The 72,089-nt window shown below is 34.6% G+C and overlaps 6 protein-coding genes across 8 annotated transcripts; 3 read left to right on the forward strand and 3 right to left on the reverse strand.

The window, feature by feature from the left end:
- Positions 1-5,946: 5,946 nt before the first annotated feature.
- LOC109190280 lies at positions 5,947-6,834 on the reverse strand. Its single transcript, XM_019340754.1, has 3 exons — positions 6,682-6,834; positions 6,390-6,582; positions 5,947-6,287 (listed from the first exon to the last, which is right to left on the reverse strand). The coding sequence occupies exons 1-3, from the start codon at positions 6,832-6,834 to the stop codon at positions 5,947-5,949; spliced, it is 687 nt and encodes a 228-aa protein (XP_019196299.1).
- Positions 6,835-11,138: 4,304 nt separating this feature from the next.
- LOC109190658 (uncharacterized protein At2g24330-like) lies at positions 11,139-18,118 on the reverse strand. Its single transcript, XM_019341207.1, has 6 exons — positions 17,884-18,118; positions 16,792-17,074; positions 15,368-15,512; positions 12,268-12,377; positions 11,719-12,142; positions 11,139-11,639 (listed from the first exon to the last, which is right to left on the reverse strand). The coding sequence occupies exons 2-6, from the start codon at positions 17,062-17,064 to the stop codon at positions 11,395-11,397; spliced, it is 1,197 nt and encodes a 398-aa protein (XP_019196752.1). The 5' UTR covers positions 17,065-17,074; positions 17,884-18,118; the 3' UTR covers positions 11,139-11,394.
- A 2,882-nt stretch (positions 18,119-21,000) lies between these two features.
- Positions 21,001-23,377, forward strand: LOC109190656 (protein trichome berefringence-like 7). Of its 3 annotated transcripts, none has more exons than XM_019341206.1 (4): positions 21,001-22,159; positions 22,545-22,703; positions 22,788-23,078; positions 23,139-23,377. In XM_019341206.1, exons 1-3 carry the CDS (start codon positions 21,360-21,362, stop codon positions 23,068-23,070), a joined length of 1,242 nt encoding a protein of 413 aa, XP_019196751.1. In that variant the 5' UTR covers positions 21,001-21,359; the 3' UTR covers positions 23,071-23,078; positions 23,139-23,377. The 3 variants fall into 3 exon arrangements, with proteins under 3 accessions (XP_019196751.1, XP_019196749.1, XP_019196750.1); XM_019341205.1 differs by having other exon boundaries at positions 21,002-22,159; positions 22,788-23,075; positions 23,154-23,377; XM_019341204.1 differs by having other exon boundaries at positions 22,788-23,377.
- A 4,777-nt stretch (positions 23,378-28,154) lies between these two features.
- On the forward strand, positions 28,155-30,483 carry LOC109190281 (bidirectional sugar transporter SWEET15-like). The gene is made up of 4 exons (XM_019340755.1): positions 28,155-28,228; positions 28,846-29,007; positions 30,004-30,123; positions 30,265-30,483. The coding sequence occupies exons 1-4, from the start codon at positions 28,175-28,177 to the stop codon at positions 30,481-30,483; spliced, it is 555 nt and encodes a 184-aa protein (XP_019196300.1). The 5' UTR covers positions 28,155-28,174.
- Positions 30,484-37,492: 7,009 nt separating this feature from the next.
- LOC109190282 (bidirectional sugar transporter SWEET15-like) lies at positions 37,493-38,263 on the reverse strand. Its single transcript, XM_019340757.1, has 4 exons — positions 38,206-38,263; positions 38,084-38,120; positions 37,774-37,984; positions 37,493-37,669 (listed from the first exon to the last, which is right to left on the reverse strand). Exons 1-4 carry the CDS (start codon positions 38,261-38,263, stop codon positions 37,493-37,495), a joined length of 483 nt encoding a protein of 160 aa, XP_019196302.1.
- A 30,498-nt stretch (positions 38,264-68,761) lies between these two features.
- Positions 68,762-71,061, forward strand: LOC109190283 (zinc finger BED domain-containing protein RICESLEEPER 2-like). The gene is made up of 4 exons (XM_019340758.1): positions 68,762-68,978; positions 69,135-70,838; positions 70,928-70,986; positions 71,047-71,061. Exons 1-4 carry the CDS (start codon positions 68,762-68,764, stop codon positions 71,059-71,061), a joined length of 1,995 nt encoding a protein of 664 aa, XP_019196303.1.
- Positions 71,062-72,089: the final 1,028 nt, after the last annotated feature.

The following is a 72,089-nucleotide window of genomic DNA, read 5'->3' on the forward strand; positions in this document are numbered from 1 at the left end:
TTTTTCCCTCCTATTTTACATAAAAATAAATAAATAAATAAATAAATAAATAAATAAATAAATAAATATATATATATATATATATATATATATATATATATATATATATATAGGGATTTAATGAAAAAAATGTTAAATTGTCACTTGAACAAATTTTCTATATAATAATTTTGGACTCTTCTAGAGTTCTGTGGGTAAAATTTTGATGATATATGTTTTGTCAAATTTCTTCATACTCATTTTTTAGTTGTGGAACATAAGCTTCATTGTTTTCATATAGGACATTAAGGGTAATACATCTCGTGCACAACAAGTTTGCGACCTAGCATTATGGGGATCAAACAAATATGATGACCTCTAAGGATTTTGAACAAGTTTAGAGGGGTCATGAGTGAATAGATTTGTTAGATTTTAATATTTTTTTTTTTTTTGAAATCAAGTGACTTTGGGAAATTAAAATTTCAAAGTACTCCTTAGAGTGGCATTGAAATTTTAATTAGTCAAAAAACTAATTTTAGTGAATAGGCATCTGAATATAAAGTGTTAATTAGTTAACCCTTTTTAATGCCTTCGACACATGGTTTGGTTGCTTGAATGTTAATGAAGTTTATCAGCCTTAGTATTCGTCAAGTCTTCAAATTCTTTTTTTTTTTTTTTTTTTTTTTTTGAAAGGAAGTCTTCAAATTCTTTGTCTTCTATAAATTCTTTGGGTATTATTAATTCTTCTTATCATTCGCTTAGCTCCTTGACTTTTTGGATCTTTGACATCTTGATTTATGACTTATCTGATTAGTCTACCTCACGAATTAAGCTACTATATGATTATTTTACTTTCGGGTGGTATAATCCAACCCTTTGTAAGACTATGTGGATCAGTGGACGTGAGCCTTCCAAAAGTTTCTAAATCTAGCAAATGAAAAAATAGTTGGACATACATCTAATTTCATAGTATATTTGGTATCATCAAAATTTATTACACAAAATTCCTAACAATTTTTTTCATTTTGTATGATGTCAAAACCTATAGTCCTATATACATACTCTCATTTTATGGTTTATTTGAACTAACTTGTCATGCAATTTGACACTTTCATTAAGTATATATGTAGCACATAACTTTGAGTTTGACACTTAAAAAATCCTTAAAAAAATAACTCAACAATAAATTAAAGTATAAATTTAAATGAACTTCCACTAATAAACATATTACAGTTTTAGTACATATATAAAGTTCAAACCAAAAAAAAAAAAAAAAAAAGAATTTCAATAATCAAATTAAAATTACAAAATTAGGCTTCACTCGGCTTCGCCACTTCAAACTGTGACCTAAAATCCGTGTCCACAATTACTCTTCACTGCTCACTCTCACAACTCTTCATTATCACATCAATTTACTCATAATCTCCTTTAAATTTAACGCACAAATAAAAAAATAAAATCAATAACATATGGTGAAAAATGGGCTGGTTGAAAGAAAAAATAATAATCATAGAAATTAATTAAAGTTCTCTTGCGTGCATGGTGTGTGCATGTTATGTGCAGTGAAAACAAAGGGATAAATTATAATTGATTTATTCTAAACTTTATTAAATTTGTAACGTATGAAATGATTATTTTGAAATATGTTAACTGATATCAATGTATTTGACTTAGTACTTCAAGTCTTCAATGGTAGTTGGCCTCCCGCACTATTCAATCCTGGCTTCGCCCCTACTGATAAGTGCGCAAAAATTTTGAGCAAAAAGTCTTATGTTCTCCAGAGATACACATGCATATATTGCTTCCATGCTTTTCTTCTATCTAAAATTAGAATTGAATATGTGTCGTCTCTGAAAACTTGCCGTTGTGTGTGATGTATTTATACGCGGAGATAAGGAAAATGATAATGTCAAAAGGCATTACAGTATTGTGATTAATTTGGTCCTTTGGCTTTAGAGTTTCCGTCAACTTGAGTTATCAATTTTTATTCCCGACATAAACAGTGCTCCACTTTGATTTTTTATTTTCAGATTTAGTCCTTCCAGCGACATGACAGATGAAAACTCACCGGAAGTATCACTTCTCAGTCAAACCGAGAAGTTACCAATAAGCTAGGTGGAAGAATTACACCTTATGATTAACTTCTCAGTTTGACTGAGAAGTGGTACTTCCGGTGAGTTTTTATAAGTAAATTTCACAAGAAGTACCACTTCTTGGTCAAATGGAGAAGTTAATCGACAAAGTGGAAAAATTTCACCTTATAGTTAACTTCTCAGTTTGACTGAGAAGTAATACTTATGTCGGGAATGACCGAAAAGTGGTACTTCCTTTATATTTGGTTAATTATGTTATTATGAATTTAAATTAAAAAAAAAAATAGAAAAAAATGAAAAGATAAAATGTACACTATACTAATATAGTTGTACTTCCCCTTATATTTTGGTTAATTATAAGTATGTATTTTCATAGCATACAAAATTAAACTTAAAATTTTGTGTGGTTAATATAGTTCCTAATCATGTACATATTTATATAGGGAAAATTGTATCTTTAGTCCCTGAGTTATAACTAAGTTCTAACTCAGTCCCTAAGTTATGGCCGTATCCGAGTTTAGTCCCTCAGTTATGAGTAAAATGACGAGTTTGATCCCTAGCGTTAATATTCCACCAGTAGCTAACGGAAAACTTAAAAACAATTTAATAATAGATGAGTAAAATAGGAATTTCAAATTATAATCCCCTTCTTATATTGAAACTCATTGCGCAACAGTCATTCTTTTCTTCTTATACCTACAATCGAATGTCTTTTTCTTCCCCAATCTCTGAAATCTCAAATTCGTCCACTTCCAAGCTGCGAAATTCATTGGTAATAAGTTGTTTCTCTACTTTATATGTTTAAATAAATAACCAATATTCTCCATATTGATGAATTAATTTAGCCATTAATTATAGGATGTCATCTCTTAGTTGTGGTACTTCATCTTTCTTTCAATTTGGGGATAATTTTCGATGTAGATGTGATGATTTATTACCCATCAAAATGTCATGGAGCTATACTAATTGAGGGAAAAGATACCAAGCTTGTCCATGTTATGGAGCAAATTTTTGTATTTGTCAAAAAATTGTAATTTAAGTTGTTTTTTATATATAGAATTGAAATATTGAAATTTGATTTTTTAGAAAAACGGAAATTTATTTCTTTACTCTTGGAATTAACTTTGTCAACACACGACTGGCGTTAGGGATCAAACTCGCCACTTCGCTCATAACTGAGGGACTAAACTCGAATACGACCATAACTTAGGGATTGAGTCGGAACTTGGAAGCAAGATTAGGTGGTCCAGACCATATATAAGGGACACCATACCTCTCTTTTGAACATCATCACTTGATTCACTACAACATACTTGGCTTGGTGACACTCATCATTTGATTCACTACAACATACTTGGCTTGGTGGTGTCAGCACATTTATCCCATGGCTTAGGTTTGATTCCTATTGAGTCCAATACTAGACCAAACTCATTACTTGGGCTTTATTATTCATTATTTATTTATTTCTTGAGCCGAAGTACGTACTCTTTTTGGACTAGGGCTCATAGTAATATTATTATTCTTCTTTTTCTACACCCCATTTTGTATATCCCTACTCGGTTTATAATAGGCTCATCACTCCTATAAAAATCATCAATTCCTAATTATGTTTCATATATACTATAATTCTACGCAAATTATGCCATGGAATCGTGTTCACCGAGAATGGTGAACACAAGGCAAAACGACGTCGTTTTTAGGCAAAAAAAAAAAATTTCGCGGATGTGGAGTTAACGGCGCGCGTTTGATCAAATTATGAATTTTCTGTTATGAGATTATGAATTTTATGAAAATTCATAATCTCATAACAGAAAATTCATAATCGCATAACAGAAAATTCATAATCTCGCAACTGAAAATTCATAATCTCATAACAGAAAATTCATAATCTTATAACAGAAAATTCATAATCTCATGGTTCCAAAGTGAATGTGTAGGCATGGTTCCAAAGTGAATGTGCAGGCATGGATTCATAATTTATGAATGTCCGTGATTTCGGACGGGAATATGTAGGCATGGTTCCAAAGTGAATGTGCAGGCATGAATTCATAATTTATGAATGTCCGAAATTATGAATGTAATGAAAATTCATAATCTCATAACAGAAAATTCATAATCTCATAACAGAAAATTCATAATCGCATAACAGAAAATTCATAATCTCATAACTGAAAATTCATAATCTCATAACAGAAAATTCATAATCTTATAACAAAAAATTCATAATCTCATGGTTCCAAAGTGAATGTGTAGGCATGGTTCCAAAGTGAATGTGCAGGCATGGATTCATAATTTATGAATGTCCGTGATTTCGGACGAGAATGTGTAGGCATGGTTCCAAAGTGAATGTGCAGGCATGAATTCATAATTTATGAATGTCCGAAATCTTTGTTCACCTCAAATTAAAGTGAAACCGAAAAATGTAAAAATAAAGAAGAAAAGTCACACAATTAATTAAGAAAAAAAATAAAAAGATAACGGTGTACTAACACCGTTGGAACCGTGTCCACCATGAATGGTGAACACGGTTCCATGGCATAACGTCCCATAATTCTAACCATATAAATAATAAATAAGAAAATTATATTTAAAAATTAAAAATGTAAATTTTAAATTTTGTATGAATAAATTTAGACCCTAACTAAACAATATATGTGCATATAATATTTATTAATATTCCTAATACAAAAAAAAAAATATATTAAATTTAACTTTTCACTACCCTTGTTAAAAAATGGATAGTGTTTGGTTAAAAAAATGTATGATGGTAAAATTGTAAATAAATTAATAAGGATTGTGACATTTTTTATACAAAAGAGCCGCTATATGTTAAAAAATAAAATAAAAACTATGTTAAGTTTATGTGAAGAAAGAGTCGCGGAAAGTAATAAATTTAAAAAAGAATGCAACACTTATTTATTAAAGGGTCACATATAGTCAATCTCTACTTTAAATTAATCTCTTTCACATGTCAAGTTTGGATGGGCTTGATGTTAACATTCTCACCAAGAAAAGTTAATGGTGGATTACAATTGAAAATGATTCAATATTTTAAAGACTAAGACCATGTTTGGTAACATAGGCTTTGATAAAATAGTTAGCCTATAAATCAATTCTAACTTATTTGACTTTTTAAAAAATCAATATATAAATGTTTGGTTAATTAGTTTTTTGTACATCAGAATGTTAAAATTCAAAAAGTTACTCAAAGCAACTTTTTCAATTACTTTTTTTGAAAAAAGAAATTATACCAAACAACTATTAACTAACAATTAATTTACCAACCACCTTTTTACAATAAGATAATGTTATCAAGTAGTTATATATACCATCTAAAAACCCCAATCAGCTAACAACTATTTACCCAACAGGACCATAGTTAATTTATTAGTCAATTTTAAGTTATTTGATCATTATTAACTATTTGATTTGATTAAACCGCCAATATAAATGTTTAATTAATTAATTTTTTATAACAATTTATTGCTGCTAAAATTTAAAAAACAGTTTAATGTTTAATTTTTTAAAAAACTTATTTACATATAATCAGCTATCAGTTAAGAGTTAATTTACCAAAAAAAAAAAAATTACAATTAACCAAAGATTAAATCCAAAATTAACTCTTAAATTTTTTTCCTCTTCGAATTCAAAAGTGAATTCAACATGCATTGACACTGGACTCATCAAAATTCTTCCTAACCAGCCATAACAAGTCCAAAATTGGAAGAAACTACACAGTTCCTCCAATGTTTTCCCCATCTAGACAGTCCATTAGGTAATGATATCTTTTGCTTTATGTATTTAAAAAATAAAATAAAAACTAGCCTCAGAAAACATTTTGAAGGACTGAATATATATATTATTTATGTGCAGATCAGAATGGTGAGAAAGGGATTATTTTGTTGCAATTTTGAGAGAGCCATTTGGATTGCATGTAGGTAGCTTTCCTCCAGGGTGGAACATGAAGCCCACTCTCTTTTAGGGACTGTTTGGCAGCTTCACAGAGGAGAGAGATTATGGTGTGGAGTCTATGCTCAGTTCCTACAAAAATACAAGGAAGAAAGCTTGAAAGCTCCTTGTAGGCTTCTGTAGGCCTCGCCACCTCAAACTGTGACCTCAAATCTGTCTCCACAATTACCCTTAACTGCTCCCTCTCACTCTCACTGCTCTTCATCATCACATCAATGTACTCATAATCCCCAGAAAATTTGAATGCTTCAATAACACAACAATAAAAATAAAATCAGTAATATATATATAGTGTAAAATGGGCAGGTTGAAAGCAAAAAATCAGAGAAAATTACTATTTTTATGGACCTGATGAGTGAGCAGAAGTTTTGACCCAAGAAGTCTTACAAAGTGAAGCATCATAACCATCCATTCTCAATCTTGAAACCATCCATTTCCTAAGCTCCTTGGGCTCCATTTTCATCCCTGCTTCTTCTCTCCAGTAAGACATTATCTTTCCAAGAATCTCAGTTTCAGCTTCTGTAACATCCTCAAGAATCTCCTGTGAAACAAAATAACCCAGATCGATAGAGTTTCACATATATAATTTCCTTTGAAATTAATAAGAAAAATGGTACAAGATAAGTCAATAATAATAAACCTGGAGAGAGAGATGGTGATCATCAACTTGGCGTGGTTGATCAGAAGAGGAGTTTTTGTTATAATTATTATACCCAGAAATGAAAGATGAATCTGACTCCAAGAAATCTCTGACCATCTCAGACAGCTTATTATCTTCTCCAGAGATACCCATTGCTTTTCTTCTATCCAACTAAAATTAGAATGTATGTAGTTGCTCAAAACTTGCCGTTGTATGTATAGTAGGCAGAGATAATGCACAGTTCGTCCGTAGTGCCTAGTCTCCAGTCCCTAGTACCCGAGAACAGGAAAAATGATTTGGGGTGCGTTTGGTGTAGATAATTTTAGATTATCTGAGTTGATAATATGGAGTATGATATTATCTTATTTGGTTCAAAGTTCAACATTAGCTAATAATTTTATATTACCTAGAACTGATTTGACAGTAATGTTTCAAAGTAATATGAGTATATCTATTTTCTTTAAGTAATCTAAAATTAATATTTTAATTTTTCCCTTGTTAAATAATAATAATAATAATAATAATAAATTATTATTATTAAGAACAATACACTTTTCGGCGGATTGAAGCAATTCAACCAGAAGGTGGATTTATCTACCGGAAAGTGAAAAATCGACTTTCTGGTGGATATATAATTCTATCTTCCAATGAAATTGCTTCAATCCACCGAAAAGTGGAATTGAACAGGTTATAATATTATATTTCTGTAACTTTAATCAAACGCATCAGGCAATTTTTACATTCCATTAATCTCACATAATCTTCCTAGAGATAATTCAAGATTCCATGAACCAAATGACCCCTCAAGCAGAGACGGAGGCAGTATGGGGGCAGTGGGGACAGCTGCCCCCACTCCCCCCACCCTACCCTTTTATATATATGTATGTATATATCGACATGTATAGCATTAAATGTTGTATAAAATATATATTTATGTTCAAAATACTAATAGTTAGAGTAGCTTAGTTGGCAGAACTTTAAATTTACATTTGAAAAATGTATGGTCATAAGTTCAAAACATTTTTCTTTATCTTCACTTATTTATTTTTTTAGCCTACTTTTATGAATCATTCAATTAACAAATTAAAATTTTTTTTAGTCTACTTTCTATGAATCATTAAATTAATGTAGTATACAAGTTTATATTATACTTCATTGTATTCAAATTATTTTATTCAATTGATTATGTTTCATATTTTATCATAAATATTTTTACATTTTTACCTCACGCAAGTATATTTTTGGCTCCGACTCTAAATATCGTTTAATATATCAAAAACATTATATTGTAATTTATAATATATTTTGTATTTTAATCTTATGATGACTGTGTGATATTTTGTAATTGATATTCTAACGTCATTTAAACTTCGCCTCCACTCAAATATTTTTCTGGCTCCGTCCATGCCCTCAAGCAGATCAAATTCTAATGGACACAAATTACTGATCCTTCCACAAACGGGCTAACGTGTCACTTTCAGTTAATTTATTTCAAGTTTTGATTTACTGAAAAGGAAAATGAGAAGCAGGTTGCTTAGTTAGTTCTTCAATGACATGGTCACTTTCAGTTAATTTACTTCGGGTCTTGATTTACTGAAAAGGAAAATGAGAAGCAAGTTGCTTAGTTAGTTCTTTAGTGATAGTGTCACTTTCAGTTCATTTACTCCAAGTCTTGATTTACTGAAAAGGAAAATGACAAGCAAGTTGTTTAGTTAGTTCTTGAGTGACAAATAACACCAAAGGATGCGAGATCAAATTTTAATATTTGCAATGTGAAATTTTACTTTCTTGTATGCACAAGGTACTAATTCCTATTTAAGAGGTCATTGAACCACCTTCAATTACTTTACTCCTATTTTGATTTATTCAAAGAAAAAAAAATGATGTCTATTTTCTCTAAAAAAGTAAAATGTTAAGTAATATTGTTATGAAAGAAATTCACCATTCAATATTTTAAACTTATATTACATAGAAAAACCCATGAGGGTAAATTTGTTTTCGTTTAATAAATATATAGCCTTAAAGCATCCTTAATAGAGGCGATTCTTTCTTGTTTTTTTTTAGATCATGTAGGAAGGAGGGATGAGGAAAAAAGAAAGAAAAGAACAATTGTGTATAAAAAATTGCAAGCTTCTTTTTCCTTTTTTTTTTTTTTCGCGCGTCCCACAAAAAACTCTAATTATTACAAATTTATTTTATTCTCTCCTTCATCTCACATTCTCTCTCTTTCATCAGAACAAAAAGAATTTTACATCTTTTTTTTTTTGGGAGAAGAAGAAGAATTCTACTACATGGATTTCCAATCTTTATTACTACCTCACTTTTACTTTCTCTCATATAGCCTGGGATAGATAAGTTATCTTCATTCTGTGCGTCTCAAAGAAAATGTCTAACGTCAAAATTTTATGTGAAGAGGTAAAAATATGGAGTATAACTTAAAAGTTTAAGTAGTAATTTTCAAGCCAAAAAAAAAAAAAATTAGTGGTGTTTTTACTTCTTACTAAATAGATTACAGTAACCAAAACTAAATTAATTATTTAATTATAACCTACGTAGAAGTAAAATTACACTATAGCATGGGCAGTTCAGTTGAAAAGTTTAAACAAAGAAATGAAGGTGGTGTTGGCTAGGGCATGATACACCACTTTCATCATGCCACTAGTCAGGTAGTTTCAAGATTTTTCTCTCTTTTTTTTTAATTTTTTAGTTTGTTTGGACTTTGAAGATAGTAAGTTAGTAGGATTAGTATAGTTTGATTTTAAAGATTACACTCATATTTTTATTTATTTATAAGAACGGAATCACAAAAATTCAAAAAATTGATTCGATTGGGATGGGTGTGGTCACCACCTTAACGTGGAGGTAGCTAGAATGGGAGTTGTCTACATTAGAGGGAGCAGGGCAGGGGAGTAGGGGACATAGGCAAGTAGGTAGGGGGATGAGTAAAACAAAAGCTACCAATAAGAGTAGTATGCATTAAAACAAGATTTTACCATTTAGGGCTATAGAGCAGAGGTGAGCAGAAGTGAGCAATTGAAGCAAATTTAAATAAATGAAGTGGTTGGATGTGATCAGCTTTGATTCTCTCTCAGTCCCAGTCCCAGTCCCAGTCCCGTCCCTGCAGGGAATATAAATAAAAGGTACAGTTTGGTGTTTGCAGATCAAATCAGAGTTTTAATGAGTGGATTTGGATGATATATATGGGTTTTGGTGAACGAACCCAAGCTGTTTTGCCTTCAATTCTGCTGGTTGAAATGATTGCCTCTGTCAAATCCCTCTCATCTCTATTACTCACTTCCAACCATATTTCTTATTTGTCTTTTTCTGGATCGATTTGATCGCATCTGCGCTACGATATTACTAATAAATGCAATAAACCATCTTTTTTTTTTTTTTTTTTGTCAAATATTTTGTGGCCGGTCTGATAGTATTTGTGTTACGGTTACAAACAAAATGTATCATGCATGTTGAACAGATACTATGTATAAGTTAAATTATAGTACTAAAAAATAAATTCATAACTATTACTCCGTATTTAATCTAGTGATACGAAATTTAATCCTCAGTTGAAACGGTATTGACTTTTTATGTTTGACTCTTTGTACTTCTGTTGGGGTGGAGTATGTATTAAATAAATCTTGTCTTATAACTTTAACCAACAAAGGATCACAAAAAGGATAAACCAATCTAGATTACCCTAAATTTTGTGAGACCTCTTGCCAATATATTAATAGAGCTTGAAAATTATCAATTTTGGAATACTATTATCCTAGTTTGGAATATATATATATATATATATATATATATATATATATATATATATATATATATATATAAATCCAATATCACCATTAGATTTTGATTAAGAACAGAAACTAGCATAAAAGTTGTCATGCGTTTATGAAGATGAAAGGTATGGGATTTGATTGAATATATAGTTGACTCAGCCCCTTGTTAGACGCGCATCCATTTTCTTGCTTTACTAATAACATATATAGGGCTTACGTTTTTCAGCTTGATCGGAATCGATTCTATGATTGAATAGCAGAAGTGCTACTTAGTAGTAGAAACTCGGAGAGACAAACAGAGAGGGGACTCTTTCATACCTAAACGTTAATCAAATTATTATAAACCATCCTTCAATAGTTCAATTGAAAGTTTGACAAAAACAACTCAAAAATCTTGCACGAGGATCTCAACTTAAAGTTGTGTACGATAAGGCAAATATCCAAAACAGGTCGCCAATTGTATGGATAGTTTGGTATGGTGAATCCGTGAATGTACCATAACTGACTAACCTTTTTCCATCCCTAAATAAATTGAATTGTAACACAGCCAACAATGCATGCACATTAATACATTATGCAGAAAGTGCGAACGACATAATTAACGACTATACTAATATTTTTCAGATACAAACACAACAGTGTGTGAAACAATAAGGTGCCTGCAACTGAAATATTTATAGAACAAAATTTCATTTGAAAAAAAAAAAAAAAAAAAAAAATTCCGGGTAGCCCCTGGAGAGACGGGGCTAGCTGCTTCGTAAATAACTTGGTACAGTTAGTAGTTGTATTTCCATATTGTTTACAACAATTTCTCAGTAAAAAAAAAGGTGTAAAAATAAATTAAGGTACAAGGCGACCTGCTATATTCATACAGTCGAAAGGCGGCAGCAAAGTAAGACAACGGATCCACGCCAAGGGGCGTATATCAGCTAGTAGGCACATTAGATGATACTTTGTCGGTTTCAGTCGCGAGACAGCCAGGTGCCGGAATCTTCTCTGCAACAGGAGCGCTAGCGTTTTTAATCACCTCAGCATCTGGCACCGGAGAAGAGGTCAAATCCGAGGTGTTGGGGCCGGATGCATGGTCTTGAGAATGTTTATGCATATTCAAGGCGTTGCAATGTGGGCAGTAGTAAGTAATGTAGGGGTAGTCTTCTTTCCTAGCAAGCCCTGCAAAGGAAGACAATTATTCCTTTTTGTAGTGAAGATCCAAAAATAATCAATCAATCCCAATGTGACTAGATCATACCATTGTGCATGCGACAGTTGCCACAAATAAGTGCATAAGATTGTGTTGGATCCTCTCCCACGAGCAGTGCTGCAATACGTGAAACCCATCCTCCATTTTGTGAATTTGGACCTGTTGGATTATGATGCTCAACAACCAGCGGATGATGCTGGCTCATATCAGAACCCTCGACCGGTGTTTGATGAAGCGTTTTTTCTTCAGGATTGTCCACTACAGTATTTCCAGAGCTAACCGACTTGGTTGTTGCTTGTTTTCGGTTTCGAAGTCCAGTGGACTGCACAACTTCAACATCACTGCTCTTCCCAACAGGGGCATTTCGCTTTGTCTCATCATCCACATAAACCTTCAAGCCAGTATCTGCACTGAGCTTGGAAGCGAGAACTGAAGCAGCAGCAGCCTTGGCAGCAGGGTCAGTGTCATACCTCTGCACCATGAAGTTGACAAGCAAGGGATTTATCAAAGAATTAATCAAGTTATTAGAATAAGCAACACTTGGACATGGCAGTTATAACGCTGTAAATAGCTTGAAAAACTTATGCATGTCTTCACCTGAATGAGCTGTTGTGTTATATAGTAATTTGTCTTCTCTTTAAGTTCATCAAGTTTTGCTTTCCTTTCAGTACGGAGCCTTTCCAAGTTTTTCTGGTCCTTGTTGTCACCTTAAAAGATCATATCAAAGGCATAAAGCTTTCTAAGACAGCATATAATCATATTACAGTATTTATACAAATCACAACAATGAGAGACAAAAGCACAGCTTAAAGGTCCAATATATGTCACTTGTACAGAGAACAGTTTCAAAATTAAAATGGGTCATTCCCACTATATGTTGAAATAGCCTCAAAACCTTAGCCTCATGAAAAATGGGAACGATTTAGGCAACAAAAGCAAATCACAGAGAAATCAGTCAAAGTTAAATATGATACTAACTAAAGATTAGTTTCTTTGACTCAGCTTATGTACTTGAGAATCAAGAAACTTTTCTTCTTGCCCCAAATCACATTTAAAAGATTTTCAACAAAAAAGGTATGTGAGGAAGAAGCAAGCAGAAAGAAATTGGCTGAGATGTTGCATACTACACTTATCAAAGTGATAGAAATGCAAACTCAATATGCATCATCTATAGGCATCATCAAAGAACTAGAATGCCTACATACATAACCAAAAAGTCTTGGGCTTCATGTAAAACAATGTTCATGCCCCAGACCACAGTAATAAGTAATGAGTTGGAGGTCAAACACAAGCCATAACCTAGTAAAAGTTGTTCTCAGAGCAAATATAAAAGGCTGACCTGTTCATGTTAAAAATTATATTGTGAGCCCCAAATAGAGTATGATTAAGTGCTCATCACTAAAATGCTTATTGATTGTAAAACAAATGTCCATAACTCGATATATAAATTCTGGTAATAAAGGTACTCTTAACATCAAATCTTCAATAATTCCTGGAAAACCTCTGGATGACAGATGACTCTCAGGTAATAATTGAACTTTCATAAACCAACCCTCGGGAAGTGTAAGGGAACTAACAAATCATCAAATTAACTCCTGATAACTGCAAGAGGACTTTCCAAATCTACAAATTAACTTTTGGCATACAATTTGAAATGATTTGATCTCCGAGTTTCTTATTTTTGCATACTATAATACTGAAAATAAAGTTGACAGAAGTTCTAGAATTTCTTGCTCCATCCTAATTTTGTTGGAGTGCAATATCACTATTTCCTTTTGCATCAATCATGGATAATGTTTCGTTTAGTCCTTTGCTACAGTGTAAAAGTACAAACATACAATTAATCAATTCCTTATATCAGCATACTATGACAAGTGCTTAACTCCATTGCTTTCAAATCTACTGAGCTTCCGAACTTATCTCTCAAGCATAATCCCCAATGCTAAGCTAATACCAACCTACCACCTTTTCAACAAACTGAATAACCTACTTTGGTATAGATAACTCTTCTAAAAACAATCATATTGAAAAGAAATATAACTTTAGAGTCTGCATTCATATAGTTTTAGCATCTAGGGAATTAAATTATAAATATCTTTTAGAAGCAAACATCAATAGAAAAAAAGAAATAAATCTTTCAACTTAGAATCTGAATTGGACAATGTTTTAGCACCTTCAGAAAATTATTTTTCTCCTATAGTTCAACCAGCAAGGCAGCAATAACATTATCCGATGATTCATCCAACCTTACATGGCATTTGGTTCACAGAATGAAAATACGGGAAATAGAGATAGGATTCTAGAAGGAATACAATAGAAATATTATTCCATTGTTTGGTTGGTTAAGGAATAGAAAAGAAATAAATATTCAAATGACAAAAGTACCTATACTCAAAATAATAAATAACTTCATAAATATGTATATATGTACCTTGTTTGTATACATGATTGCATCATATGTATATATCTAACTAAATAAATTATATGTATTTTCCCAAAGAATGTGTCTTAGGGTTCCTCATCTCCTAAACTATCCATCCTATTTAGGTCAAAACAATGCGGGTTTGGACTGAAACAATGTAGGTTTCCCTCAAAATGATGCAGGTTTATCCCAAACTGATGCATGAAAAATTTGTGCATATTTACAAAAAATGGAACTACCCATTTACATTTAAACTTCTGCGGATTTCCTAAAATGATGTTGTTTAATCTAAAGCAATGTCGTTTTTACCAAAGCAATGATGTTTTTCCAAAAATATGTTATTTTTCTCCTAAATGATGCAACAAAAGTGCTGCATATTTACAAATTGCCAATGCATTTTTCTTTAAATATAAATCTCATTTGTCCAATATTTTGCAATAACAAACAAGATTAATTCTCATTTTTAGACCAGAAATCCTATGGTGCTGATCATATCTAGACATCCAGTACTATCATGTATTTTACCATGCATTATTGATAATGGTTTCCAATAGTACGGTATAATCATGTATTATACCATACATCATTGTACCAGGATGACCAGCATCATAAAAGTTCCATATATATTCTTGTTTGTGTGTATATACTATATAGATGATTATATGCATACAAATAGATTTAAATAAATAAATATAACATATAACATATAAGGGTATGCTTGATATTATGAAAATTTAACTATTCCTGGTGAGGCATGAATAACTAATATCATAGGGGGCCTTGGGGGAGGTTATTTACAATTTTACATTGCAAATAGAATAGTCAATTCCATGATGGCATAAAAAAAGGAACTAAACAGCTGAATAGACCTATTCCACGAAATACTATTCAAATCCTCCTAGCCTATTTAGCGAACCAAATGCCACCTTAAAGACTACACAGACTTTTGCCTAGGCAGCATATCCATATATTCTTCTCATTTTTGAAAATATATTCTGTATATTCTAATATTCACTTTTCCCAACAGTCATGTTTTTCTCTGTCAAAGAAATCATAACTATTGGAAAAAAAAACATACATATTGGTGACAGAGCATCAAGTAACAAACAAAATCCAAAAGACAGAAAACTCAAATATCTATATCATTTGATAAGCTTTATCCAAGTATCAAGAAATAAAAGGTCAATCTGCTGATTAAATTTTTTTTTTTTAAATAATGGAAGATACAAAACAGAAAATGCTTTAGATAGTTACTTAAAAAAATTAAGTGCTTACAAATCCTTGTGAAGCTTCCAAGCGCTGAATAAGTAATGAAAGATAATCCAGGTAATAGAAACATAGGCAAAACGCGCAGAGCTCTCATTTTCCAGTTTAGGTGAAGTGATCTAGTAGTCATGATAGCATAAACCACAGCAATAACCTGACAATCAAAACAAATTCCTAAGGCAGGAGTCTTTGAAATGTATAATTATCAACTTTTTTAAACTTTAAGAACAAATATCATTTACTCCTAGCATCACATCTTTTATTGGCTTCAAATGTATACAATATCTCATACCTTTTATTTACTTCTAACAATAAATCAGGGGCCTTGTATCATGTGGCTTAGCTCATTATGTCTAGATAAGACCCATGTTCTGCCATAGTCTAGAATTGTCAACCATATACTTTCAGTTTACTGACAAGAGCATCTTTAATTGTTAACCGACTTAAAGTTCAGAGACAATATGCAAGAATCCGGGATGACAGTCTGTCGCAGATAATAAGAATCTCATTTTTTTCCAACAATAAGTGTAAAATATGTATTCTTGTAATCAAGTTATAATTAAAAAGTTTGGCAACTAGCTCCATCACATCATATGTCATATGAAAAAAAAAAAAGGCCCAAGAATTTCAGCATGATGAAATTGAAGGTATGGAAAAGGATAGTATATAAGTAATCACCACCGTCTCTTCACTTTTGAATTTGATTACACTATGACTAAATGTGGGCTAAAAGAGGAGCAAGAGTAAAGGATTGATATGGTTTCCTATTCAGCACGAGCATACTCTCTCTATACTGTTTCTATGGTAAGATAAAAAAAAAAAAAAAAGTGACATATTTCCCTCATCTCATTTTGGAAAAGCTATATCCTACCCTGTTGATTCTTTGGTAAGGGGAAAAAAGTAACATATTTTCCTCATCATTTGGAGAAGGCCACAAGGACACATTACTCTATTATTAACTTGATTATTAGAAACTAATTTTCATAAAACCTTTCCCTCTATTATGTCCTAGGCTACAAACTAATTCCCCCCGATAGCAATAACATATCTACAGTGGAACAACTCCTGTAATCATAGAACTGGAAGAGAATTACATCCAGTTCATCCATCGGTTTACTACTTCCTTTCAAGCCATAACAAATTGGGTACTAAAAAGCAAATGCAAAAATAATAAAATTTCATAATGGTTGAAATAAGCTTCACATAAAGATCCTTTCAAAAAAAAAAAAAAAAAAAAAAAAAAGCTTCACATAAAGAAAATAGTAAAGGAAAAGTTTCTTATTAGTTTATGCAACAAAGTTGCCGTAATGAAGTAACCAAGTAACGCAGAAGAGAGAGGTTTTAAAAATTCAGGCTTTAAACATTGAAGCAAAAAGAATATCACTTGCTTGATGATTTTAATTTTTAAAGATGTTGAGGAAAGGAAGCCTTACCTCAAAGAGTACAGAAAGCATGATAAGATTTCTTGAAATCCTTCTCCAACTTTGAGAACGCCTTGTTATTCTCTCAATAACAGCTGCCTCCTCTTTGGAAATGTGTTGCAGTCTCTTCTCAAAGTCATCTCTACCAGATCTAAATATTGCATTCCATATTCTCGACCAAAGTCCTTTCTTTTTCTTCTTGTTTTCCTTTACTTCAGTTTCTGTAGATGTAGCAGGCACTTTGCTATCTGTATCCCCAGCATCCTTTTTCAACTCCTCCTCCATTTCCTACAAACTACAAATGGAAAATCAAAGCAGGAAATTATTTCTTGATTATCAGTCCTGCACAAGATTCTAAGAGGAGGAGAGGGAATTGAAAGGTAATCAAATACAAAAGTCCACCAATCCAGGTAGAAACTAAAACACAATTGGTCAACACAAATTGGCAGGCAATAAGTTTCCTCACAATTGTGGATAAAAGAAATTCTTTACAACAATTGCAAATGAAATCCAGAGTGATGCAGAAAGGTTTGCTAGCAAACTCGATGTAAAATGCAGACCTTGCAACTGCATACGATAGGGTTAAACATTTCATGGGATTACATATTCCAAAACAAGCATAGGGGCACTGACATGAATCATTTCCACGAACAAACTCCATAAACAAAAATTATTACCATAAATTTAACATCTAACAACATAATCAAATCAACAACAAAAAAGCAAGCAAAACTGAACTTCTACAGCCTACCATATCATCAAAAACACATAAACCAGCTCAACAAACTTATGGGCAACCAAAACTTCGAGAGATCAACAGTGCAATGTAATGATCAGCAATAACCAGAAACCTAGAGAGACCACCAACAGTACAATATAATACTCAACAATCGACGATAGTACAATCAAACCTAATCAAACACAAAATGTAGAGTACCGTTAACCATTCCGAGCTTGAAATCATCATTTCAGCCAAGAGAATTAAAATTAAAATTTAAATTAAATTAAATTAAATTAAATTAAAAAAAAAAAACGCGTGATTATCAATCTGTTCGTGCGTAAATGACTGAATTACGCTCTTCGAGATGGAACAAATGCTTTTACCTGGATCGTGAGGAGAAGATTGCTAGGGTTTTTTGACGAAACAGGAAAATGCGCCGAGACGCCCAGAACCGAGCAGAGATCGATTACGCGTACGTGCAAGCGAGAAGAAATCTGCTTTTTGAGGAATGTGCTATCGCAAAGGGAAGATTTCAAAACTTCGGATTCAAACTTTTAGGCAAATATAGAGATTGGAGCCTTTAATTTTTATCTTTTTTCCCCCAATAGAAAAAGAAAAAAAAAAAAAAAAAAAGGATGATTTTTTTTTTTTAAATAGATAAATGAATTTAAATGAATGAAAGACGGATGGAAGAACCCAAGAAAGACTTTCGTCTCCCTATTAAAGTCAATCGCCTCCCTACCCTACAAAGCATATTTTTGGATTTTAGAATAAATTTCTGTTAAATTTCAAGTTTGGAGGGATTTGTTTAAAAAAAAAAAAAAACTAACTGGGGTAGCATTACTTCAGAACAATCTAGACACAGGCACACAGCTCATACTTTCCCATGACTTAAATAATATTTTTAATATAATTTATAAATATATTAATTTTATATAATAATACTAAATTTAATATTATGTAAATTTGAATTAAAATCAACTTCAGTCAAGCCTTATTAATTGAATCAGACAAACAAAATGAAACGGATAAAGTAAAGAGTGCCAGTATTGTAGAATTTGGAGACAAATGGAACAACTTGTTAGAATTTTTAGCATAAAATGACATTATAAATTGTTATTTTATTGAGCAAATATATGTGGAGTCTACTTTCATATTTAGATGGGGTAAAAATGAATTTGGATTCTTCATAAAAAGACTCAAAAAAATTGATATATTGTATTGGATAAATTAGTGAACGAGAAATTGGTTTTGAAAGTATACCTATTTGAGTTGAAAGATAAAGGTAGAAAGATTTTGAAAAATGAAAAGTACTTGTCTCATATTGGTTTGTGAAGTGGACTTTTAACACTATATATAAGAACTTTTTAAAAAAAAGTTTAAATTGTATAGCATAAAAGTGCTCTTTCGCATTTTTTTTTAAGATAAAGATAATTTCATTACTCCTAGGCATCAGCTAATAAAACGTCCAGAACAAATGATCAAATCATGCACTGTTTTACTCCCTAGACTCTATTGTTCCTCTCATTCCAAATGCTCCAAGCCACTAACAAAGACAAGTAAGAGGAATAGTTGTCTAGTAAGGATATAGTTCTACTAACCCAATCTTGAAGATTTTCACTGCCTGGATCCGGGATACCACTGAGCTCTCCCCAACACTTCTTAGAGAACTTACACTGTATAAAGATATGAGGTACAGATTCCTGATGGGTAGAACACAGATGACAATAAGAATTGACAAAGACTCTTTTGATTGCAAGATTGTCTACTGTGGGAAGAATGTTTAGAAGGGCTTGCCACACAAAAATTTTGAACTTGGGTGGGATAGACAAATTCCAAAGGGTTGGCCATTTGGCCAACCGACATTATGAACATTTGAAACTTCCGACGCAACTTCCTATAGGCGCTCTTCACCAAATAGATACCTTTCTCTTCAGCACACCAGATTAATTTGTCAACATGATTACCAAGAGGTATAAGAATGCTCATAATTCGATCTCTATCAGTCTCCACAAAGATATCATTAATCAACTCCTCATCCCAGTTATTATGATGGGTATTCATCAAGGATTGTACTTAAGTTTCTGCAAGTTGAGCATACATAAGTGTAGACGACTATTGGAAAGCCAGAGATCTTTCCACACATTAATGGACGACAATCCATTGCCCACTCTCCACCTGCTGTTATTTATGATTAAGGATTAAGATTCCAGAATGCTTCTCCAAACAAAAGAGGGACTACCGCCCAGTCTAGCATCATAAAATGACTTAAATTCACAGTTTACCTCTTCCAATAGCTGTTGAGCAAAGACTATAGGAACTCAAAATTAGTCTAGCACAATGCATAATATGGGATACTTACAGAAAAGAAAAGGTGCCAATAGGCCAAATTAAAAACACAATGGCCCTATTTGGTAAAATAGCTGTTAGCTGATAGCTGTTAGTTGTTAACTGATTGTGTTAATTAGAGGGTATAGATAGTTGATAACATTATCTGATTGTAGAAAAGTGTTTGGTAAATTAGCTGTTAGCGGATAGTTGTTTGGTATAATTTTCTTTTCTCAAAAAACTAATTAAAAAAGTTGTTTTGAGTAACTTTTTGAATTTTAGCCTTTTGGAGTTGCAAAAAAACTAATTGACCAAACATTTATACTGATATTTTAACTAACTCAAACAATTAATAGTGGTCAAATAAGCCAAATGTGGCCCTGTTTGGTAAAATAACTAGCCTATTAGTTAATTTTGTCTTATTTGACCACTATTAGCTATTTGACTTGACTAAACAATTAATATGAGTGTTTGATTAATTAATTTTTTATAACAACTTATTACTCCAAAATACTAAAATTCAAAAAGCTGTTCAAAGTAATTTTTTTGATTAGCTTTTTGAGAATGTCATTTTATATGTAATCAGCTAACATCTAACAACTAATTTACCAAACACTTTTCTACAATCATCTAATGCTATCAACTAATCAAACCTACTAACCTAATCAGCAAAAGTCATTTATCAAACACCCCAAGGGGTCAAAAACCAACTGCAGATTTCCTGGTAGCAAAGGGCGTCCTAAATAGTAGTGATTTTTTTGTAGTTTTTGAGGTGTCAATTAAGATAGAGAAGAGGGAGAGAAGAAGGGAAAAACAAAATATGACGCATTATAGAGAGAAAAAAAAAAAAAAAAAAAAAAAGTCTCTTGATGCACCATTTGCACGCGTCCCGCTGGGCAGTGTTTGTGGGCCAAACGTGCACAAAATGGGTCTCTCTTCTTTATTTTTCCCTCTCCTGCTAGTTTCACACAAAACCACTCATTCCCAAGTTTTCTCTTTAATGTAGATGCTCTAAAGTGATAGTTGGTTTTCTTAAGAAAAAAAAAAAAGTTGGCTTGCAACTAATCTAAGTAACCTACTAACCAATAATACTCTGACACGTCTCTAACTGAAACCTTTCTTTTCCTGGTTTGTAATATTATTTACTGGAGTACCAATGAGGGCACCGACTGTAAACATCATCCATCAATAATTAGCTCAGAAATCACATTCACAAACTGGTAGCATTACCCATTAATTGCAATGACCAGAAAGCCCTTCCATCTTGCCCATATTTCTGGCTACTTTGCTCAACACCTGAACTGCAAGTCTGCAAGAGCCAACCAAAAAGATTCCATACCCTATATGAAAGAACTTTTTGTAAGATTTCTTACATTTTCCTCTGTATTTTCTTTAAGAACTCAAGTTCTGATCTTTGATTATATGCAAGCAGAGCTTAGATGGATTTGACTGTTGTTAGAGTTTGAATCTGGGTTAAATTCATTTCTTCTTGTTATTTAATAAGCATTTATCTTTTGAGTCCGTATTAGAGATGGATTGGGGTTTTTTCGAGCATTTGAAGCCTGCTTCTTTGAAACATTTCAACTTTGGCAAGTTGATGACATGGAAGAGCTGTAAGAGTTGGGGGTTTCAGTCATTCAATTTAATCGTTCTGGTTGGCTCGTTCTTCTTGTTTGTTGTAGTTATAGGATCTTGGTTTTTATCCAATTTAGAGTCTTTGCAACCAGTAGTTGTTCTTGGTAATGGGAACAATGAGCCCAGTTTTTCAAATAGTGAATGCAATCTGTTTGATGGAATGTGGGTGCCTGAGGAGAGTTACCCTTTGTACAATGCCTCAGAGTGCCCCTTTGCCGAGGGGGGATTCGATTGTCTTTCTAATGGTAGGGAAGATAATGGGTATTTGAAGTGGAGGTGGAAGCCTAAGAATTGCAAGATTCCTAGGTTTGATGTGGGAATGATCTTGGAGAAGCTCCGGGGGAAAAGGGTTGTGTTTGTTGGGGATTCTTTGAGTAGGACTCAGTGGGAGTCGATGATTTGTATGCTCATGACAGGGGTTGAGGATAAGAAGAGTGTGTATGAAGTTAACGGGAATCAGATCACTAAGCAGATTGGGTATTTAGGGGTTCGGTTTAGCTCCTTTGATTTTACAGTGGAGTTCTATAGGTCAGTTTTCCTTGTACAGCCAGGCCGGGCGCCTAAAGGGGCACCAAAGAGGGTGAAATCATCGTTGAAGCTCGACAAGATGGATGATATGAGTAAAGAGTGGGTAGATTCTGATATTTTGATCTTCAATACTGGGCATTGGTGGACGCCTACAAAGCTTTTTGAAATGTAAGTCATCTAGACATGATCAATTCTCGATTGTATGTTTTACTATATGATTGTAGAGATTTGCTGGGCTTTAAGATAGTTTCTTTGAACAACTTGTAGAGATTAGTGAGTCAGATTATAGTTGTTAGTGTTGAGCATATAATATATAAACATAAATGTGCAGTCCAACTATCAGCTTAGACTTTTAGTTGAGACAGAGCAGATCCTTCAAATTGGTATCAGAGCCGACCCCATGCAAGAGGTCATGGGCACCCGTGAGGGGGCGTGCTGAGCATATAATATATTTCTTATACAAGTATATAGGCTTTATTTCCGATTTCTTATACAACGATATAGACTTTATGGATTTGTCTCTGGAATTCTTCTAACACGCTTGTCCAGACAGGGGCTGCTACTTCCAGATTAGTGGAAGGATGAAACTTGGGATGTCAATTAACAATGCCTTTAGGAAAGCATTATCTACATGGCAATCCTGGGTTGAGAACGAAGTCAACCCAAAGAGGACTCGGGTGTTCTTTCGAACTTTTGAATCCACTCACTGGAGGTGTGTTTATATTTTCTTGTGCGTTCAATTACTTATTAATTTTTGAATATCGATTCCAGTAGTGATGCTTAAAATGTTTGCCAGTTCTGGGATCCGACAAAATTGCAATGTAACACAGCAGCCTTGGTCGGAAACTAGAGGGAGGGAGAAGAGCATATTTTCTGACATCATTATGAATGCGGTGAATAATTTATCGGTTCCTGTAACGCCACTCGATGTTTCGTTCATGGGGGCGTTCCGTGCTGATGCACATGTCGGGACATGGAGCGACAATCCAAAGGTACCGGATTGTAGCCATTGGTGCTTACCCGGTGTGCCCGATGAATGGAATGAACTTCTTTTCGCGTTTCTGTTTTCAGAACAGTGATACCTGTAAGTGACTCTTTGCTACTATTTCTCTTTTGTGTGTGCTTATTCTGTATGATTATATATACCTTCCTCCATTGCCAGGTTTTTGATGATTTCGTCTTTAGCCAAATTGCAGAGGACTTCTCAGAAGTTAGTTTTGTTGCCACATCTGTGTTTCTGCTCCATGGTGTTCTTTCTTACTTTTTTCCACTGGTAATTCTTTTAGATGTCAATACAAGCTAGCTGAGAGAGAGAGAGAGAGAGATTGTGAATGTGTGTATCTAAAACAAATTGTTTCTAATTGAGATTTATTTGTAAGAGCATAATTGCAATCATTATGCCGTGGATCTGTGGACCTTGGTCCTATACGACGTCGGTTTGATATTAGTGTGTATGAAAAGTGAAAGTAAACAACACTGCAATAATGTATATTATCAAAATGAACGTGAAATGTAATTAAAATGATATTTCGACGTTATTATAATGACACTAGTTTGTGTGGAAAATGATACTTTAGTGTTTTTTTTTTTTTTTTTTTTTTTTTTTTTTTCATACTACCCCTATATATACATATATGATCCATCCATATATATGTAATGCGAGAAATTAGTGACCTAAATCAGCCTCAAAGTGTTAATTATGTGGACTACCACTCCATCATTGGGACATGAAGCTAACAACAATGAGAGATCACAAGGACTTGAAACACATTATCAATGGGTTAACTATTTGGTGATCACAAAGCATATAAATTTAAGATGAGAACCACTGATGAAGCTAAGAAGAAAAGGAAGAACCAAAAACCTCAACTTTGGTGGTATTTGAACTATCAACTTCAGGGTAATTAGTAGAAAAAGTTATCAAATATTAAGGAAATGCGTTTGCAGTATATGCGAAAATGTCCTTTACAACATACGCAAATGACTGTTTTTGTACTTAGTAGAAAGTGACTAGAATAGTGAATAGAGGGGCTATGGTTAGAACAATGGCTAGAAAAATCAAGATAAGAGAAAGAGTTCAGTGACAAAAGGGGAAACTACAAAGTCACTAGAAGATCAGAGTCAAGTTTGAGTGATGAAAACAACTCTTTTGAGCATGATGGAGAAACACTCTATCTTCAGCTTAATTGCCAAAGCAATAGAGTGCAACTCTATTGAGTATGGTGAAATACAACAGTGTTTTATGGCAAATAAAGAAAAAAAAAAAAGGCAAACATTCCTGTGAGACCATTTCACAGATCTTTGTCCGTAAGACGGCTCGGGTTAAGATAAAATGTAATACTAATAAGGAATAAAATGTTTATTAGGAAATTGTAATACTTTTGAACAAAAATGTAATACTTTTACATTTTGATTAAATGTATTACATTTGTTCTCAAAAGTATTACATTAATGTAATACATTTTCCCCTATAAATAACAAACACTTGCCAACATTAAGAAAAATGTAATATTTTTGATGAAAAATGCAAAAGTATTACATTTGTCCTCAAAACTATTACATTTTCTAGCTTATAAATAACAACCACTTTATTCTTAATTAGTATTATATTTTCCTATTGACCTGACCCAATTGGTCTCATGGATAAGGTTCCATGAGACGTCTCACACAAGTGTAACTCAAGAAAAAAAAAAGAGGTAACTCCAACTTCATTTAGCTTTATTAATGATATTCCTAAATTAACAGTTAATTATGATGAATCTGTGCGCGTTAACATTAATGAGAGACTTAGAGAACATTAATTAAAGTGGTTCACACTTCACATTCAACTTATTAAGGACAAAAACTAGCAAGCTAAATACTAATCTTTTCTCCTAAAAGGTTGAACCCCCAACTCTAAGGGTCCCACACTTCGACCCCAAGCTAAAGGCTAATCTCGAAGCGATGATAAGTACAATATCAAAGCTTCATAGCATAATCATGGAGAAAGGGAACTTAGAAGATGATAATTACTTGGGACTAACACATACACACACAAACGTAAGATGTATTTTTACAATGGGGACCCTAATATTAGGACTTTTGTATTTTATCAGATATAGAATTTCTACTCCGATCCAATCCAAAAAATATTAGTGTAACGGCCTACTTTTACCCATACTAGCTAGCTATTCTAGGACTATCTCTTGTATTTATCCTTACAAATACATTGTACTTTGTAGATATGATCAATAATAAAACTCTTCCTACAAATTCTTGTACTCATGCCTAATAAGCTTATAACAAGGAAAAGAGAAGTTAATTAAGATTGTGCTAAAAAAAAATGATAGTTGTGGACCAAGTTTGCAAGGTTCAAAAGCCGTGGAACAATCCTGTTAATGTCACAATACTCGTGGGACCAAAAGTGCGAAAAACTTGTTGGAGGATATTAAACACAGCAGCAGAGTCTTTTCCTCTTGATTTAAAACCGAGAATCCATCCCGGAGGATAACCGTGCTTTTTGTAGCACTTGTCCACATTGTGCCCATTCATTCCACAGAAAATACATTTAGCTCCCTTATTTCCATTATTATTCCTCCTTCCATTATAACCATTTAGAGCTGCCACAACTTCATCAGATGATTCTGGGCTGTGTTGGACAGAATTTGCATGGCTAATATCCAGTGTTCCTAGACTTAGATTAGCTAGAATGATCTGTCTTTCCAGTTTTTCGGCCATGCCGAAAACTTTGTATACCTCCGGTAGAGGATCAAGCACAAGAACGCTCGATTTCAGGCTGCGATAGTCATCATTTAGGCCTTGTAGGAATCGCATGACATGATCTGTGTCACGTTCCTTTCTGATTTCATCAATGAGATCACACGAACACCGTGGATCGCATTTGCACTGGGGAAGGGGTCTTAAAGAGTTCATTTCTTCCCATAAGATCCTACACTTGGTGTAGTATTCACTCACAGTTAGATTGTTCTGCCTGAGATTATATATTTCATCTTGTATAGCTGAGATTCTCTGTGCGTCATGCTGCGAGAATCTTCTTCTCAAATCCTCCCAAAATCCTTTGCTTTATCAAGATGCATTACGCTTTGTGCAATAGAGGCGTGCACAGATTTGAATATCCAAGAACAGACAATCAAATTGCACCGCCTCCATGCAGCGTGATGAGGATGCTCCCTACTCGGCGGCGAGACAGTGCCGTCGATCAATCCCCATTTATTTTTAACTTCTAAAGCAATTCTTATTGAAATACACCATGAAGAGTAATTTGAACTGCCTGTTAAAGGAGGACTTACGAGAATGGCGCAAGGATTCTCGTTCGAGCTTAAGAATAGAGGATTCTCCACATCTTCGTGGATCCTTTGCTGCTGATTTGAATTCCTTTGCGGAATTGTTGGAGAAGCTGTGTCAACCGACGATTGCGTGCCTGGAGGACTAGTCTGGACGCCTGGGTTGTCTTCGCCGGAGACGGCGGCAGCATAGGTAAACTGCCGGTGTGGCTCTGATGCCATAATGGAATCTGTTATATGCAGGAGAAGTTACCAAAGAGAGAAACAAAATGATTCATATTGATGTATATCATTTGTTACATCTAGATGAAGAAGAAAGCTCTTTATATAGGAAATGTTTGGAGAGAACAGCTATTATAACAGACTGTTATGAAGAGGAAAAGACTCAACTAATGGACTATTATGAAGATGAGAAGACTTTGATGCTGTGCTTAATGTCATACTGTTATGAAGAGGAAAAGACTTTGCTGCTGTGCGTAATGTCCTCCAACAAAACTCTTCAATCCTATTCTAAACTTTTACTTGTCCAAGACCAATAGTTCCATTCTTGGGCCTAGCTAGTTCATGCTAAAACAATGTTTTTGGATGAATTAGAGTGGCCTAGCTTCTCACTATCAACAATTTATATCATGGACCAAGGTCCGCATAGCATTATGGACTATGATTAAAACGAGGTACAAAATCCATACTAGGTACAGAATTTCATAGCACAAAACACAAAAAATCACAACACAAGACACATAGCATAGCATTATATGAACTCAGTTGGACTTAAAAGACGATGTACATAGTTCATACTCGTAAAGTACAGAATTTCATAACACAATGCAAGACACATGAAAATGATAAAATCATAACACAAGACACATACACATGCATGTTATATATTTACTTATTTTTCAAATCTGATGTAGGTACATAATTTGTGTTCACACAGAACTACATAACATAAGATCGACACAATTACTAATTTAATCTAAGTAGAGAATTCATTCTCATAAAGTACATAATTTCATAACCCAAGACACAAAAAATCATAACACACAATACAAACATATGAACCAAGATCAATAGTGCAGTTGGAACCCTGGTCCATGGTATAAGGATTCACTATCCTTCAAGCAGTTTCTGATGACAGATTCCGTAATGGTTTATGCTTATAAACTTCAGCCTGCAATGACAAACATATTTAACAACCGGAAAAATTAAAGAAGCAATATTTCACGGAAAAGAAAAAACGATAAAACATTATATATATATATATATATATATATATACATTCCTTTGATGGGAAGAAAGAGTTTCCCATGCATTTTTCTTGTCTTTCTCCCATGTTTTAAGTACTTTAATTTGCAGTTACGCTAATTAAGCTCCGTAGCCCTCTATAAATGATATTCCCTCAGCTCCCCTGATGAGTGCTTAAAGATCAGAGATGGAAATTCTAGATCTTCATCATCACCACTGGATCTTATTATTTGGAATCCTTGGTAAATTGTGTGTTTTTAAAAATAATTCTTCTTTATATTCAAACATAATGAAGATAGGTATATCATGGGTTAGGTGATTCTTCTTCCAAGCTACTACTAACAAGTTTCTTGATGTATTTCAGGCAACATTGCATCAATCTTTGTATTTCTTGCACCAATGTAAGAATTAGTGGTTACTATGCTCGTAGCAATGTGATTTTATATATTTGGTGTTGGATATATGTGGTTATTCATGCTACTATATATAACATTGCAGGTCAACATTTATTCAAATTTGGAGAGCCAAATCAACATTGGATTTTCATTCGGTCACATATATTCTCACACTATTTTCTTGCATGCTTTGGGTGTACTATGGTTTCATCAAGAAGAATGCCATTCTTTTGATTTCCATCAACTCAATAGGGATTGTTATGGAGAATATCTATATCCTCATTTTCCTTGTCTTTGCATCAAATCAAGCTAAGGTAATACAATATAATATGAGTTAATTTCACCGGAGGTCTCTTGTCTTTGATGGCAATTTCAAATTTAGTCCCAGACTATCGTTTTTGTCATTTTACATCCCGGACTATCGTTTTTTGGACACTTTGAGTCCTTCTCATGGTTTTTCTATTTTTAGTAAGGGCATTTTTGTCTCTTCATATTTTTCTTTTGTTATTTTTTCGGTTTCAACCAGTTTAATTGGTTTAGAAATTTAGGTAACCTCTGATTTTTAGTAATCATATTCTTCAACCAATTTTTAGTAAAGTCCTAAACCAATTAAACTGGTTAAAATCGGAAAAATAACAAAAAAAAAATATGAAGAGACAAAAACGCCCTTACTAAAAATAGAAAAAAATTATGAGAAGGACTAAAAGTGTCCAAAAAACGATAGTCTGGAATGTAAAATGACAAAAATGATAATTTAGGACTAAATTTGGAATTGTCACTAAAGACAAGGGACCTCCGGTGGAATTAACTCATATAATATCTATATTATTTAAAGTCTTCAATGGATCTTTCTAAAAGTAAAAAATTGAAAAAAATAAAAAAACTGTTAAATTATATTCTTTAATGTTTTTGTGTGTTTTTAACTGTGCAGCGTCACACATTATTGAAGGAATATTTTCTATGCATGGGAGGATTCTCTTTAATTTTTCTGGTCTCATGGTATCTATTCTCCGATGTGGCTCGTGTAAACATTGTTGGATGGATTAATATGGCCATCTCCGTGGCTGCTTTGGCTTCACCCCTTAACATAGTGGTAAGGAGATATACCCGTCTTTCGTAAAATAGTTAGCCTATCAGTTAATTTTGACTACTATTAGGTGTTTGACTTGGTTAGACAATCAATATGAATGTTTGATTAATTAGCTTTTTGTAATAACTTATTGCTCCAAAATGCTAAAATTCAAAAAGCTACTCAAAGTAGTTTATTTTTCAATTAGTTTTTTGAGAAAGTATTTTGTATATAATCAGCCAACAACTAATTTACCAAACACTTTTTTACAACCAACTAATGCTATCAGCTAATCAAACCCATTAACCCAATCAATTAACAGCTATCAGCTAACAGCCATTTACCAAACACCCCGGGGGTGTTTGGTAAATAGCTGATAGTTGTTACCTGATTGAGTTAGTTAGTTTGACTAGTTGATAACATTAGTTGATTGTAGAAAGATGTTAATTTGGTAAATTAGATATTAGCTGATAGCTAATTACATGCAAAATAACTTCCTCAAAAAAACTGATCGAAAAAACTACTTTGAGTAACTTTTTGAATTTTAACGTTTTGGAGCAATAAGCTGTTACAAAAAGCTAATTAATCAAATACTTATGATTTTTTTTAACCAAGTCAAACAGGTAATGATGTTGGTCAAATAAGCCAAAATTAGCTCATTAATTAACAACTATGTTTAAATTTAGGAGGAAAAAAATACCATTTTCCTTTTAAAATTTGTACTATATATAATCTCTTCTATCTAATAATATCAACTTGACTCATTTAAAACTTGATACCAAAATTCAAAACCAAGATCTTGATTTAATGAAAGAATTAACATTCTTCCATTCAAATCACAAGATAGTGGTAATAACTTGTAAAATCTTTTTTTTTTTTTTTTTAATACTAGTGACTTGACTCTGTTATAATGATTGGAGAGCCACGGATCCACGGTTATGCCGCTCGACCACAAGGTCTTTGACACTTGTACAACCTTTTCATTAAACTAACATGGATTCTCAAAATTGCTTTATGTAGCTTCATGTACTTCAAACTAGAAGTGCGGAGTTGCTGCCAATCTACTTCTCCTTCTTCTTCACATTGAGTGAAATTATGTGGTGCAGCTATGGCTTGTTACTGAAGGACTTTTATATCGCGGTAACTAAACTCATCTCGATTAAATCTATTTCTTTTTTATCGAACAACTAATATAGTACTAATTTAAGAATGTTTACCCAAATACGTACAATACAATATATTATATTTTAAAACTTTTTTTTTTTTTTTAATATTTTGAAGATGCCAAACATCTTTGGATTTTTCTTGGGATTCATACAAATTTGGTTGTATGTGATCTACTGGGGACCAAATTCAATTGCACCAGAAAATGAAAATGTGGCTGATGATCACGTAATGGATGCGGAGATGTTAAGGATGCCTGATCAATTGGTGCAAAATGTGGATTCTAGGAGAAGTTTAAGCGATGGTGAGACTGAAACGAACTCGGAGGCTAATTGAATTGATACACTTTAAAAGAGAATTATATGATGGGAGGATAATTGTATCGACTCTCATCATGCAATAAAGTTATTGGTGTTTACTATCATTCTCAAGTTCGTATGTATCAGAAATTATCATCAAAATATTAAGAATTATTTCTTCTTGCTAGCTTTATTCTTATTGTTATTTATCTTAGAGCTATACATGCTTATAGTGTGTAACTTAAGGAATTTGCACCTACTTAAAAAATGTCTATCGATATTGATAGCGTCATGGGACCCCGGGACATTATTGTTATTTATCTTAAAGCTATACGTGCTTATAGTGTGTAACCTAAAGAATTTGCGCCTACTTAAAAAGTGTCTATTGATACTGATGGCGCCATGGGAGCCCGAGACCTAGTTTTATTGATAGAGCCTTGGCCCAAGGGGATGGTGAAGGAAGAAGGTTGACCCAAGTCTGGTTGTTATATCGTTGACCATGCTGTGTGGATCATGGTCCAAAAACGGCGCCGTTTCTTTAAGTAAAGAAACAACAACCGTTAAATTTTAACAAATCCTGTATTTTTTGTGTATGTGTTCAAAACAAAATTGAACTACAATGTATCTAAAATGAAACTAATAACTTGTCATGCATATTGTGTTTATATTATCAATTGAAATTGTAATTGAATTGAAATGATACTTTAGTTGTGTTGAAATAAAATTGCAGTATGTATAAAATCAAACTGAATAACAGGTCTCACATATTGAGTGTACATTGTCAAATAAAACTGTAGTTGAATTGAAATGATACTTTAGTTTTGCTGAAATGACACTACAGTATGTATAAAAAGAAACTGAATAACATGTCTCACATAGGGGTGGGCAATTCGGTTCGGTTTATTCGAACCGAACCGATTCGATCCGAACTAATAATAGAAAACCTAACGGTGCGGGATTCTGGTAAACCGAACGGTTCGGTGCTGAGGCGAGCCGAACCCGAACGGTTTAACAAAAACCAAACCGAACTGAATACTATATGATTTTTTTAGGGAAGCGAATCAGGTAGCCGACGCCCTTGCGGCGGAGGGACTAGCTGTAGGCTCGCCCGCGATTTTTAGTTCCTTTACAGCTTTCCCTTTCAAAGCTAAACTGGATCTTTTGTATGACTTTAGGGGGTTTGCTACCCTTCGGGCTATTAGCCTTTACTAAATTCCTTTTGATTAAAAAAAAAAAAAGAAGTAAATCCAAGTCCCTTGATGCATGCTCTGCCGTTCAGTTCCTATTCTCACTGGTATCTCCTTTAAATTTTTTATTTGATTTCTTTATAGCTTGTTTTATACTTTGCACTTTTGTTGTTTGTCGCAATTGTTCTTTACCTCACAATTATATCTAACTTGAGTTATATTTACAATATTCAGTATTTTCCTTTGTTTCATGTTTCTATACTGATGCTTGGTAATTAGTACTTAGTATTGTGTTTGAACTTTGGATTGCTTTTCATTATATAATGTTTAGAGTTTGGATTTGGATTATGTGATTATGTGAATATGTATTGTTTGGTAGTATGTTCGAAAAATTAGGAAATGTTTAAATTTGGGGATCTTAAACCGAACCGAATTAAATCCGAACCGAAATCGAACCGTTTCAAACCGAACCGCACTCTAATGTTAAACCGAATGGTTTTCTTTTTTTTTTTTTAAAACCGAAACTGAAAAAAACCGAACCGAAGACCGAAACGCTCACCCCTAGTCTTAAATATTGAGTTATATTGTCAAATAAACTGTAGTTATATCAAAATGATACTTTAGTTATGTTGTGATGAAACTGCATAACAGTTTCACATATTTGAGTGTATATTGTCCAATGAAATCATAGTTGAATTAGAATTATAATTTATTGGTGTTGTAATAAGACTACAGTGTGTATAAAATGAAATTCAATAATATGTCTCACTGTAATAAGACTATTGTATGTATAATGTCGAATGAAACTGTAGTTGAAACAAAATGAAACTTTAGTTCTGCTGAAATGAAATTAAATTACAATGTATATAAAATGAAACTGAATATGTTATACAAACGGAACTAATTACGTGAAACGAGTACGTTTCTTTTCGCTAAAAGAAACGACATAGTATAATTTGCCACCCAAGTCTTATTGGGCCAGGAAGACAAGGGTCATGATAGCCCATGAGAATGAATGATGAGGAAGCAAGGTATAACCAAAAAAGTCATCGGGGCGGTCACGACGTCGGGGTTGATGAAGGTAGTGGCACACTGTACACGAAAATTTATTCACATAGCATTATAGATCCTGTATTGAAACAACAAGGTACAAAATTTATACTTGTAAGGTACAAAATTTCATAACACAAAACACAAAAAATCACAACACAAAAAACACAAAAAATCACAACACAAGACACATAGCATAGCTTTATGGCAAATTATGTTGTGCATCCGTGTGCACCATGCATGGTGCATACGGATGCAAAAACGACGCCGTTTTATTAAAAACGCGCGTCCCACATAAAAAAAAAAATTCAGTTTCAATTCCCAGCAACAGCATTATGTTGTGCATAATTTGAACTATATATCAAGAATCAATGAACTAAAAATTCAGAATCTATGAACCAAAAATACAGAATAAATGAACTAAAAATACAGAATGAATGAACTAGAAATACAGGATGAATGAACTAGAAATACAGGATGAATGAACTAAAAATACAGAATGAATGAACTAAAAATCCATAATGAATGAACTAAATATCCATAATGAATGAACTAAATATCCAACATGAATGAAAAAAAAAATCAGTTTCGATTTACGTCTAAATATCCAAAATTAATGAACTAAAAATCCAGAATCAATGAACTAAAAATCCAGAATCAATGAACTAAAAATCCAGAATCAGTGAACTAAAAATCCAGAATGGATGAACAACATAATGCTGTTGAGGGGAATCGAAACTGTTTTTTTTTTTTTTTTTTTTTAAGTGGGACGCACGTTTTTAGTCAAAACAACGTCGTTTTTGCATCCTTGTGCACCATGCATGGTGCACACGGATGCACAACATAACGATCCCAGCTTTATGGACCCAACTGGATTAAAAAGACGAAGTACAAAATTCATACCCGTTAGGTACAAAATTTCATAACACAAGACACAAAAAATCATAACACAACACACATACACATGTTATATATTTACTTATTTTTCAAATATGATTTAGATACATAATTTGTGTTCATAGGCACAGAATTTCATAATACAACACACATAAATTCATAACATAAGATCGACACAATTACTAATAGGTACAAACCAATTCATACTCTTACAGGGCGTTTGGTTGGAGATGGGGAATTACGTGGGAAAGGAATTGCAATTCCATAGGAGATGAATTACTGTGAATAAAGTGGGAATTTAAATTCCAGCGTTTGGTTTACAGGAATAGAATTGTTGAGAATTTCAATTCCAATGTTTGGTATACATGGGAATTGAAAGGGAATAAGTAGTATAAAGTCAAAAATGTCCATTGTTGTTGTTAGGCATTAATTTTAGGTTAAAAAAGGAAGGGGTAATTTTGACTCATCACTATCTTTTTTTCTTCCTAAAATCCCAGGAATTAAAATCACAGGGGGGACATGGGATTTTAATTCCATGAAAATGGGAGAATTGCAATTCCAATTCCTTTCAACAAAACAAGGAAATTTTGTAGCCTTTGGAATTAGGTGGGAATTAAGTGGGAAGGGAATTTAAATTCCCTTCAACCAAACGTCCTGTTAAGGTATAGAATTTTATAATGCAAGACACAAAAGTCACAACACAAAACACATGAACCAGGATTCATGGTGCAGTGTGAACCTGGTATAGAATAAAATAGTTGAGGTAGTGCTACCAAAGGGTATGCCAATTCATGAATGGTTCTTCTATCGTATAAAAAGGGGTGCCCTGCCTCCATTAGGACATTTGCGTCTGAGCATAACAACACTCTTTGTTTAGTAGATGGCTTGTGGTCCTAACCTTCGACTACTCTTTGTGAAAGTGTTTACTATTTCTGTTCTTTGTACTACCACGGCTATTTTCCACCACCTATTCAGTATTTATGGTGCACTCAATTTCGATAAATCCGATTTATGGTGCATTCGATCCTGACAAAACAATCACATATGATCTGTACTAGAATCGTATCAATTGTTATTTTCATTTAATCCACCCTCAAAAGTATCAAATATCTTCATTTTTTTTTTTTCACAACACAAAAATCAAAAAGTGAAAAAAAAAAAAAAAAACAAATTAAAGCAAAGACTGTGAGAAAAATCAGGTCACATGCTTTCCATAAGCTATCCCGACCCAAGTTACCCAAAGTTAGCATGTATTCCATACGTTCATAACATCTCCTCCAACAAGGCAAATAACATTGAATAGGCCGGCCACATGTTAGTTTAGTGGCAAATTATATTATGAACATGAATAAATATACATTTTTAATATAACGAATGTACATTATTTGTGTTCGATCTGAAAGTTCATTATTTTAGTAGTATAGAAATTCAATACTTAAATAATGTACTTTTTTAAAAGAAAGACTTTTAGTATATTAAATATTAAAAATATACAGACCAACGGCCATGGTATAATGATTAATATTTAGAGGAGAAACTCAACTTCAAACCACAACTAGAGGTTAGTAGGTTACAAAGTAATTTATGTCAAATTGTTACAAGTCCCAAAGTCGTATACTTGTTGAATAATGCGACATCAACTATTATATGATAGAGCTATAGGGATAAAAAAATTACAAAAATTCTACACCTGATGTTGCAATATAATTTATTTATTTATTAATTACTCTAAATTGACCAACCTCACATCGTAATACAAACATAAAAAAGGTTCAAATTAGTCATCAAATTATGCACAAAAGCGTAATTGAGACATCCAACTCAAAAAAGTACAAAAAAGTAAATGGAAAATATTCCACATAAAACATTGGCATAACACATTCTATTAGGAACAAGTAGTGTATTTATTTTTTGATGATACCAATCTTGCTAGGATCGTAGAGCCCTATTTTTTGATTTCTTCATCTTAGAAGTTTCGTGTTAAACGAAAACAGTAGCAACTCACCATGTGATTCGGTTAAGTAGATACATACACAAATCCGAGTTGTGTTTACTAGTTTAGGTCTACGAAAATAAGTGAAGAAGAAGAGAAGACCAAGAGAACAACACAGACCGAAAGATGGAAGGGTCTAGCTCACTCGTGTAAAATGATAAGAAAAGTAATCTTATCATTAAAGACAACGAAAGATAAAGGCAATCTCTCGTGTGACACTTCTGTGACAAATTAAGTCTAAGTCAGACTTAAAAAGACAAATTTAATACATGAGCAAAGGAAATGTTGTCTATGTCTCTCAGTGGGCAATCATCCTAGACAAAAGAATTCCTAGGAATGATATTAACAAAATCAAGGAGCATTAAATGATTAGTACTTGTTGTCAGAAGAAAATTAAAGGACAAAAGCCACAATGCTTTTGGACTTCAACGGCTATACAGTACAACCGCAATAAATGCTCCATGCCCAATGCTAAATACACGCTGGTTAATAGGTTCGAAAATTCATCTCCCTCCAACAGATGAATTTCGAACTCATCTCCCTCCAACAGATGAATTTCTCCTCACCTATAAATACCTCTCTTCACCACTGAAGAAGGTGCTGGTTGTTCAACTGATTTTATCTAAGAAAAGCTCTTCAAACAAGTTCATCTACAAGCTTTTCAAAACCAGTGTGTGTGATTGTGAAGTTTTCAAAGAAGTTCATCCAGATTTAGTCTTCACAATCAAGGAAGTCCTGCATCTTTATAAAAAGATTCATCCGACCATCAAGTCAAGACTTCAAGCAGTTGGAGGAACACATTAAATTCATCCAACACTCAACTCTGAAGAAGAAGTTGATAGAGGCGGAGTAAACTCTAGGAGTTGAAAAACCTTTCTAGTAGCTGTCCGACTTAGTGATCAAGGAAGCTAGCTTGAGTAGTTTGTACTAAGAGCGATAGTGCAAACCCTTTCACGAGTTGTGAAAGAAGAGTGGAGTAGGCTTTGTTAATAGCCGAACCACTATAAAAATCTCTCTCTCCATCTCTCTTTACTTTCGTGCATTGACTCATCTGGCATTGCATGCATATCGGCTACACATTAAACTTTCATATCAAAACCGTGCAAAGTTCAAACTAAAACGTAAACATAATTTCCGCTGTGCATAACCCCGAAAGGAATTAAAACTGAAAAATCGATTAGAGTCTATTCACCCCCTTCTAGACTCCCTTTCGACCCTACCGGGACCAACACATTCAAAATCAATTAATCAATTAATTACATTTATTTCAAATAAATGGAAAATATTCCACATAAAACATTGGGATAACAAATGCATACTGTAAAATATACTAAATATTCACTAAACTCCATACAAATGTTATTCCCTTTAATGAGTAGCCTCTGAGTTTGTTTCAATATCACCGCCACTCGAATTTCTCCCAGAATTTACGGAGTTCACCATCCCTAGCATCTGTATGTTCATTACATGCTCGGGCACATATTCATTTTCTTCTATAATTGGATTTGGCTCCCAGTACATCACATATAGCAAACTTTGTATGAATCCCAACAAAAATGCAAAGATGCTTATCAACTACAAAAAAAAAAAGGTACCATATATATAAAATCTTGTACAAGTAGATAAATATTCTTAAATTTGTACTATATTATTTGAAGTGTGTTGTTGGATCGATAAAAGAAAACATTTAATCAAGGTGAATTTAGTTACCACGATGCACATATCCCTCAACATGAAACCAAAGCCAAGCCACATGATTGCACTCAATGCGAGGAAGAAAGACATGTAGATTTTCAAGAACTCCACACTCCTAATTATAAGTACATCAAGCTGCATAAAACAATTTTGAGATAGAATTCATGTTAGTTTAATTAAAAAAAAATGTTGGTGAAATTATTATTACACCCCTAGTTTGTTATTTAATTATATGTTCTTACCACTATGTTAATAGGTGAAGCAAAAACTGCAATAGAGGCTGCCACACTCATCCATCCAACAAAGCTAACACGAATTTCATCGGGGAGTAGAAACCATGAGACCGCGAAAATTAAATAGAATCCTCCCATGCATAGAAATAACTCCTTCAATGTTTGACACTATACAAATAAAAAAAAACAAACACAAGAACAAGAATTTAACAATTTTATTTAATTATTTTTCACCTTTCTAATGAAGAATAAAAAACAATACTTTGTATTACCCTAGCTTGATTTGTTGCAAAGATAAGAAAAATGAGAATATAGGTAGTCTCAGCAGCAACTCCTATTGAGCTGATGAAGATGAGAAGAGTGGCATTCTCCTTGATGAAACCATAGTACATCCAAAGGTTGCAAGAAAGTAGTGTTAGATTATAAGGTAGAGAATCAAAACCCACGGTTGATCTGGCTATGTAGATTTCAATAAATGTCGACCTGTAAAATTATAATAGTACAGTGTGAATGAATAACATTTATCTGACAACACATATAATCACATTGCCAAGAGCATATATAGTAGTAATAGATTCTTACACGGGTCCAAGGAATACAAATCCTGATAAGATGTTCCCTGGAACACCATACAAATAAATCACTAATACAGTAACTAGAAACATGTTGGAACATAAAGAACAGGAAAACAAAAAACAGCTTACCAAGGATTCCAAAAACTGAGAGCCAAAGATGATGATGGAGATCTACAAGAATTGCCATTAAACTCAGATACTTAGCTTCTTTCCCTTCTCACCTAATTCTGTCACAAACTGGATCTAATTCCTCATTCACTAATTAGGGAATGAAGGATATATTTTATAGATGTAAGTTTACTAAAGTATATAAAACTGGGAAAAGGCCGGGCGGCCAGGAAACAGAAGGCATGCAACGTGATCAAACGCATATATATATTTGTGGTGATGAAAGGATGGCTTTATTTATCATCTTTTCCCAAAATTAATTTGTTCTTTAATTTTTCCGTTTCATTTGTTAAAACCTCTCAACAACGTGATCTTTAAGCTTTGTTTTGCTTGCTAGCTAACACCGCGTGAGAAAACCTCTCAACAACGTGACATTCTGACGTAAATAAGGTGTTTACATTCTAAATTTAGCTTAGCTTAGCTTTATTCTAACAGTGTTAAATTAGTTTAGTGTTTAGTGTTTACGTAGATGAAAGGAGGTGTATGATGTACCTTCACCGCTGCAGCAAATTCTATAGGTGGACTACACTTGTAACGTAACACTGCATGAGAAACTCACGTCGCCTATGATCGTACAATTCAAGTGCTACTGAAATGCTTGCTTATTCAATATTAGGTTGAGTATAGTACGTAATTGTACCAATGAGGATTAGTAATTAGTACTTAAAAATTATTAATAAGCCTGCTTGAGCAATCCTTTATTTTGTTTCCTTTCAAAACTTGGGTGTTTAAACTTAATTAGTACGGAGCTCAGTAATGCACTTCCCGAGCATAATACACTTCGTGACTATAACACACCATAACATACTTCCCGAGCATAGTGACAGACTTTCGGGTCTCCTAGTGTCCCTCCACTTGGGACTCTCAGTTCGTAAACCGAGCACTAAAAGGGGAAATCGCCCCATTCAAATAATTTTCGATTTTCAAAACACATCATAGTGATTAATGTGGTAATCAAAACTAACCAAAGACGATCGGCTAAGAACGATCATGTAACCAAGTAATCTGAGTCAGGGTTTGACCGAACTCAAACCAACTACGACCAATTAGCCCGAGTAGGGGCATTAAGAGAAGCGCTCCCGCTTATGATCGGTAAGATCAGTAAAAGGTCCCTGAACCGTAGATAGATCCAACCTCTCGAGTGGCAAAACTTGATCACTAGATATCGCTAAAAATCCAATCCCTTGATTGGTAAAATTGGATCTCTAGATCGCAATTAACTCGACCCCCGAGTCATTGGATCTAGCAAATATGAGTGATGGTGAGTGTACGGGTGTGAAATGTCGTCCTCAGGGGATTGTGGGCTATGACACGTAACACGCTATCACAAGCAACTAGACACTAGCACTAAACAATCAACAAGAAGCTAAGCAAACCATAACAAGTTTGAGACTACGTTAACTAAACAAAGTAATACAAACACATATTAACAAGATATAAACATGAAACAAATAAATAGGACTCAAGCTAGGGAGCATTATCATCTAGATACTTCAACAACCTATGGATTAGGGAGAACAAAGAACCAAGGAATCAAGTAGGAATGCACGTAGGTATCCTAGTCTACGAACCACTCTCGTGATTAACAAACAAGGATTAGAACAAGAAATTGTCCCACTCTCGTGACGTATCAATTCCTAGTACATCAAGCACACAAAGAATCTAAACCCCACAATTTCTCCTATTTTCATATGAACAAATCGAGTTTATGCAAGAGGTGGCTAAAATCATTGACCCAATTCTCATTGTATATAGCCAATAATTCTCCAAATACATGCCAATGAATGTCATGTGTACATCAAACATTAACAAGATATAAACACAATACCCTCATAAACACATGAACCCAGGTTAGAGTTCTTTCCCTTTTTACAATAAACACAAATCAAGCATCAAGATAGATAATACAACCCTAACTCAAGTCCATAAACTAACTACTCATGATTAAATAGCATAAAGAACACAAAAATACAAGTAATAAACATAAATCTTGCAAAATAAAGAGATAAAAGGAAGGATAACTTATATATCGAAAATGGAAGAACAATCTTGAAATGTTGGAATCCAAGCTTCAAATCCAAGATTACAAGCTTCCAAAATGTTATAGAACCTAAATCTAAGCATAATCTAACCTAAAAATATGAAGGGAAGTGAATGAGAGTGTCTAGGGTTCTAACAAGAGTCAAAACCAAGTTGAAAAGGCTAAAATCGGGCTTAAATAATTGCAGAGCAGAGGTGACATGGCCAGGTCCAAAATGGGCAGTGGCTACTGGAATTGCACAGAAAATACAGGGCAACAAACACGACCGTGTCGTTTGACCTCCAAAACTTTTGAATTTGGATTTATAGTCTTCACCAAAGTTGTATCCCTTCGAGTCTTCTTTCCAATGGCGCAAAACTCACTTTATTTGGACACTCTCAGGCTGAGATATGATCAAAACACCAAACACTGGTTGGTTTTGGACGGTAAGTTTGGAACTTCAACATCAAGGACGATTTTGACCACTGTGGCTTTCTTTTTAGGCTGTGATGTCTGTATAAGTGTTGTAGCCCTTTGAGTCTTATTTTCAATGGAACAAGAATCACTTAGTTTGGATACTTCTAGACCGAGATATGGTCCAAATACCGAATAGTGGTTGAAATGAGCGAAAATTGCAATGCATTGATATTTATCTCCTCTTTTGTTTTGGTTTGCCCAAAATGACCATGACCATTGAAAACACCATTCTTAGGCTCCCTTGGAAGTGTTGCATCCATCTCCATAACTTTCCTTGGCTCCCATGGAATTCTAATGCATCCAAAACGCTCCATTTGACTCCAATGTCCACCATAATGCATAAAAATATTCATCTTTGCTTCCAAAGCTTTCCAAACCAAACTCCTTGCAAAATAACACAATTTAGTCCCTAATCTCATGAAATTGTGAATGATCTATATGCAAAATGGCTTAGTGAAAAGGGGTAAAATATATACAAATAAGCACTTATCGGTCACAGCTAATAATCAGATTGCTAGATTGGTAAAATTCAATTTCTCAAATTGTGTTGCAAATCCGGTCCCGAGATCGGTAAAAATTCAGACAACCCCTTATGGTCCAAAAGATTGTATTTATGGTTGTGCTCTTTTTCGCTTATCTAAGTTTTTTCCCATTAGATTTTTCTTAGTCTAATGTTTTTAACGAGACAACCGGCATAAGTCACGGACTGTATACACAGGGATTTTCCAGCCCAAAGCCTCCTTCTCATTAGCTCAACGTCAGGGCTCGGGCTGATACTTGATAGAAAATATGCCCCGAGTTTGACCTCCCTATACGTTCTATGCTCTTGTTTTATAGTCGGATCTGGATCAAATAGCTCAGGTCAAAATCCACCCGCCAATGCGTTGGGCCTATATAAAGGCCATGATACACACAAGTATGGGGGCTTAGCTTCTTTCAATTGGCTCTCTCTCTAGAAAATACTTACATAATTCATCTCTTCTCCTCTACTCTCTACTTTCTCTGATCTACAAAAATGCAAGAATAACATCAATGAATAAAAACGAGCCTTTTTGAGCTAAATTCTCACATCTACCCTCTATGCATGTCTACATACTTTATACACATCAACACGTCCAGCAAGCAATTTACACTATCAAGTACGGTTATATTTTATTACCACTATGCTAATTGATGAAGCAAAACTAGTAATTGAGGCTGCCACACTAATCCATCCAACAAAGCTAACACGAATTTCACTACTTGAGAATAGAAACCATAAGACCATGAAAATTACATAGAATTCTCCAATACATATAAACAATTCTGCAATTCTTTCATTGTTTGGCACTGCACCAAAAAAAAAAAATCACACACACACACACAAACAAGAATTTAACAATTTTATTCAATTTTTGGCTTTTAAAAAGTTCTAATTTAGAATAAAGAATAATATTATATTTTGTATTACCCTGCTTGATTTGTTGCAAAGCCAAGAAAAATGAGGATATAGGTAGCCTCAGCAACAACTCATATTGAGCTAATGATGATGAGAAGAGTGACGTTCTCCTTAATGAAACCGTAGTACATCCAAAGCTTGCAAGAAAGTAGTGCAGAATATACGGCAAAGAATCAAAGTCGATTGTTGATCTGGCTCTATACATTTCAATAAATTTAATGTTGACTTGAAAATATTATAATAACATGAATAACATTGGATAACTCATATAATCACATTGCCATGAGCATAGTAATCATTAGTTCTTACACTGGTGCAAGGAATACAAATACTGATAAGATGTTGCCTACCTGAACACCATGCAAATAAATCATTAATTCAGCAAGAAACATATTAGTGATATACATAACATAACTGACGTTAATAAGGTGTTTGCTTTCACCGCGCTGCAAATGAAGCTGGCGTGCAATTCAAGTGCGCTACTGAGTGAAATCCTAGCTAGCTTATTCTATTTTATGCTCAATAATTAGGTTACGTAGCTTATCATATTTTCCCTAAATAATTAATTTGTTGTTTTTCCGTTTAGTGATGATTAAGCTTTGCTGAATTGCTAGCTTGTTAATACCGTACCACGTGAGAAAACGCATCGATCATATTGGCTATACATACATACTGACGTTAAGGTGTTTAATTACATTCTAATTAAATTTAGCTTAGCTTTATTAACATATTAAAATGGGGAAAAGGCCGGCCGGGAAACACAAGGCATGCAAATGCATAATGGTGAGCTATATATATAACCATGAAACTATATATGGCTTTTAATTTATTTATCATCTTTAATTTTCCGTAAATTAATTTGTTGTTATAACCTCTCAACAACTTCAATTCACCACTGCAAATTATTATAGGTGGACACTTCTAACACTGCATTAGTAGCTGGCCGGGTTGGCGTGCAATTCAAGTGCATGCGCTACTCAAATCCTACCTAGCTTATTCAATATAAATATTATAGGCCACCGTTTATTCAATCAGCACTTTTAATTTGTAGACTTTTAAAATGATAAATTTTAATAAACATTTATTTCTAATAAATGGAAAATATTCCACATAAAACATTGGCATAACACATGCTGCTGTAAAATATAGTAAATATTCACTAATATAATCTCCATACAAATTTTATTCCCTTCAATGAGTAGCCTCTGAGTTTGTTTCAATATCACCACCACTTGAATTTCTCTCAGAATTCACGCGCGGGATACACCATTCCTAACATCTGTAGGTTCATTACATGCTCTGGCACATATTCATTTTCTTCTATAATTGGATTTGGCTCCCAGTAAATCACATATAGCAAACTTTGTATGAATCCCAACAAAAATGCAAAGATGCTTATCAACTACAAAATAAAAAGTTACCATATAAAATCTAGTACAGTACTTAGATAAATATTCTTGAATTTACACTATATTATTTGAAGTGTGTTGTTGGATCGATAAAAGAAAACATTTAATTAAGGTGAATTTAGTTACCAATGATGCACGTGTCCCTCAACATGAAACCAAAACCAAGCCACATGATTGCGCTCAATGCGAGAAAGAGAGACATGTAGATTTTTAAGAACTCCACACTCCTAGTTATAAGTACATCAAGCTGCATATAAAACAATTTTGAGAATTCATGTTAGTTTAATTTTAAAAAAAAAATGTTGGTGAAATTATTACACCCTTATTTCGTTATTTACAAAATAGTTGTCAATTAGTGTGGTTATATGTATGTTCTTACCACTATGTTAACTAGTAATTCACCCGCGCGATGCACGGGGAAAAATTTATGTTATTATAAATATAAATAAAAAAATAGAAAAAATAAAAATATTTTAAATTGTTTAATATAATAATATTTTTGAGCTTCCATTGGTAAAGTATTTATTATTTTTATAGAATACAAAATTATAATTAAAATTTTGTATGATTAATATAATCTCTAATTATGTACATATTCAAATAAACTTATAGAGAGAATTTACATAATTACATTGATTTATTCTTAATTGTATTTCATCTATATTATAATTTTCACAATACGAATAATAACTAAGATAATTACATTTAGAAAGCAAATTTCAAATTTTGTATGAGTAAATTTAAACTCTAATTGAACACATTTTTTTATATGATTATATAATATATTCTTTATGCACATGGCATTCCATAAACTCAAATGTCATTTTATAAGTCCAAGACAACTTTTTGTGGAGATAATTCAAATGTATTTTTTTTTTCTTTTAAAAATCTTAAGTTTAGACATCAGAAAAACATTAAAGATCCATACAATATATACATTTATATATATTTAAATTTTTATTTATGGCTTAAATGATTTTTTTAAATTATGAAGTCCAATAATTGACCCACGGCCCGCAACATTTGATTTCTTCATCCCTTCTCGCTTCTGCCATTTCTTTGAAGCATTTGAGATGGAGAAAAATTATATGTAGAGGCTTGCATTAATTGCACTGTTTTAGATATTGAACAGGCTTTCATCGAAAATTTAATTAATATTGTAATAACAAGAACCACCATAAATAACAAAAGCATATCAAATAGACTTTCATTGTAAAGCCAGAGATTTAACTAATATTGCATCGTTTCATATTTTCTATTAATCGGGAATCGGAATCCTTAATCCTAATATCATAACATTTAATAACTCCATTAATTCAATAAATATAATCCTTTGTTATGGGCGAGAAAAAAATAACTATTTTATTTTTCAAATGTTTTTTTTTTTTTTTTTTTTTTTTTTTTTTAATAGTAAAAGATGTTGTGGCTATTTTATATTTATAGCTAGTAATAATAATAATGTTGGTAATTAATTATAACATTAATTATTTCCCAACCATATAGCTTTATTATATGTAAGAAGATAGGTGAAGCAAAAACTGCAATAGAGGCTGCCACACTCACCCATCCAACAAAGCTAACACGAATTTCATCGGGGAGTAGAAACCATGAGACCGCGAAAATTAAATAGAATATTCCTCCCATGCATAGAAATAACTCCTTCAATGTTTGACACTATACAAATAAAAAAACAAACACAAGAACAAGAATTTAACAATTTTATTTAATTATTTTTCATCTTTAAAAAAATGTAATGAAGAATAAAGAATAATACTTTGTATTACCCTAGCTTGATTTGTTGCGAAGATAAGAAAAATGAGAATATAGGTAGTCTCAGCAACAACTCCTATTGAGCTGATGAAGATGAGAAGAGTGGCATTCTCCTTAATGAAACCATAGTACATCCGAAGGTTGCAAGAAAGTAGTGTTAGATTATAAGGTAGAGAATCAAAACCCATGGTTGATCTGGCTATATAGATTTCAATAAATGTCGACTTGCAAAATTATAAGGAATAAGGGTCAAATAGGCCACTCAGCTGCACACAAAAATGCAATTAGGTCATTGAACTAAAAAAGAATGCAATTGAGCCATTGAACAACACAAAAACATGCAATTTAGCCCAAAATGACTTGTTTATATGTTGTAGCAAGTTACCCATTTTTTAATTAAATTTTAAAAATAATTTTTAATGAATAAATAATTAAAATTAAAATTAAAAAAAAAAAAAAACAGAAATAGAAACAGCCGGCTGGAGACGAATCGTCTCCGACCGACTTCGTCTCCATGGCCGAAGACGAACCTCCGTCTCCGGCCATGGAGACGACGTCTTTCGTCTCCATGGCCAGGAGACGAAGGTTTCGTCTCCTGGCCATGGGGACGAAGGGGACCTTCGTCTCCATAGCTGGAGACGAAGGTCTTTGTCTCCATGGCTGGAGACGAAGGTCTTTGTCTCCATGGCTGGAGACGGAGGTTCGTCTCCGGCCATGGAGACTAAGCCAGCCGGAGACGATTCGTTAGTCTCCGGCCGGCTGTTTCTGTTTTTTTTTTTTTTTTTAAAAATTAATTATTTATTAAAAATTAAAAATTATTTTTAAAAATTAATTAAAAAATAGGTAACTTGCTACAACAGGTAAACAAGTCATTTTGGGCTAAATTGCATGTTTTTGTGTTGTTCAATGGCTCAATTGCATTCTTTTTTAGTTCAATGACCTAATTGCAATTGTGTGTGCATTTGAGTGGCCTATTTGACCCTTATTCCAAATTATAATAATGTGAATGAATAACGTCCAACAACACATAATCACATTGCCAAGAGCATAGTAATAATAGATTCTTACACTGGTGCAAGGAATACAAATGCCGATAAGATGTTCCCTGAAACACCATACTATACAAATAAATCACTAATACAGCAACTAGAAACATGTTGGAACATAAAGAACAGGAAAACAAAAAACAAGTTACCAAGGATTCCAAAAACTGAGAGCCAAAGATGATGATGGAGATCTACAAGAATTGCCATTAAACTCGGATACTTAGCTTCCCCTTCTCAGCTTCTGTCAATCTAATTCCTCATTCACTAATTAGGGAATGAAGGATATATTGTATAGATGTAACTTTACTAAAGTATATAAAACTGGGAAAAGGCCGGCCGGCCAGGAAACAGAAGGCATGCAACGTGTATATATATATATATATATATATATATATATATATATATATATATATATAGGGTCACGTTCCTGTGAGGTCAGGTCTTCCTGTGCTGTCAGTGCAGCCCGTTGGGCATACACCATTAGGTATGCATAAATGCACCACACAGTGTTCATAAATACACCATTATGTGTGGTGTATTTTTTTTTGTATGGTGTATTTTTTGACATTTCTTTCTGGTGTATTTTCGAACACTGTATGGTGCATTTATGCATAACTAATGGTGTATGCCACACTGACCGCACGGGAAGACCTGACCTCATTGAAACCAAAATCTATATATATATATATATATATATATATATATATATATGTATATATATTTGTGGTGATGAAAGGATGGGTTTATTTATCATATTTTCCGTAAATTAATTTGTTGTTTTTTGGTTTCATTTGTTAAAACCTCTCAACAACGTGATCTTTAAGCTTTGCTTTGCTTGCTAGCTAACACCGCGTGAGAAAACGCAGCGATGATCTCGTGACATTTACATTCTAAATTTAGCTTTATTCTAACAGTGTTAGTTTAGTGTTTAGTGTTTACGTAGAGGATGTGTATCACGGCACGTACCTTCACCGCTGCAAATTCTAGGTACACTTGTAACGCTGCAAGTTATATAACGTATGCTGCGTCATCGAATGAGCACTTTCTGCTACGCGCGGTGCCATCTTATGCCGTTGGTTAGACAAAGTAGAAGCGTAGCATATAGGCAGCCAAAAACTCTAATATTGCTGAGATCAGGATGCTTCCCATACAGCTTGTGATACTGGCTTGACCACTCAAGGATAGGTGACGGAAGCCTGTTGATGAGAAAGGCAGCATGTAGGACACACTGACCCCATAATTCAAGTGGAAGAGTAGCCTTAAACCGAAGAGCTCTAGCTACACACAGAATGTGTTGATGCTTCCGTTCCACTACTGCGTTTTGTTGAGGCGTATTGACACAGGATTTTTGATGAACTATGCCATTCTCAACAAAAAATTTGCCATATTGAACTCTAAACCATTATCACTTTGTATAGTTTTGATAAGCATCTCAAATTGTGTATGGACATATTTAGGAAAGTTTCTTATCAAATCTCGGGCTTCCAACTTGCTCTTCATCAAGTGAAGTCATGTGTATCTTGAGTAGTCATCCACGATAGTTAAAAAAATAGCATTCCCGGCCCAATGTTTGAACAAAAAAGGGGTCCCAAATGTCAACATGTATTAGTTCAAAGCAAATATTTGATTATGAATTGCTTAATGGGAATGCGGATCCTCTTGTGCTTAGCAAAATGACAAACATCACACATTGAATTCTTTGCACAAGGTATTGATATATCACTTAGAAGATGTATTTTATTCATGGGAAAGTGTCCCAAGCGTTGGTGCCAAGTTTCAACACTAGTACACTGCATAACAAGATGTTTACAAGAATTAGTAGGTTTCTCTGGTGGCTTAAGCAGCAGGTATAGACTTTTATCTTCCTTAGCAAAACCAACTGTCTTCCCATGATTCCCCTGGGGCAGACACTGATCGGAAGTAAATGCCAATGTACAGGATGAGCTTTGAAGCAACTTGCTAACAGAGATTATATTGAACTTAAAAGAAGGGATATGCAGGGCATTTCTCAACCATAAATCATCATCAAGTCTTATGTTTCCAACATGTTCAATAGTAACACAATCCCATTAGGCAAATTGACTACTGCTCCTTCAACAATATGATAGTCATGAAAAAGTTCAAGAGAGCACACAATATATATGATCCGTAGCCCCGGAACCCAATATCCATGCAAAAGCACACAATGAAATAGAGTTAATATAAGGAGTAACAATGTACTTGCCTTCGTTTTGGGGCTATGTCCGATTGAATTTGGGAATTAGGAAACTGCTGCTGCAGTAGAGCTTGAGGACTGTCCCATTTGAACTTGGAGAAGAGAGATAAGCTTTTGAAGTTGCTCAGAGGTGAAGCCGTTGTCAGAACCATTAGCAGCAGCTGCCATCGGTTGTTGTTTGCCTCTAGACTTGTAGCCTGGCACCCACTCTGGTGGATAACCATGCTTCTTATTATATTTTCTCTGGACTAAAGTATTAAAATAGGGAAAAGGGCAGCCGGGAAATACAAGGAAAACACGTAATGTATGTACTGTGGAGTGCTATATATTTGATATTTCATTCCTATCCGATGAAAGTATTGTTGGATAAATAGCTTAAAATGGCATATTAAGTGGCTATTTTGTAGTACAATTATCAGTGTGGTCCACTTTCAGTTTGGGTCAGGTCAAAGTGGATTTGGATTCTTCGTAGTAAGACGAAGAGATTGATATATTGTACGCTCAAAACGGATAATGGGTGAATGAGATATTGATTCTCAAAGTAGACTCATTTGAGTTGAAAAATGTAGGAAAAAAGTGAGCTTTTGTCCCACATTGGTTTGGGAAGAAGATTTGTCCCACTATTTATACAAGAGATCTTTTTAAGCTCATTGAATTGTATAACATAGAGGCCCTTTCTTGTGTGCAAGGGGGGTGCAAATCAAATCCTAAATTGGCAGGGCTTAAAGTCTCGGTCTTTTTCCGGAATGAGTTAACTATCGATTTGGTTCCTCAATTTTGCTATTTCTCACCGATTTGGTCCTAAGTCGTAACAACCGTTTGTGAGATGTTAAAACTGAGGATACAAATGTAATTTCATTCTTTTAGCCTTCTTCATTGTGTATTTCCTTCCCATTTCGACGATTTTAGATTACAAAGTAGAGAAACCCCCCAAATTCGTAAACCCTAATCGCAAACACTACATCTTCAGAGCTGATAACCGCAGGGGCTTGTAGTATGCGAGTGTGTTGAATACGAGGAGAAGGAAGATGACTACAATTTTTAGGTTTTGCTGCAATGATCTTCTCCGATTCGCTTCCGTCAATCTGGATCACCTCACTGAAACTTAGCGGCGCCCCTGACCGACGGCTGTGGTGGAGATGAAGTGGCGGCTCTGCCTTTGCAAGCGTGATCCGCCGGAAAATGGTGCTTTAAGCATACCGGAATTTGGCAGCCCTTGTAGACGGTGGTATGTGAGAAGGTTAAAGGTTCCTTGTGTAATTTTGCATATTCTCCGTTTTAGATAGATTAATAGGATTAATCAACTGTCAGAGATTACTGATTGATTCAGTTACGTATTCAGTCAGTAATAAACAATCGTGAAGGGAATGTAAGAGACAGATAACAGCACAAACTCAACGACATAGAATATTTACCCAGTTCGATACAGTGTGTATCTACGTCTGGGGGACGATCACTTAGGCGCCCAATCCACTAAATCATAATCTAATGTACAAAGGTAGATATACAATAATCTTACCCAAGTGCCCCACACAAGGTACATACCCAGTCTACACAGGTTTAGTGGATTGTTGAAGATGGAGAACCCAGTCTTCACTTGGAGAGCCCTCTCTGATGCAGTCCACTTCAATGACGCTCTTTACTGTTGTTCCCACAACAGTGTGATCACAGTGTCCTTTCGTTTAAGCAGCAGTGATTCTTCTCAAGTTCATCATCTTAATCACTATGAACATATTGTATTGAGAAGCTTCATGACAATCAAAGATCTAATCTCATATAGCAGATGGGGAGTGTTTTTTCATTCTTTCGGCGTAACCCTAAATCTCTTCGAGTACGGGTACTTATAGATTCTTCAATAAACTCTCTCCATAAAAGACTTTGATTGTAGAAGGTAGGACTATAAAAGGGGAAAGTAATCTCAGAAGATTAGGTCCATACCTTTCTTGAAAAATATACGCTGATCTTCTTTCCAAACTTGTCTGATAATACCGCGTAAGACTTTTAGCAATCAGCTTCCTAAAACAGAACTTCAGTGGTCCTTCTATTGTTGCTTCTGATTGATCAGTCGTCTGTAGCTCTGGACGAACAAACTCTAAACCTATCTTAGTATGTGCCATAATAATATTGCCAATTATAATATGGGATTTTTGAACAATTTAAAAACACTAACAAACTCCCCCTTTGGCTATTATTTGGCAAAACAACTCGACTATAAAGATAGACAAAACATAAAGAACTAAGATAGGTTATTATAAAGAAGCAACCCATGAGTCTGATTCGATTACATAGAACTAAAACAAAAACAAAAGATCCAAGTAGTGGTGCCATAAAAAACAACGCCCAGCCAGGGCCAGAAGGTACTCAAACACAAAAGAAACTCCCCTTGAGTTACTACTCCCCCTTTTTGCCAATGATAGCCAAAGGTCAAGCATTGGAGGGAGTGTCACTGGCAGACTTTGCAGGATCAGCAACAACAACAGATTCAGATAGGCTTAAACGAAGTAGAACGGTTGCTAGCTCAGTACGGGCCCCTGTCAGTTGCTTTGCAATAATGCTATGTACTGTCTCAAGTTCAGCGACCCTTACCTTCAACTGTATGGAAAGCTGAACATCCTTAGCATGAGGAGAGTCATCAGACACAGCATCAGGTTCAGAATTGGATAGGGCAGACACAGGAACAATATCCCGAATGTGATCTCCAGTCAGCAGACGTTTATCAACAGTATAGAGCAGTGTTGGGTTGATCACCTCACTGGGCATAGGCTCAAGACCCTGAGTGGTAAGAATGCCAAAAATCAGATTTGGGAAGGGTAGTCTTACCTTCTGTTCCCGTGGATGAATTAAGGTAAGAATGTGATAGTAAATCCATTTTCCCAGATCAATTGGCATCTTCGTTCCAATACGAAATAAGAAGCCTGCCAACAACTTGCCAACAGTGTGGAAATGGGCTGATGGGAGCCAATTGTGAAGGGCCAGCCGATGTAGAATCACATATATGGATGTGAGATGCGAGCTCTGCAGATAGTCCTTATCTCTTGTAGGCCATGATTTTGTCTGTCCACCAGTAAGAGTTTTGGCCACCAAGTTCCAGTCAGTGACAGGGTCTTCTTGCACAGCTGTCAAACCATAGTATTCATTGATCATGTCCGGCCCAAAAACGTACCACCTTCCTCTGATGAAAATCTGCATTGGTCGTGGCCCAGATAGGATGTCAATCTCGTCATTGAGATTGCAATAGAATTCATACTTGAGAAGCTTAGAGTATGGGCAGATGTTCGTGACAGTCTTCAACAATCCGACTTCATTCAGCAAAGGTAAAATGTCACATACAGAATTCAGCTGGTTCTCATCCACAGATCGTTGAACAATAAGATCCCTTCTAACCATGGTAGACCATTTGGTCTTAGCAGCAGGAGAAACAAACTGAGGCCTGTAAACAGATGGATCAGTTTCTTCGACAGGTTGAACCTCAGGAGTAATGTTTCGTCCTCTTGATCGTGTGGATGGCTTCCATTTTTTGACAGATGGTGCAGGTACAGAAGTAACTTGAACAGCAGGCCCCTTTTGCTTAACAGACGATCGCAGAGTCTTGAACACTTGTTGAATAGGCAGATTTTCTTCCGGCTTAACACCCTCACTCGACTTCCTTTTCTTCTCAGGTTGATCCACATCAGCACTGTCATCATCAGTCTCAACAACAACCTTTACTGGAACGTTCTTTCTTTTAAACCTTCTTGTTTCTTTGGATGGGGATTGAACAGGAGTCACAGAATGACTGGAATCAGAAACATTGGCAGATGAGCTCCCAATAATATTTGAAATTTCTCGAATTTTGAAGGTCGTGGAGTCAGGATGAGCAATGGCCTCAACAGTTGGAATAACAGATGGAAGTGTTTGAGATCCATACACTTCAGCCAGTATTTTATCATCTTCGCTGGAAGATTCGGAAGGGTGAATCACTTGATACGGTTGAGGGATTGAAGCAGATGGTAGACCAGCAAAATGTCGCACATGTTCCAAACTTTCGCCTAATGATGTGGCAGTGTAGACTGGGATTCCACCTGTTTTCTCAGACTTGTGGGGGCTTGATAGATCAACAGATTCAACATTAACAGGTAAGACAGGAGTGTCAATGGCAGAACAAACTTCTTTAGGGTCATCAGCAATTTCAGCCGGAGGCAGAGCAATATTATCAGAAGCATAAACAACTAAACTCAGTTTATTTGGCTTATCAGAGGACTTTTCTTTCTCATCAGACACAGGCAAGACATCAGTTTGCACATCAACAGACTCACTCAAAGGCAGAGATGTAGAATCAACATTCACAGGGGGATTCTCGGAATCTAAAACAGATAAATTTTCAGAACAAACAGGCACACAAGATGGGGTAGCAGAAACATCAGGTTTATCTGGTGAAATTTCAATAGGAGTTTCAGAATTGTTTGACCTGTTTCGGAGGATCTCCTGTCTGTGTTTTGCCTCTTTCTGAGCAGCTTCGAGATACAGAGGGTGCGCCTCCGCTTGCCGTCGAGAGGCCTCAACCAATTCTAGGGCTCGATGTGCAAAGTATTGAAGGAATGCCCTGGCCCGATTTCCATCCGAGGGTTCTGGAATATATACTGGAGAAACTTCATCACTGGCTTCAGAAACCATCATAAGCAGTTCAGTCGCATCATCTTCAGACCATTCTGCATAAAACTCTGGGTAATAGGACATAACAGTTACCAAAATCTCGTCGCGAAGCAGAGGATCAAGTTTGAGCTTCTTCTTCATAGCAAACTGCAATAGCGTTTGAATGTGCTTAAGGGAGACCTCTGGAGAATGTGTCTTGCTTCCGAGTTTGATGATGATATTTCTTACCGGGTCCGCCATTGGAGAAATTTTTGTGAGAGAAGAAGAACACAATACTGAGGATATGCTGAGAGAGAAAGGGTTTGAGTGCTGAGATGCTTGAAAGCCTGTTCTCTACTTGGCCCGGTACCAAATAGACTAAAGGGTGAAGAACCCTAATCAATGCGGCTAGTCAAATATCATGCCGACTCGATTGATTGACACAATGGTACAGCTTCTTTTTAGGAAGGAAACGGAACCCAAGGAAATTTAAATTTTGAAAAAAGATTAAAATCTTTTTGAGATATCATTAAGGCCAAACTAAAACCACTTAACAAAAATAGAGAGGAGTTTTCAAAAAGTCAAATCGTAATACTGACCCGTGTACACCACTCCTCTCTGATTGACCAACTGCTTTAATTAGTCAATTCTGCAAATTCCCAGAGCAGACCTGAGAATTTCAAAACGATTGGCGTCCAGTGGCTTAGTTAGAATATCCGCCAGTTGTTTATCAGTTTGAATGTATTCCAATTCAATTTCCTTGGATTCAACCAAGTCTCTGATGTAATGATGCCTGATGTCAATATGCTTTGTTCTGGAATGTTGAACTGGATTCTTGGAAATATTAATAGCACTGACATTGTCACAATAGAGTGTCATTATCCCTTGAGAGAGACCATAATCTAGGAACATCTGTTTCATCCAAACCAACTGAGTACAACATCCTCCTGCAGCTATGTATTCTGCCTCTGCAGTGCTTAGTGAAATTGAATTCTGTTTCTTGCTTAGCCATGATACTAAGTTTTTACCAACAAAGAAATATCCCCCAGAAGTACTCTTTCGGTCATCAATATTTCCTGCCCAATCAGCATCACAGTAGGCAACCAGACTTAGTTCACTATCCTTGGAGTACCAGAGACCATACTGCATCGTTCTTTTAACATATTTCAGAATGCGTTTTGCAGCTATCAAGTGTGATTCCTTTGGGTCAGATTGATACCTTGCACAGATTCCAACACTGAACATTATGTCTGGTCGACTGGCTGTTAGATACAACAGACTCCCTATCAAGCTGCGATAAACTGTGTTATCCACTAATACACCAGTTTCATCTTTCGATACTTTTGTGGAGGTGAAGATTGGTGTCCTAGATGATTTACATGATTCCAGATCAAACTTTTTAACTAGATTCTTAGCATACTTCTCTTGTGAAATAAAGTATCCTTCAGGACTTTGCTTGACCTGTAGACCTAGGAAGTATGTCAGTTGACCAGCCATGGACATTTCAAACTCTTCCTTCATCACTTTTACTAACTCGTCAGTGTATTTCTATAAGGTTGATCCAAACACGATGTCATCAACATAGATTTGGGCAATGGTTACATGACTTCCAGTAGTTTTTACGAACAGGGTTTTGTGTTTATACCCATGCTGGAGCAGATACTGTGTTAGTCGTTCATACCATGCCCGTGGGGCTTGTTTGAGACCATAGAGAGCTTTCCGAAGCTTATAGACCTATGAAGGATGATCTGGATCTTCGAAACCTTTAGGTTGAGCCACATAAATATCTTCATGGAGATAGCCATTCAGAAATGCTGTTTTGACATCCATCTGAAACAAAGTGAATCCCAAAATGCATGCGACAGCCAACAAAATCCTAATTGACTCGAGTCTAGCTACAGGAGCAAAAGTCTCATCATAGTCAATTCCTTCAATCTGAGTATACCCTTGAGCCACTAACCGAGCTTTGTTCCTTGCTATATTCCCTGCTTCATCAGTTTTATTTTTAAAGATCCACTCCGTTCCAATAACATTAACCCCATCAGGTCTTGAAACTAGATCCCAGACATGATTTCTCTCAAAATGATGTAGCTCCTCCTGCATTTCCTTGATCCACAGATCATCCTGTAAGGCTTCTTTAACATTTCTGGGTTCTATCTTTGAGGTATAACAGGCAGACCCAGATACTTCTGTCAGATTATTTCTTATTCTGCTCCTGGTCTTCATTCCATCTGATGGATCTCCAATAATGTTATCTGATGGATGGTTTTTCTGAGTTCTGGTGGGTTTGTCTTTACCTGTATCATTTACGAGGTTTGTCTCCTGATCTGAACTTTCTTGATCTTCATCAGACGATTCTTGTGGTTTGGGCTGACTGTTGCTGTTAGTAGCGGTTGTATCACTGAGAGGGAGTTCTGTCACTGAATCTGTCACTGTTGAGTCTATTGATTCTTCTGGACTGTCATCAATAACCACATTTACTGACTCCATCACAGATTGAGTCCTCTTGTTGTAGACTCTGTAGGCACGACTGTTTGGAGAGTATCCAAGGAAGATGCTCTCATCACTCTTTGGTTCGAACTTCCCTCTTTGTTCTCTATCAGCCAGCACATAACACTTTGTCCCAAACGCATGGAAATATTTCAGATTTGGCTTCTTACCCTTCCAGATCTCATATGGTGTTTTGGTTGTTCCTGGTCTAAGATAGACCCTATTTATGGTATGACAGGCTGTGTGTACTGCTTCAGCCCAGAAACGATGCGGCAGATGCGAAGCATGTAGCATAACTCTAGTCATCTCTTGTAAAGTTCGATTCTTTCTTTCCATTACTCCATTCTGTTGAGCAGTTCTAGGGGCTGAGAACTCATGTGATATACCGTGCTCGGAGCAGAAATATGAATATAGTGAGTTCTCAAATTCCTTTCCATGATCGCTCCTCAATCTCTGAACTTTTATTATAGACTCATTCTTTTCCTTCTGAAGTCTTATACACAGAGTTTTAAAAGCCTTGAAAGCTTCTGTCTTTTCTCTCAGAAAGTATACCCAGCTGTATCGAGAGAAATCATCTACACACACAAATATGTATTTCTTCCCCCCAATGCTTTCAGTTTGTGTTGGCCCCATGAGGTCTATGTTGACAAGATCTAGGCACTTCTCAGTGGTGATGCCTCTTACTGCTTTGTGTGGAGTTCTGATTTGTTTCCCAATAGCACATGCACCACAGATTTTTTCCGGATCTATTCTGATCTTAGGTACACCCTTCACTGCTTCCAGTTTTATCAACTTATCCATATCTCTGAAGTTTACGTGACCCAGTCGTCTATGCCAGAGTTTTGATTCATCAGATTTTGATAAGTGACAAGTAGTTCCATTTGCCAAGATGTAACAATTGTCTGAGGACCGAGTTCCTTCCATGACTAGTTGATTTGCTTTGTCACTAACTCTGCAGCAGTTACGATCGAAGCACACATTCCAATTTTGATCACACAACTGACTGATGCTAATAAGATTCGCTTTCAATCCACTGACAAGCAGGACTTCTTCTAATTGAGGTAAACCTGGTACATTTAGGACACCTTTCCCAACTATTCTCCCTTTTTGTCCATCTCCATATGTTACAGCTCCACTGCTGGGTTGAACAGCCATTAGACACTTAACATTTCCTGTCATATGTCTGGAACACCCACTGTCAAAATACCATCTAGCTTCAGTTGTAGATGCAGTCAGAACAATGGTGGGGTAGCAGATAACTTCTGACTTCCTGACCCAAACCTGTCGAGTGAATGGTGTAATGGTCTTGTTCTGATATTTTTCCTTCCTTTGATCTCTGTAGAAAAAATAAGACTCAGGCCGAGTATGACCTTTCGTTTGACAGTAGTGACAAACGGGGATGTAATATTTAACTTTGACAATCTTATTTTTAAACCTTGAATAATGAGATTGATGAGTTAATCTGCCCAGGCCAGTATTAGTAGTCTGGTCGTACCTCCTTCCCTTGTTCTGCACTGACTGAGATGACTGTCCTTGTTCATAGTTGTGATCAGTTGTGATCTTAGACATACCCTCTTTGATGAACTTAGGTGCGTTATTCGAAGATTCAACTCGTTCAAATCCCAGGCCATTTTTGTCATTAGGATTTCTGCCAAAGTCTAGAATCTTATCTAGGGTAGATGTGGTGTCCATCATCTGGATATTTTTCTTCAGGCTCTCCAATTCCTTGATCAGTTTTCCTTCTCTGGACCTTATCCGAGTGATGAGATCTTCTTTTATGACTAGATCTGTATTCAGTTTCTTTAGAAGATCATCTCTTTGCTTCAGCTCTTCATTCAGATTCTTATTCACTTTCACAAGTTGTTCCCAGCTAGCAACTAGTTTTGCAAATTCTATTTCAAGTTGAGTATGTCTCTCTTCAAAATCATCAGTTGATATGTACGATTCTTCATCTGATTGATCTTTGTCTGACTGAAGGTCTGTAGCAGTAAAGAAGGCTACAAAGTTTCCCACATTATCATTTGACTGATCGTTTGATATTTCCTCATCATCATCTCTTAAAGTAGCTACCGACATAGCCTTTTTCCTTTTGAGATACGTTGCACATTCAGCCTGTATGTGTCCATATCCTTCACATTCCCTACATTGCACTGACCGGTTGAGGGATTTACCTATGTCTGTGGAACTGTTTCTGTTTTGTCTGGTTCGACCAGTCTGAGATTGATTGTTCTGAGAGAAAGGTGATGTTTCAGCCTTTTGATATGAGGAGTTGTTGCCTTTGTATTGTGTCCTGGTAGACTGACCTTGTCCCTTTATGTTGAAACCTTTTAAGATTTTCTTGAAATTTTTAGTTAGAAGAGCCAAGGTTTCATCATCTATGTCGTCTGTGTCAGATTCTCGATCAGCCTCAGCCACAAAGGCCACTGACTTTCCTTTTCTGTTGCTTCCAAGATCATCATTAGCAAGAACTTCTAGTTCATATGTGTGTAAGCTTCCCATAAGTTCTCCGACAGTCTTCTTTTCCCAACCTGTGTGTTCATGAATAGCAGTTACTTTCATTCGAAAGCGTTTCGGTAAAGATCGAAGGATCTTTTTGACCACTCTTTCATCAGTGAAAGGTTCTCCAAGGACTGAGGCTCGGTTCATAAGATTCCGAACCCTACTGTGGAAAGTCGAAATGGTTTCTTCTTCAGTCATTCTGAGTGCCTCGAATTCTGACAGAACCATTTGTAGCTTTGACTGTTTGACATCACTAGTTCCTTCAAATCTGGTTTCAAGAATTTCCCATACTCGTTTAGCCTCTTTTACTCCTGTGACAAGAGTAAACACAGATTCATGTAAAGATCCTACAATTGAATTTAATGCCTTGTTGTTCAGATCCGAGGCATTCATTTCATCGTCTGTCCAAGTCTCCATGGGCTTATCTTCAGTAACTCCTTGTGCATTCTGAGTAGTGGGACGACTCCACCCAATTAGGACAGTACGATAAACCCTGGTACCTTGTGCTTGAAGATATATCTCCATGCGAGCCTTCCAGAAAGAGTAGTTATGACCATCTAGTTCGGGTGGTTTCATACTTGCATCCATCCTGAATACAAACAACCAGCCAACAAACACACAGAAGAAGAAAACACTTGCGAAAGGCAGAGAGAATGCAAAACAAAAAAGACAACCCGTCGGATCAAGTCACTATGTAGACTTAAAAGCTCTGATACCACATGTAATTTTGCATATTCTCCATTTTAGATAGATTAATAGGATTAATCAACTGTCAGAGATTACTGATTGATTCAGTTACGTATTCAGTCAGTAATAAACAATCGTGAAGGGAATGTAAGAGACAGATAACAGCACAAACTCAACGACACAAAATATTTACCCAGTTCGATACAGTGTGTATCTACGTCTGGGGGACGATCACTTAGGCACCCAATCCACTAAATCATAATCCAATGTACAAAGGTAGATATACAATAATCTTACCCAAGTGCCCCACACAAGGTACATACCCAGTCTACACAGGTTTAGTGGATTGTTGAAGATGGAGAACCATGCATACAGAAGTCCAATGAAATCCCTTCACTTGGAGAGCCCTCTCTGATGCAGTCCACTTCAATGACGCTCTTTACTGTTGTTCCCACAACAGTGTGATCACAGTGTCCTTTCGTTTAAGCAGCAGTGATTCTTCTCAAGTTCATCATCTTAATCACTATGAACATATTGTATTGAGAAGCTTCATGACAATCAAAGATCTAATCTCATATAGCAGATGGGGAGTGTTTCTTCATTCTTTCGGCGTAACCCTAAATCTCTTCGAGTACGGGTACTTATAGATTCTTCAATAAACTCTCTCCATAAAAGACTTTGATTGTAGAAGGTAGGACTATAAAAGGGGAAAGTAATCTCAGAAGATTAGGTCCATACCTTTCTTGAAAAATATACGCTGATCTTCTTTCCAAACTTGTCTGATAATACCGCGTAAGACTTTTAGCAATCAGCTTCCTAAAACAGAACTTCAGTGTCAGTCCTTCTATTGTTGCTTCTGATTAATCAATCGTCTGTAGCTCTGGACGGACAAACTCTAAACCTATCTTAGTATGTGCCATAATAATATTGCCAATTATAATATGGGGTTTTTGAACAATTTAAAAACACTAACACCTTGCACCGCCTCACGGGGCACGTGGGTTTCTTCTTCTTCGTGGGATCACAATGCCCTGATTTCTGGTGCCTCTGCAATATGGCCTTGTCGTCTTCGCCATCGCAGCCGGTGGTCTCGATCGACATGGAACATGCGTCGCACACCACCACCTTCCGTCTATGGCAATATGATTTTGGGCAGTGGTGGGATTTATATGATATGTGGTCTAAACAGAAAACCTGACGGCATGCGTCACATTGGAGGGGAAAAAAATTGAGTTGGCAGCAATCGGAGAATTATTGGGAATGGATTCCTAAATCTGGAAAAGCTTCTAGACGAAGAGATATTGGAAGAGAAATTATAAATGTCAAGGAAGATGATAATTATTTGAAGTTCCTAAATTACCCTTGCATTTTGACGGTTAAGTAGACTGAGGACCAAATCGGTTAACGGTTAGCATAGTTGAGGACTAAATTGGTCAATTTTAAAAGTCGAGGACCAAAGTGGTGAAATCCTCATAGTCAAGAGACCAAATCGGTAATTAACTCTTTCGGAATTAACCCTAGTTAGTGGCCATGGCTGTTGCAGGTGTTACACAATTTGAGTTTAATCCTAGTAATATCATCACTCCAAGGTGTTACACAATTTGTTTTAATACCATTTTAATTGCCATGATGAATGCTAGGAATTCCACTACGTTTTCAGCCCCAAAACACTGCTTCTCCTCTCTTTCTTTAGCCAACAGTGTTCATACTTTGCTTTGTTTGCCGGGTTCTTTGTTTGGGTGCTAAAACAAAAAATCGTAGCACGTTTTATCCTGGGAAACCTAGGCTACAACGCTCCTAGCACTTGTGGGAGATAGCAAATAAGGTTTTAAGGAAAAGAACAATTTTGTTCAAACTCGTGCTAACCTATATACAAATCACCCACATTTTCCTTTCCAACTTTTTCTGTTTTCCCATATAATAATAATCTTTTCGTAGAATTATTATTTTGAGATTTTTTCACCTTATAACCCAACAAGGGATTGTATTTATCATCTTTTCCGTAAATTAATTTGTTGTTAAAACCTCTCAACAACTTCACCACTGCAAATTATTATAGGTGGACACTTCTAACACTGCATTAGTAGTTGGCCGGGTTGGTGTGCAATTCAAGTGCATGCGTTACTGAAATCCTACCTAGCTTATTCAATAAATATTATAGGCCACTGTGTATTTAATTAGGACTTTTGTAGACTTTTAAAATAATAGATTTTAATAAACATTTATTTCTAATAAATGATAAATATTCCACACAAATTAAAACATTGCCATACCACATGCATGCTGTAAAATATAGTAAGGGGAATTCTATTTGCACCACCCTAATTGCTATTTGCACCACCTATTTAATAGGTGTGATAACTTTTAGGTGGTGTAAATGAAAAATTGCTATTTACACCACCTTCATTAATTTTAGTCAAACATTATTTTTTTAACAAATATTTATTATAAATGACACTATTTCCCCTTAGGTATATGCTTTTAACACTTTTTCCCTCTTAGTTATTCATGTATCCACATTTGCCTCCTAGTTATATTAAAAGTGGCATGTTTTCTTCCTTTTATGTTTGATAGACATTTTTACCATTAAAACTAAATATTTCATTTATTTTTTCTTCTCCAACAAATTATTGTTTATATGTACGGATGGTCACGGTTCAGTTCAAACAATTTTTTTTTATTTATTATTGTCAGTTCAAAATTTATTTATTGATTATAAATTTTATTTCTTATTTAAAAAAATTAATAATTATATTTTTGTATTTTATTTTTTCGGTTCTGAATCGTAAGCAAAGCCAAAGAGAGTTTGTTTTAATTTGCAATCACACGTGTTATATATTACTCTTCCGAACTTCATTCCAATTAAAAAGGGGGAAAAATATTGATTTCTTAGGCTTTCGTAGTCATATTGAAGTTGACAATCCATTACGTTCCAATGGCATTTTGGAGTGTGATTTTATATCTAAGATTATATTTGATTTCTCTCTTTTTGAGGAATGCACACCTTCATTAAAGGACATATATACTAGTAATATACAATTACTCTGATTTAACAGCAATTGGTTTTTATATGATTATCTTAATCTTAATTATAATAAAGCCATATGGTCTTGTGAAAATTAAATGTTGATATTAATGGTTAAATGTTGGTATTAACAACATGTAATTTTCACACGACCATATGGTATGTGTGTGTGTGTGTGTGTGTGTGTGTATATATATATATATATATATATATATATATATATATATATATATATATATATATATATATATATATATATATATATATATATATGAATATGAATTGCAACTATGTTGATATTAGGTTATGTATTTTTTAATAAATAATATTATTATAATATTGTCCAATATTCATTCCGTGCATCGCATGGGTAGCATACTAGGAGTAAACATACTCAAGATTAAATATGTATACCGCTAGTTGCGATTAATAATATATAGTAACTTTTTCATACTATTTTCAATTATTAAATTAAATATTGTAAATACAATATCATAATTATTTTGTCATATACTTAATAAAAATGTAATTTTAAACAATTAAATTGTGGTTCATGTTTTCTTCTTCTGTACTTCAAATACCATTATTAAAAACATTTTTTTTACCTATTCTAACATTACAAACAAATTTTTAATATTTAGTCCGTGCATCGCACGGGACAATACTAATTATATATAATATGATTAAGCCAACTATCATGTAATATGATGACATTTCAATTACCATTTCAAATAAATGGTCATAGGTCCGAACCTTGGGAGTGGAGCTTAGATTCTTAGGGTTAAAAATGTTTAAGAAAATATAGAACAAATCTAACTAATTGTGAAGGCACAACACAACTTTATTTTCTTATACTTACGATTCAGAACCGAAAAAATGAAATAAAATAAAATAAAATAATTATTGAATTTATATTATTTTAAAAATAAGAAATAGAATTTATAATAAATAAATAAATAAATAAATTTTGAATTGGCAATAAAATAAAAAATTGTTTCGAACCATAATCATCCGTACATATTAACAATAATTTGTTGGAGAAGAAAAAATAAATGAAATATTTAGTTTTAAGGGTAAAAATGTTCACCTAACATAAAATGTAGAAAATCTGCCACTTTTAATATAATTGAGGGAGCAAATGTGGATGAATAAATAACTGAGAGAAAAAAAAAAAGTGATATAATCATATAACTCAGAGGGCAAAAGTGCACAATTTTCCCTTAACCGGAAACTTTTAATTCGATTGCTATAGTTTCCGGTTCAGTTAGAACCGAACCGTGGTCATCCCTACGTATACGCAATAATTTGTTAAAGAAGAAAAATAAATAAAATATTTACTTTAAGGGTAAAAATGTCAATTTAATATATCGAAAGGGGGGGAGGGGGGGGGGGGAGGGGGGGGGGAATAGTCACTTTTAGAATAGTTGAGGGGCTAATATGCTAACATGAATAATTCAGGGGTAAAAAGTACTATAAGTATATAACTTAGGGGAAAAAAGTATCATTTTCTCTTAATTAAATTTTGAATTAAAAAATTATTAATTACAGCTCATAAATGAGGTTTGACCAAGGTGGTGTAAATAGCAAAATGAATCCCCATTTAGCTATTTACACCACCTATGTAATTATTGAAAATTTTCACCTTTTTACAATTTCAAGATACTTTATACCTACTTTTGACCAAAGGGGGGTGCAAATAGCAACACCCTATAGTAAATATTCACTAATCTCCATACAAATTTTATTCCCTTTAATGAGTAGCCTCTGAGTTTGTTTCAATATCACCACCACTTGAATTTCTCTCAGAATTCACCGGGTACACCATCCCTAGCATCTATATGTTCATTACATGCTCTGGCACATATTCATCTTCTTCTATAATTGGATTTGGCTCCCAGTAAATCACATATAGCAAACTTTGTATGAATCCCAACAAAAATGCAAAGATGCTTATCAACTACAAAATAAAAAGTTACCATATATATAAAATCTTGTACGGGTAGATAAATATTCTTGAATTTGTACTATATTATTTGAAGTGTGTTGTTGTATCATAAAAGAAAACATTAAGCTTTACTTGCTAACATGGCGTGCAATTCAAGTGCGCTAGTGAAATCCTAGCTGCTAGCTTTCTTTGGCTAAAACAATGTTAGTTGTTGGATGAATTAGAGTGGCCTAGCTAGCTTCTCATTATCCTTGAAGCAGTTAGTGATGACAGATTTCGTAATCGTTTTTGCTTATGAACTTCAGCCTGCAATATAATGACAAACATATTTAGCAACCGGAAAAAGAAGTATTTCACGGAAAAGAAAAACGATAAAGCATTATATATATTACTAGTATTTTTTATGCGCGATGTGCAAAAAATAGGTGCCCAATATTAATACATTATATTAAAATTTTAAATTTATTTAGATTTTAAATATTTAAATTATTCTAAATAATAATAATAATAATAATAATAATAATAATAATAATATAAATCATTTTTATAAATTTGATATTTATATTTATGTAATAATTAACATATAACTCAAATATTTAATGTGTATATATTATTATTAATGAAGAAGATAAGAAAATATATGGTGGATGCATGTGCATGGTAACAATAGTGGAAAAGATAACGGAAGTTATAATGGTAGGGGTACGTTTGTCCAAAATAGTTTAATGTACAACTTTTATAGCATAATGTACAAAAAAAAAAATTAACGGAAAAAAACGGACATAAATTAGGGGTATAACTTTCATTCACACTTATTATGTTTTTAGATTTAGATTAGATATTCCTATGATCGGAAGAAAGAGTTTCCCATGCATTTTTCTTGGCTTTCTCCCATGTTTTAAGTACTTTAATTTGCAGTTACCCTAAGCTCCGTCGTAGTGCTTAAAGAGATGCAAATTCTAGATCTTCATCATCACCACTGGATCTTATTATTTGGAATCCTTGGTAAATTGTGTGTTTTTAAAAATAATTCTTCTTTATATTCTTTCCAAAAGGTTGAAGAGTGCTCCATCTCAACTTTGGATTGCACATTAACGACTATATGGCTTATGGGTGGCGTTGGGTTCGAAGGCATGACTCTGATATCAAATTGAAGCATATGCTCCATCTCAACTAAAAGCATAAGTTTATAGTTGGATTGCACATTAACGGCTATATTGTCAACACGACAGAGCATCTAGGAGGATGTAAATCATGGTAACCCCTCACTTTGAGGGGTTGCTCCCACTGATCATTCTTTCCAACGTACATTCACCTCTATAACCAGTTGAGCTGCCCATGCAGGCATTTTCTTCTTTATATTCAAACATAATGAAGGTAGGTTAGGTGGTTCTTCTTCTAAGACTAACAAGTTTCTTGATGTATTAATATATGTTTTCAGGAGAGGCTCTATGCTATACAATTCAATAAGACTTAAAAAGACTCTTTTATACTACAAAATAAAAATAAAAATAAAAATATGTAGTGACGAATTAGCGACGGTTTAACGACTGATGTTGCGACGGAATATTTCTGTCGTTAATACGTAACTAATTTTAGCGATAAACTTTGGTGCGAAAATTAGCAAGGTTGCAAAATATTTAGGCCCCGAGGGGGCGCCTAGGCGCCCGATTTTTTAATTTTTAATTTTTTAATTTTTTTTTAATATAACTAAAAATTATAAAAATTCACTTATAAAACATAAGGTTCCTCTAGTTTTTTCGTACAAACTATTTACATAAGTAGTTGTAAAATGGTTCAAAATATTGTTGAAACCAACTAAATACATAAAAAAAAAAAAAACTAAAATTAAGAGCAAAAGAAGTATTTCGGCGGTTTGTTTCACATAGATCTCAAAAAAATACACAATTTGAAAAAAAAAATTGTCCAAAACGGATAACCGAGTCAAAAGTTATGTATTGCCAAACTTTTGACACTTTACAACTAAAAGAAAAAGAAAAAAAAATACGGCGGTTCAGCTGGCTAGGCTGTGTGGGCGGCCGCCTAGACCGCCCGATCGCGGAGGAGGCCGATTCCGGCCTTCCTCGCCGCGGTCGGGCGACGCCTAGGCGTGATTTTTGCAACATCGAAAATTAGAAACAGATTAGCGACGAATTTATCGTGGGCTTACTTCATTATTTTAATTGGTACAACCTAGCGACGGATATAAGCATCCGTCACTAGATATTAAAGCTGAAATGTATTTTTGTTTACACTGTAGCGACGGATTTGAACATCCGTCACTACATTTATGAAGCGGGATTTTAAAAAAAAACATTTTAACAACGGAATTTCAGGTCCGTCGCTAAGCTTACATATTGGATTTTAACATATATTAAGTAGCGACGGATTTTCATCCGTTGCTAAATTAGAGGCGGATTAATTATACTCATATATTAGCGATGAATAGAAATTGTTAATGACAAACTATGACTTCATTTCCTCATTGACTTTCAGATTGTTTAGGCAGGAGATTGGGTCCTAAGCTTCTTGGAAGAACTGATGATTCGGGGCCTCGGGGGTAATTAATACGGAGTAATTTTATTTTGTATTAGCTGTTTTCCAGAATATGAAGCTGTCTCATTGCTCCTGTTACACCAGAGGTTGGTTAATGATTTTGTTAAGATTCTCAATTAATTGAACACATGATTAGATTATGTTTATTAATGTATTTGGTATTGTTTTTAACGATGTAACATTACACAATGATATATTTTGTTTCTAATGATGTAACATTACACAATGTTATACGGAGTACTTTGTTTTGTTATTGAATTTGAATTTTATAATATAATATATTTTACAATTACATTATTGAAGTGCTATATTATACGTTTAATACAGGTATGCGATATTAATTAGTGGTATATTTTTTTATTTTAAAAATTCAGCGACGAACAAAATTTGTAGTAGCGATGAAAAATCCGTTGCTAAATTTAGCGACGGATATTTTCGTTGCTAAGCTATAGTTAAATGGCATCCATTGCAAATAATAGAGACAAATTTGCAACGACATTTTCCGTCGCTACATGTAGCGACGGACGATAGCGACAGAAAATTTTGACGCTATATTTAGCAACGGAAAAGTCCGTCGTTATTTTCTCACAAAATTCGTCATCAAATCGTCGTCGGGAGTAGGGCTGAGCAGAATCCGAACAACCCGAAAAAATCGGCCGAACTGCGAACCGCCCAAGGCAAACCGAACCGAACCGCTACCCGAGTCGCAAAATCGAACCGACGCCTAAAACGACGTCGGTTTACGGCTTTCGGGTAGGGTGGGTTAAAAATGCACCCGATCCGTCCGAATACCCGATTAAAGCTAGGGTTGCGTACGTAGATAGCAATATGACGTCGTTTAGGCTTAGTGTATATATATATATATATATATATATATATATATATATATATATATATATATATATGTTGTTACTCCTAACTTCACATTTGCGCAGTCAGTCTCTTGATTCTCTTCTCTTGCTAGGGTTTCCAGACGAGAGCTTCTCTTCTCTCATTCTCTGAGACTCTGAGTTCTCTCTGGTTCTCTGCGCAGTCGCACCTTGCGATTTTAGTCCTCACTCCTCAGTTATCTCTTCTCTACTAGACAAAGACTACCTTCTTTGTAGTCTATACTCTCCTTGTCCGGTTGGTTCTGTTATAGATGACGAAACATTGGTCACTAGTGGAAGCCCTGAGGCCCTGACTGGTGTAGTGGTGCTGTGGTGGTCGTAGACGTGGTGCTGTGGTGGACTAGTGGTGTCGTCGAGACGTCGACTTCCAGTAAACTAAAGGCCTGAAGCCCTCATTCTCCGGGGTATTTGTGAGAAAAGAAGTAACTCGCTGACCCTATTTTTATATATTTGCAGTTCTTAAATTTATTGTGATGTATTATGTGGTCTCTGTGATATTGTAGTGGAAGCACTGACTTTGTTAGTTGTTACTGCAAACCCGAGTTTTGTAAAAGTTATTTCTTAAAGTTATTGGCATATTGCTCTGAGTTTATTGCGAATTTGTGATCTATTTTGTGTCTCTGTGATAATATGGTGGAAGCACTGACTTTTTATTAAAACCCTAGTGTTATAAACTTGATTTCAGAATCTGTGAATGTGTGATATGTTGTGTGACATTCTGGATTTCTGGTGGAAGCACTGACTGTGTGTGATTATGATTTCTATGATTCTTTGAATTGTGGACTGTGATTAAGTCAATCTGTTGAGAAGTTCCAGATTGTATATCATTTGTCCCTTGTCCCTTGTTTGTGATGTTATGATACTTGATTATGGTTTCTATGATTCTTTGAATTGTGGACTGTGATTAAGTCAATCTGTTGAGAAGTTCCAGATTGTATATCACTTGTCCCTTGTTTGTGATGTTATGATACTTGATTATGGTTTCTATGATTCTTTGAATTGTGGATTGTGATTAAGTCAATCTGTTGAGAAATTTCAGATTGTATATCACTTGTCCCTTGTTTCTGGTGGAAGCACTGATGACTGTTATAACTTATAAGAGTCTTATAAATTTGAGTGTTATAAACTTATAATGTCTCTTAAAGGCTTTAATTGGTGGAAGCCCCATAGAAATTCAGTTAATGATGTTGATGAAATGAGCTGTTTTTATGTTATAACAGTCTCTGATTCATCTGGATATTTTAAATATATCCCTGAATCTGGATTTCTTTGTAAGTTTATGGATGTATTCCCTTAATTGTATTTGTATATTTGTAATTTTGTATTGAATAATGCCCTTTAATTAATTATGCATTCCTGTTTAATGATGACACAAAATGTGTCTGATTCTGGAATGCTTTTGAATCCTGTTGTGTGTACTGATAGTTCACCATTTTTAGATGGATAATATCAGTATGCCTGGTACTCCTGGTAGTCAACCTCCCAGCTCCTCAATTGATGGACCTTCAGGGGTGGAAGCCCAAACTGTTGAGAATCAACAGAATGAGCAACCTCCTACTGCTGTTCCAGCCAAGAAGAGGAAACAGGTTGCTTCCAGATCACCAGTGTGGGATCATTTTGAGGCAATAAAGGACACTAATAATGTGGTTGTAAAAGGCAAATGCATTTATTGTGCCAAAATTTACCACTGTGAGACAAAAAAACATGGGACTTCTTCCTTAAGAAATCACATGTTTAGCTGTTTGAAAAATCCTCACTCCAAGGAAACTAGGCAGTCCCTGTTAACATTTCAGGCTGTTACATAACTTACAGATGGTCAGCCTACTGTGGGAGAAATAGGGACTTGGGTTTTTAATCAAGAGTCAATAAGGAGAGCCTTGGTTGAAATGATAATCATAGATGAATTGCCCTTTAGGTTTGTGGAGGGAATATGTTTCAGGAGGTTCATAGTTATTGCTTGCCCTAGGTTTATAGTTCCATCCAGGTGGAATATAAGTAGGGACATCCTAGTTGTCTATGATGAGGAGAGACTGAAATTGAAGCAATTTTTAAGGGGAAGCTGTCATAGGGTTAGTATCACTACAGATTCTTGGACATCCATCCAAAGAATTAACTACATGGTAGTTACTGCCCATTTCATTGATTCTGAGTGGAAGCTTCATAAGAAAATCCTCGCATTTGTCCCTGTTACTTCTCACAAAGGTGAATATCTAGCCAAAGCCCTAGAAAATTGTTTGCTTGAGTGGGGGCTTAGAGATGTGTTTTCTGTGACTGTTGATAATGCCTCATCAAATGACACTGCTATGGGGTTTCTGAAGAAAAAAATGGTGTCTTGGGGATCATCTACTGTGAGGACAAAGTATCTTCACATGAGATGTATTGCCCATATCTTAAACCTAGTAGTTCAAGATGGTCTTAAGGATTGTGATAGTTCAGTTAAGAAGGTTAGGGAGGTGGTTAGATATGTTAGAAACTCTCCTACTAGACTCAAGAAGTTCAGGGATTTGGCTGATTGGTTGAGTATTGAACAAAGGTCTTCTTTGTGTTTAAATGTTCCAACCAGATGGAACTCTACCTATTTGATGTTGCAGTCTGCATTAACTTACCAAAAAGTGTTTGAATCTTTGGAGTCAGATTGCTCTTTCAAGTCTGATTTGGGTAATTCAATTCCTGATTTTATGGACTGGGAATCTGTTGGCAATCTGGTTCAGTTACTGAAGTGTTTTTATGACATGACCATTAGAATTTCTGGTTCTTTATATGTCACCTCAAACACATTCTTTACAGAGATTTCTGATCTGTACTGCCTATTGAAAGGCATGGTGGAAGTTGGTGGGCCAGTTGGTGTGATGGGGGAAAATATGAAGGCAAAATTTGAGAAGTATTGGGGTGATGTGGAAAAAATGAATCTAATGATATTTTTTGCAAACATTCTAGACCCTAGAGACAAGTTAGAGTATATGCCTACTCAGTTTAATCATATGTATGGTGAGGAAAAGGGTCAACCATTCTATGACAAAGTAGTTGCTGGTCTTGCTGAGTTATTTGATGATTATTCTACATCTGCCTCTTCTTCTGTCCCTTCTGTGCCTGTGTCTGTACAGCCTACGTCTGCCTCTTCTGTTTCTGTTGGGAAGCCACAACATTTTTTGAAGTCCCAAATTAAAAAGCAAAGATTGGAGTCTGGGGGTAAGAAACAAACTGAGTTGGATATGTACTTGAGTGAGGGAATAGTTGAAGAGGAAGAATCTTTTGATATACTTGGATGGTGGAAGATCAACTCTGCTAGGTTTCCAGTTCTGTCTAAGCTTGCTAGGGATGTCCTAGCCATTCCAATCTCCACTGTAGCCTCAGAATCTGCCTTCAGTACTTCTGGAAGAGTATTGGATCCTTTTAGGAGTTCTTTAACTCCAAAAATTGTGGAAGCATTGGTGTGTACACAAGATTGGCTTAGAAAGCAAAATACTCCTTTATGTATTGAGGAGAATCTGGAAGAGTTGGAGAGGTTTGAAAAAGGTATAACTTTTTAGTTTTAACATTATAATCCTTTATACTTATATTTTAAATTGCTTAAATTGTTAATACTTTTGTTGTTTATTTTGCAGAGTTAAGTGGTGATGATGGAAGTGGGAGGTCTCTTGGTTCTACACTTGCTACAATTCCTGTAATGTTATTATTTACATTACTTGATTTACTTACTTGATTTTATTGCAATCTTTTACAGTATTTGACTGTTTAACTAAATTGCAATCTAATCTCACTTGCTATTTTTTGAGCCCACTGTGTTTGACTCAATTACACTGGACATCTGTAAGTCTCAAACTCTGTAACTCTGTAAGTATGAAGGCCTGGTAACTTGTACTAAGTTGCTGCCTCAAGTACCTTGGGCATTTGGTAATGTATGGACTATTTTATTCTGTCTGTTCACTTTAAGTTGGCAAGTTTGGCAATGATGAAGCTTCCACCTTCAATCTGAAAAGGAAAGGATTAAGTTGGTCAGTTGCTCTATACTTAAGGTATATTGAAGCAATAGGCCCTTAATCCAAATGATATGGAAAAAATGCTTACTGAGACAATATTTATATAATCCCTTCTCTGTTTTTCATTTTCTAATGCTTGCTCAGTTGCTTTACTTGCTTACTTGCTTGTGTACTAATTATTTACACTAACTTGCCACAATTAACAGGAAGAAGAATAAGTCTAATTGTCTGAATTCTAAAAGTCTAGGAGTTGCTGAATGCTGAGTTGCTGATTTTGGGTGAATTTGTTTTTGTGGTGCTTCGGTTTAAAGTTTAAACAGTTGTGTATGTAGTATGTAAATTTGTATGTAGTAAGTAGTATACTAGCTAGTATGTACTTCTGTAGTTTTTTTGGAGTCTTAGACTCTTAGCCACTTAAGAGTTAAGACTCTTAATGTTAGTTAATAGACTACTTAGTAATACTAATTACTAACTTAGTAACTTAGTATTACAGGTATTAGTCTATTACATTATCATTCTATTAATTATTTACTTTTTTATTCAATATTTCAGACTTTCAGTTACTTATTATTGTGCTTTTGATTTTAATTTATGAATTTTTTATTTGATTTCAACAATTGTTAATAACCGAAATAATTTCGGATATCCGACCGACCCGATCCAAACCGAACAATGATATAACCGACCGGATAAGTCAACAATTTTAAACGGATAGGGTAGTCAAAATACATATCCGAAATCCGATCGGATTAACCTATCCCTCACCCGATCTGTCCGAACCGTCCGA

This window comes from Ipomoea nil, unplaced genomic scaffold (assembly GCF_001879475.1).
Source record: "Ipomoea nil cultivar Tokyo-kokei standard unplaced genomic scaffold, Asagao_1.1 scaffold1576, whole genome shotgun sequence".
Taxonomy (NCBI): Eukaryota; Viridiplantae; Streptophyta; class Magnoliopsida; order Solanales; family Convolvulaceae; genus Ipomoea; species Ipomoea nil.

Bases quoted from the DNA above. Each gene is read 5' to 3' on its own strand.
- LOC109190280 (XM_019340754.1), bottom strand. From the start codon at position 6,834: ATGGGTATCTCTGGAGAAGATAATAAGCTGTCTGAGATGGTCAGAGAT. The intron at 6,583-6,681 runs GTTTATTATTAT...TTTGTTTCACAG, and splicing joins ATCACCATCTCTCTCTCCAG to GAGATTCTTGAGGATGTTAC. The intron at 6,288-6,389 runs GTCCATAAAAAT...GTGTTATTGAAG, and splicing joins AACTTCTGCTCACTCATCAG to CATTCAAATTTTCTGGGGAT.
- LOC109190283 (XM_019340758.1), top strand. From the start codon at position 68,762: ATGGATAATATCAGTATGCCTGGTACTCCTGGTAGTCAACCTCCCAGC. The intron at 68,979-69,134 runs GCAAATGCATTT...CATAACTTACAG, and splicing joins TAATAATGTGGTTGTAAAAG to ATGGTCAGCCTACTGTGGGA. The intron at 70,839-70,927 runs GTATAACTTTTT...TTTATTTTGCAG, and splicing joins GTTGGAGAGGTTTGAAAAAG to AGTTAAGTGGTGATGATGGA.
- LOC109190282 (XM_019340757.1), bottom strand. From the start codon at position 38,263: ATGGCAATTCTTGTAGATCTCCATCATCATCTTTGGCTCTCAGTTTTT. The intron at 38,121-38,205 runs GTAAGCTGTTTT...ATGGTGTTCCAG, and splicing joins CTCAGTTTTTGGAATCCTTG to GGAACATCTTATCAGGATTT. The intron at 37,670-37,773 runs GTAATACAAAGT...TTATTTGTATAG, and splicing joins TTGCAACAAATCAAGCTAGG to TGTCAAACATTGAAGGAGTT.
- LOC109190658 (XM_019341207.1), bottom strand. From the start codon at position 17,064: ATGGAGGAGGAGTTGAAAAAGGATGCTGGGGATACAGATAGCAAAGTG. The intron at 12,143-12,267 runs GTGAAGACATGC...TTCATGGTGCAG, and splicing joins TAACACAACAGCTCATTCAG to AGGTATGACACTGACCCTGC. The intron at 11,640-11,718 runs GTATGATCTAGT...CTTCCTTTGCAG, and splicing joins CAACTGTCGCATGCACAATG to GGCTTGCTAGGAAAGAAGAC.
- LOC109190656 (XM_019341204.1), top strand. From the start codon at position 21,360: ATGGATTGGGGTTTTTTCGAGCATTTGAAGCCTGCTTCTTTGAAACAT. The intron at 22,160-22,544 runs GTAAGTCATCTA...TTGTCCAGACAG, and splicing joins CCTACAAAGCTTTTTGAAAT to GGGCTGCTACTTCCAGATTA. The intron at 22,704-22,787 runs GTGTGTTTATAT...AATGTTTGCCAG, and splicing joins TTTGAATCCACTCACTGGAG to TTCTGGGATCCGACAAAATT.
- LOC109190281 (XM_019340755.1), top strand. From the start codon at position 28,175: ATGGAGAATATCTATATCCTCATTTTCCTTGTCTTTGCATCAAATCAA. The intron at 28,229-28,845 runs GTAATACAATAT...TTAACTGTGCAG, and splicing joins TTGCATCAAATCAAGCTAAG to CGTCACACATTATTGAAGGA. The intron at 29,008-30,003 runs GTAAGGAGATAT...TGCTTTATGTAG, and splicing joins CTTCACCCCTTAACATAGTG to CTTCATGTACTTCAAACTAG.